Raw genomic sequence first — 72,089 nt, 5'->3', positions numbered from 1 at the left:
ATTAATGAGCTGGTAATGAAAGTAAATTACTCATTTACTTTCAACACCAATCATAAATTATTTCAAAATGCAATATACGTATTTTCGTTAGTCACGCATAAAACAGGCTACATTACTCCGTATCTAGAGGCTGCCAGTTTATACACTCGAATGACAACACTAACATCACCATGGTTTATGCTTGTCTAGCTTTACACAATTTGGTGCAGTTAAAAAAATGCAGCCGCTACATGTCAGCTACACATTTCCCTGCCTGTCCTCATTGTTCTACTCTCGTCTACGCTGCAGCACGTCATAGCTAGACTTCGTTGATAAGATCATAGCCAACTGCTTTAAAGCATATACTGTGCTCGCGCAGCACCATGCGCGATAACAGCGACTGCAACCGCCACCTATTGGCTGAAAACAGCGTTGGCAAGCTCGCAAACGCTAAGGTAAATATAAACATAGGATAAACAGGATAATAGTACCCTTTTTATGGTATTTATTAAAGATTCGTGTAATCACGTGGTCTGTATTTGTATTTATACACAAGTACAAACCACGTGATTACACGAATCTTCAATAAAGATTATAATTCCTGATTTTTGAGTGCCAAACTTGACGCCTGGATTTGTCGCTGCATTTCCACATACCATGTATCTCGCCTAACTTGTGCCAAACAACTCGCGCGGCAATTTTTCGTATTTCGTGGGCCTTCTTTCAGGCTTGGAAATAACTTCTATGTAGCACGTATTCAGCAACAGAATGCTGGATCTGGAATTTTTCAGGGTGGTCTACAGTTTTCTTCTTGACACATTTAACGGCAAAGCTGTTTAAGCCAGCCGTAATTTGTGGTGCATATCAAGAAACTACCAAGAAAGGAAAGAAAATAAACTTTCTTGCCGAAGCGGGATTCGAACCCTTCTGTGCGTTGAGCTGTCGGAAATGCAACTGAGTTTTCGCTAACGCACTGTGCTCCATTCATGCTGGATTGAATCATGTGGATTGAAGAAGTGTGCGGTAGTTGGCTGCAAAAATAGTGACTGGCATATTAAGGAATATTGAATAAATTTATGCGACCAAGTTCGCGGACCGCGGCTGCAACTGTCCGTATGTGTTACCCGCAGTTCGAGATGTACGTCTTTTTTCGTTCGTGGATACAGAAATTTGCTCATATCCGCCAGCGTTGTATCGCTAGCCTTCAAAAAAAGCGCTTCAGCCCCAGAGCTTCGGCAAGAGTGAGTACCGCTCCTTAAACAATGACAAAGAGAGTAGCGCCACTTCCTGTCATAGTAAGTTTCGCGCGCAGTATCTACACACATCTACCCCAACCAGCGCGGAAACTTACGCCCACTCTGTTAAATTAAATTATGGGGTTTTCGTGCCAAAACCACGATCTAATTGAGGCACGCCGTAGTGGGGGACTCTGGAACACTTTCGAACACCTGTGGTTCTTTAACGCGCATCTAAATCTAAGTACACGGGTGTTTTCGCGTTTCGCCCCATCGAAATGCGGCGGCCGTGGCTGGGATTCGATCCCTCGACCTCGCGCTCAGCAGCCCAACACCATAGCCATTGAGCAACCACGGTGGGTACCCACTCTGTCGCCAACGTGTCAAGAATAACTGAATGGGCGCACACTTCAATATATACGCACAATAAATGACGGACTACACCGATGGCGCACGAATGGTCGAAGCTGAATGTTGCGTGACGGTCAACAAGAGTAAGCGAGTTACTAGCGATAATACCTATTTGCCACAAGGTACAACAATGTACATTGTACAACAAGGTAGTCAATGTACACAACAGCTACGTTTCAAGCTTTCTGTGCAGCAAGAACAAATCTATCGGAACTGAACACACACGCAAGTGATTAGACAGAAAATAATCACATAGTGAACGCACCAAGGAGCTTTACTGAGTCAGAAACATGACAAGCAGCTGCTTCAAAGTATTTGCCGAATAAGGAACGAAGAGCAAAACACACTAATCCTGATTGAATTCATGAGCGGAATGTTTGGATAGCTTGGAATACATATTTAGCCACGCTTTTAGAACAAGCACCATATACGCTGCTCGGGCCGTTTGGACGTAGCCTAATCAGCTCTGAAAGCGCTTTTGCGTGTTCTCTGAAGCTGTGGCCAAAGTTTCATGTCGTCCACCCAGTCATCATTTACGATATCTCCCGACACAAAGGTTTTCTAAGCCGCACCGGCGTCATACACATTAATAGTATACACGGAGACAACGGAGGCAGTTGAGGCAAGCAATGGACACGTCACCACGTGATCAAACATGGCAGCGCCCACGGGATCGCCGCGAGAAGGGTCAATTGTTCTAGGCAAGAAAAATAAATATTGTGTTGGCTAAATAAATGTGTCACAGTGGTCTCAAGCACTCCTGTAACACGTTTCTGGAAAAAAATGGAAAAAGAAACGCGGTCAGTACGAAATGTTTCCCGAAACCCCGAGGGCGTGTATTGCAGTAAAGATGCACGTCCGGATATCCGTACCGTATGAAGTATAGGACCCAAACTTGAAAAAAAAATTTTATCGCCTCAAAACAAAACTACTTGGACTAATTCATCCGAAACAAATTTTTAGGCGTCCTTTTATGGAACACGCAACCTCTAATAATGTTACGTGTAGCCTAAGCACAAGGCTCTTTACAATATATTTACACGTAGGCCAACGCTGGCCAAGATGGCGACCCTATACCAATCGGCAAAACGTCGTCTTCTTCCTCTTCGGCGAAGCCACACTGCGGCGACTGTTCCGTATCATCGGCCCCGGTGCTTAAGCTACACATCCGCGGTGAAAGTTGTGTAGGCTTTAGTCTCGCTACGTGAACGATGTCCCTTGCAGCTGATGACGACGCTGAGGGGTCGGCGGCGATGATTTCATAGGTGACATCGGTCACTTGTCGCACCACAGGGTATGGACCAGTGTAACGCGATAGCAGCTTTTCGGAAAGGCCCACACGGCGGAGGGGTGACCAGAGAAGCAGCGGAGAACGCGGAGAAAAGTGCAGAACGATGGTGACAATTGTAGAGGCGTCTCTGATGCTCCTGTGAGGCCTCTAGACGGGTGCGGGCAAGCTGCCACGCGTGGTCGGCGCGTGCGATCGCGTCGCGGGCGTATTCAGTGGCTGAATGTGCGGGAGAGGGCAGCAAGGTGTCCAAGGGCAACGCGGGTTCTCGGCTAAATAGCAGATAGAATGGTGAATAGCCGGTGGTGTCGTGACGCAATGAATTATAAGCGAACGTCACATACGGTAAGTGATGATCCCAGTCGTGGTGGTCAGCCGCAACGTGCTTCGAAATCATGTCGGTGATGGTTCGGTGATGGTCTCGTGTGGACCGCCTCAATGCCGAATTTACAGCCTACAACGCAACAAAACCAATCTTTTTCGCCACATAGGGATATTTGCTGCAATATTTCGGGGTTGTTGCATCGCAAAATGTTTTTTTTTTTTTTTTTTGGACTCCAATCCTTTCTGTAACGCCTTCGGGCCTTGAAAGTACGTGAAATAAATAAGAAAAAAAAAGCTTCCTCTCAAATGCTGTCTCAGTAAAGGTTGATATTCATGTCCACGAGTTCACCTAAGTTATATTAACACTCCGCAGCTGTTCAGTGGGTATATGTCGTACTCCAGCTGAGCACGAGGTCGCGGGTGCGATTCCCAAAGTGCAAAGACGCTTGTGTACTAATGTTCAGCTGCACACTAAGTGGAAGCTTTAGCTCGGGCCCAACTCCGATCTCCGCCTATTGAAATACACGTAAAACGCAGAAACACTTTTCTGTGATAACCACTGGGCCGACTTTAATTAAATGTGTTGCATTTGAGAGAAAAGGGTAAATCCTAACGACTGTTGTAAGCGGACTTTTGATTTAAGGCCTGAATTTTTTGAAAGGAAGTTTCAAAGATTGGTAAGTTTGATAGAAATAGACGAAGTTTACAACTTCGTAGTTTACAACTTCGTAGTTTACAACTTCGTAGTTTACAACTTCGTAGTTTACAACTTCGTAGTTTACAACTTCGTAGTTTACAACTTCGTAGTTTACAACTTCGTAGCCCTGCACGTGGAACAGATATATCAGTGCTGTAAACTGCATCCATTAGAGCATCCAAAGTGGACAAATGTCGTAGGTCAATTTATATCTCACGTGAATTTGTTAAATTGTTTGCAAGGGTTTCGCAAAAGTTCTCCTCACCAATTTGTGGTCTATTCGAGAGCCGTCTAATATATATCAATTTTGGCCGTGGTACATATACTAATATATATATATATATATATATATATATATATATATATATATATATATATATATATATATATATATATATAGGTGCAATTAACAGAATTGTGATAGCGTTTTTCATTGCTGAGTTAGAGTTGTAAACTTGATAGTTTCGTAATCTGAAAACTTGCGATTCTTGCCAACTTTTATTTATATAATGAGGACCTCATTATCAATCAAGAGAGAGAAAGCAAGGGAAAGACAGACAAGGAGGTTAGCCAGTGTAAATGCCGGATGTCTACCCTGCACTGGGGAAAGGGAATAAAAGGCGATAGAAGAAAATAAAAAAAAGTGAAGTAAGAAAATTCGCGCAATAACGCGACCCTACGCACTACAACGTTCAAAGCCGGTCGCACAGTTCACAAGCCCAAACATAATCAAACTTCGTGCAGTGGTTGCCAAGAAAAACGATTTGAGCTTTTCCATCTATTTAGATAGGAGGCCCCAAGCTAAAGCTTGCTCTTAACAAACTCCGGCTTGTCGACATTATTCCTCCATGTTCTGCTTAGCGAAAATAACACGAAGAGTATTATTGCCACCTCTGCTTTTTACGTAATTAATTTTAGCGCCGTCTTTTGAGGGCCCCGAACAATGGTGACAATATTTAAATCAGATGAGGCGGGGGCTGATTAGGTTCGTCGGTTATAATCGGTGCGACTCGCCATTTACGTTGGCGCAAATGACGCACGCTTTTCTGCTTGGTAAGCAATGCATATTTTATGGGCTCTCTTATACGCCGAGTTGTTATGGGAGAATTCGACGGGGCACGTGCCACAAAGTTTAGAAAAGTCAAGTGGACTGTGAAGAAACCACGAGGCGGCTACAGCGTTTGCTTCACGAAAGCACGCTGAGAGTTTGGCGCTTTTTATGTAAATTATGCGTATGCGTGCCACATGAGTCAGTGCACCAGAGAGCGCCTGACGTTTGCTTCCGAGAAGTGCACCACAAATGACTTCAGAAAGTTAACCTTTTAATTGATTGGCGCTTGTCGCGATTTCACACCGCACTGTTTGGGACTTTTGTGACGCATGGAGATGTCGAAGACTTCAGGGCCACTTCAGTATCACGTGATACGCGACGGCGCTACGAAAATAGTTTGGCGCTGGTTAAAACAGGTATAAAAATCGGCGTTCTGCAATTGGACAACTAATAGTCGTGAAGCCACCGAGTGCTCTTAGAGCGACCAAGCCCTTCGCAGCGGCATCCGCATTGTTTGTAAGGTAAGATCACGTTTATTTGTTGTAGCCAGTGTTTGAAGTTTAATATTAGAAATACTGGTTATTTCTAGTTTTCTTTGTATGCTCATCAACCCAGGTAAGCATTCGTTTATGGTTCCGGCTCTGCCATCCTAGTCAATGCGCCAACAATGCTGCATAGGCCAATGGTATGCCCTATTAGAAGTCACTGAGGAAAGGGATTCAAATTTCGGTCTACATGTGAAAAAAGAAAATGAAAGCAAACGACATATTCAACCGGATATATATATATATATATATATATATATATATATATATATATATGAAAGGAGCAGTTCTTCGGAGGCGATGTTTAATATAGCAAACGATATATTCAACACCATATATATATGACAGGAGCATTTCTTCGGAGGCGATGTTTAATAAATAAAACAATGTGCACGCACAAGTATAAAAAGCGAAACAAGCTTTTACAAAAAACTATTTGTTTCCTTATATCTGCAACTTAAATTTAGACTTTATTTATTTGTTTATTTAAACTTAAAATGTCATAGAGTTGCCTGGAAGCATTAAATAAGGCGAGATAGAGCCAAGGCGCGCCAATTATATAAAGACAGACAAACATTGGTAGTAGCAGTCACTAGAGAAAAAAATATATAGCAGGCAAATTAAATTATGGGGTTTTACGTGCCAAAACCAGTTCTGATTATGAGGCACGCCGTAGTGGGGGACTCCGGAAATTTGGACCACCTGGGGTTCTTTAACGTGCACCTAAATCTAAGTACACGGGTGTTTTCGCATTTCGCCCCCATCGAAATGCGGCCGCCGTGGCCGGGATTCGATCCCGCGACCTCGTGATCAGCAGCTCAACACCATAGCCACTGAGCAACCACGGCGGCTATATATCAGGCAAGTAACGCGCAATATACAGGATGTCCCAACAATCATGCATCAAGATTTTATAATCGTCATCAGCCTATATTTATGTCCACTGCACGACGAAGGCCTCTCCCGGCGATCTCCAATTACCCCTGTCTTGCGCAAGCTGGTTCCAACTTGCACCTGCAGGTTTCCTAACTTCGTCACCCCACCAAGTTTTCTGCATCGATTCTAGGAACACTAGAGGAGAGATGTTGGTAGAATTCGCGGAAAGGAATAGGCCCCGAATAATGAATACCTTCTTCAGGAAGCGCAGCAACAGGAAGTGGACATGGAAAAGCCCTAATGGAAAAACAAGGAATGAAATAGATTTCATGCTCTCTGCAGATCCCAGCATAGTGCAGGATGTAGAAGTGTTATGTAAGATAAAGTGCAGTGACCATAGGTTAGTCAGGTCTAGGATTTCTATCAATTTTAAGAGAAAGAATAAAGTTATTCATGAAGAAACGCGCCAGCCTATACACAGTAAGGGTAAAAGCAGACCAATTCAGGCTGGTGCTCGCCAACAAATATGCAGCTTTAGAACAGGAAGATGACGACAACATAGAGGTAATGATTGAAATAGCCACTAGGCTGATCTCAGAAGCAGCAATTGAAGTGGGAGGTTAAGGCACCAAGGCAACAAGTAGGTAAACTCTCCCAAGTAACAAAGGACCTAATCAAGAAACGACAAAGCATGAAAGTGTCACACTCAGGAGATCTGATAGAATTCGCTGAACTGTCAAAACTGATCAACAAGAAGAAAGTTAGGGATATTCGAAATTATAACGTGGGAAAGATTGAGGAAGCCGTAAAATATGGACGCAGCGTGAAATCGGTGAGAATAAAACTTGGCATAGGACAAGGCAAGATGTATGCACTGAAAGATGAGCATGGTAGCATCATCAGCAATTTCGATGATATAGTAAACGCAGCAGAAGAATTGTATACCGACCTTGACAATACCTAGAGCAGCCACGCTACAGTCATTCGAAGTAGTCAAGAACAGGATACAGAGGCTCCTTCTATAACTAGCGATGAAGTTAGAACGGCCTAGCAAGACATGACCCGGGGAAAAGCGGCTGGAGAAGATGGTATAACAGTCGACTTAATAAAAGACGGAGGAGACATCATGCTAGAAAAGCTTGCGGCCCTTTATACGCAATGCCTCACGACTTCAAGTGTACCAGAGAGCAGCAAGAACGCTAACATTATACTAATCCATAAAAAGGGAAGCGTTGAAGAATTCAAGAATTATAGACTCATTAGCTTGCTTTCAGCATTGTATAAAACATTCACCAAGATAATTTCCAATAGAATCAGGGCAACACTTGACTTCAGCCAACCAAGAAAACAGGCTGGCTTCAGGAAGGGAGATTCTACCATGCATCACATCCATGTCATCAATCAGGTAATCGAGAGGTCTGCGGAGTACAATAATCCTCTCCATATGGCTGTCATAGATTATGAAAATGCATTTGATTCAGTAGAGATACCAGCAGTCATAGATGCATTGCGTAATCAAGGAGTACAGGAGCCGTACGGGAATATCTTGGGAAATATCTACAAAGATTCCACATAGAAAGTTACCTATTAAGAAAGGGGTCACGCAAGGAGACGATATCTCCAATGCTATTCACTGCATGCTTAGAAGTATTCAAGCTTTTAGACTAGGAAGGCTTAGGAGTGAGGATCAACGGCGAATATCTCAGCAACCTTCGGTTTGCAGATGACATTGTCCTATTCAGCAACAATGGAGACGAGTCGCAGCAAATGATTGAGGACCTTAATCGAGAAAGGTAAGAATTGGGTTGAAGATGAATATGCAGAAGACAAAGATAATGTTCAATAGCCTGGCAAGGGAACAAGAATTCAGGATCGCCAGTCAGCCTCTAGAGTCTGTAAAGGAGTATGTTTATCTAGGTCAATTACTCACAGGGCACCCTGATCATGAGAAATAAATTTACAGAAGAATAAAATTAGGTTCGAGTGCATACGGCAGGCATTGCCAAATCCTAACTGGCAGCTTACCACTGTCGTTGAAAAGGAAAGTGTACAATCATTGCATTCTACCGGTGCTGACATATGAGGCAGAAACTTGGAGGCTAACAAAGAAGCTCGAGGACCGCACAAACAGCGATGGAACGAAAAAAATGTCGCAGTTTCACCCGAAAGGCGAAGCATCAATTGCGATAGCAAATTAGTAGAAAGCTATTCGGAGTAGGAATAGTAGTTTTATCGGCTGCATAAACTTGGACACATTCGCTTACTAACTGAATTAACAAGCGTGGTGTCAGCGCGCACAAGCAAACATGAATAGATCACACTGAATGACCGCAGACAACGACTGTCAAAACGCTGGCAGCAAGCACAGCCGCCGCAGCGGGCGAAGGTTCGTTAGAGCACTGCACGGGCCGATTTTTTCAGCCCGGGCCCGACCCGGGCCCGCAAATATTCTACGTTACCCGCCCGGCCCGGCCCACCACCCCTTTGCCTTAGGCCCGAGCCCGGCCCGAACCCGGCCCGAGACCGAAAAATACATGTTTTTCAGAGTTGAGACGCCCGAAAATAACTCGCTGCACGTTACATGCACACCACCAGAAAGCCGGAGCCCGGCCCGGGCCCGCGTCAAAAAAACTAGAGCCCGGCCCGGGCCCGAGTCAAAAAGCACACGCCGTGCCCGAGCCCGGCCTGAGCCCGTGAAAGAACTGCTCTACCCGGCCCGGCCCACGGGCCGGGCCGGGCCCGGGCTTTCGGGTAAGCCCGAGCCCGTGCAGTGCTCTAAGGTTCGTGTGGTCTATCGCTTCAACGAAAACTGAGCGGCGAATGCAGAGCGCATACAAAGGTCAGAGCCGCGTGGAGATAAGAGACGGTGCGGGCGACCGCCACAGCCGGGCAAAGTACAAACGCTGTTGTTGGCAGAATAGAAGCTGCCCCCCCTCCCTCCCGCGCTGCCTTCCCGCTTTCTTGCTTTCGCGTGGGAGATTGAGTGGCCAGTTCCCCTTGCGCACGGTTGCAAGATACGCATTTCGTGCCCCAGCACAGCGTCTCCCCGCCTCCCTCCCTCCCTCCCTCCCATACCCCCACGGCCTTTCGCGCGGGGGTCGCGTTTGCTTTCCGCCGTGCATTCGCTCTCCGTGATAGCGCGTGGGGGAATATGGTGCGCGGCGACAATTTTGTCGCCCTTGGACTTTATACGGAACCTCACGGCGACGGCAGAAATCCGGTTTAAGTGTCCATATAATTGCTATCGCAATAAAATGTTGGGCCTACAGTTGAGAGACAGGAAGAGAGCGGTGTGGATCAGAGAGCAAACGGGGATAGCCGATATTCTAGTTGACATTAAGAGGAAAATATGGAACTGGGCAGGCCATGTAACGCGTAGGATAGGTAAGCGGTGGACCATTAGAGTTACAGAATGGATACCGAGAGAAGGGACGCGCAGTCGAGGCCGGCAGGAAAATCGGTGGGGTGAGGTTGGGAAATTTGCAGGCGCAAGTTGGAATCAGCTAGCGCAAGACAGGGGTAATTGGAGATCACAGGGAGAGGCCTTCGTCCTGCAGTGGACATAAATATAGGCTGATGATGATGATGATGAATATACTTTGTTTACAGGAACCTCTGAGAAATTTGACCTCAATCGAAGCCTTTTTTGACGTGTTTATACTCTTTGCGCCGTCGGCCATTTTTGGTACCATCGCACGGTCATGCCACCGACGCCGACGAAGTTTCACGTAATGGGGCATATAATGCTTTCGCATTAAAAGAAAATGCCAGTATCGCCTGAAGGGCGAAGTACTGAAAGCGATAGAAATGTTTAGCGTTGCATTCGAGCGTCTCAGAGGATGTGCTAACAATACGCCGGGACGACATGTTGGCGCGATGCACTATGCGAAACAGCTGCTGCTGCTGCCTCGCAAGGTCAATCTGATGAGGAGCGCTGCCTGCGGCGTTGAAAGGAGTCAGACCTCGACGGTGCTCGAGAATACACCGACGGAAAACCATGGGCGTTTCTGAACGCTCAATGAAAGGGTTGTATAATAGGGTTAGCTTGCCGGTTGCTGTCTGTTCCGCTTAGTCTAGAGTATTCACATCGGTGTGGACCGCACGCAGGTGCACGACGAGAACGCCTATGTCCGTCCGTGCGCAAAACTCTCATCGGAAGGCGCTGCGCACGCTTCCCTGCAAAGCAAACTGAGCCGAGCTTGAAGGTGCATCAACGTCGCTAGGTCGTTTTCGTAGCCACACCCACTGTGTACCGCTCTGATCGCTGGAGACCTCGAAAATACACGTACGCGCACCCCGCACGTCCTGCGTGTGCCACGCCTCGCGAGTAACGGCGGTTTGAACCTACGAGACGCGCGCCAGCGCGCGCTCAATTGGCTCACCATTTGCGCCTTGGTAGACGTCGTTCAGTATTTTCTTTGAGGCAGCCTGAGACACGGCCGCTGGATAAAAAAAAAAAAAAAGAAAGGCACCTTTTTTTTTATCCAGCGGCCGTGCCAGAGCACTGGTATTTGTCTCTAGAAGATATCTGTGCTCCCGCCGTGCTTCGGCGCGTACGACCTGCCCTGCACCATCTGCGCATCCATCTGCACCCTCCAAAGCAAACTGAGCCGAGCTTGAAGGTGCATCCACGTCGGTACGTGTGCCGGCTCGCGGGCGCGAGCTTCCGCGCGCCGGCGCACGTACGTATAGTTTGGCGGGTTTGGGCTTAAAAGGATCCACGCATGAGCCGTGCACGCGCCGTCGACACCTTAACAGCAAGGCGGCCGGCATGGAGATGAGGAAAACACGAATCGCGCGGCGTCCGCATGACTAGGAGCGTTACTACGTGACGACATAGTAATGCTCGGTCCTTTGCGCTCACTACGTGATGGATCGCCTGAACAAGGACAAGTTCCTAGGTGTCTCATACGTCATACCATGTGTAGATGGCCCTTACATAGGCGAGAACGGCAACTTCAGGACACGACTTCAACAACCTCGGAACGACGTCGACAAACAACACGTTGCGTCAAATGCCCTGGCGGAGCTCAGCGCAACTACGTGACATGTAGAAAAGCACGTATAACGGCCAAGGAGATGAATCTATCTTCAGGCCTACATGATTAGAATACCTGATTAACTCAAGCCGACTAGGTGACCGCCCCACCCGTTCCAAAGGGGATGCCAGTAAGTGATCATCATGCGCTGCTGAGCCCGCGGTCGCAAGATCAAATCCTGGCCACTGCGACCGCATTTCGATGGGCGTAAATGCAAAAACACCTGTGTACCATGCCCTGTGCACTCGTTAAAGAACACCAGGTGGTCAAAATTAATCCGGGGTCTCACTACGGCGCGATTCTTTATCATGTCGAGGTTCTGGCACGTGAAAGCTGAGACTCTTTTAAAGGGGCCCTGAAACACTTCTTGAACATAGTAAGAAAACGTTGCTGATCTGTCGTAGAGGCTGCTGTGAACATATGAGCCAAATATTACAGCACTGCATGCAGCAGGGAATTTACAATCTAGCGTCAAAAACAGCGAAAAATTGCTTGCTCTCGCTTTCGCAATGCCGTCATGAGGAGTCATCGAAAGCAGCCGGCCCGCTAACGCTAATGGTTGATTTCGCGACGAGAGTATTCTCATAATACATAATTGCTAATGTTGAATTAACTAAATGAAAAGACGAGAAGCGATCTCGAGAAGGCAAAAAAAAAAAAACCTTATCTTTGAACTGTGCGTTCGTCCAGGTTTCGTCCAGATCGGTATTCTGTATTGGTGAGGTGCTTATAATTACCACCATTTTAGTGTGTTATGACGATTGACCGCAACCTGAGCGGCGCGTTTCATGAATCAAGAGGAACTCTATGGTGCTCCATGTATGTGTCTTCGTCGCCGTTCAACTGGAAGATACTTCATAGCTCGTTTATCTGTTTGTTTCGCGCAGGAGTCATGCATGCCTGAAATAAATACCATAAAGAAATATGCATAGCGCAGTGACTAAGATACCTAACTGAATCAATAAGTCGCAGTTTCGGTACTCATTGTCGCTATATTTTTTATTAGCTATTTGTTCTTTCTTTTTCCTTTCATTAATCAATTAACGCGGCGGTTTACCTCAGTTAAGTGGCGGTTTACCTCAGTGAGTCCACATAGAAATGCTTACACACCTAAAAGCGAAGTCAATACAGTTCTCAGCAACCACATGAGCGCGTGAAATGTCAGCGACGCTCTGCTAAAAACGCCTAGTATGGCGCTGACAGTCAAGCAGATGCTTCATGAAGCGAAGGGTGTGCTTATAATTTGTTCATTTCGTTTTTACTTTCACAGGTGACGACATGGCGGGCTCAGATAGAACATCCATACTGCGCCTCTACAGTCTCTCTCTAGCTGTGATGATTGGCCTTCCTCTTGCACACAGTGACGGATATCCGGATGTGAAGATATTTGAAGACGATGCTCAAGTCGCTTTGGGTACGCCTTACCACATTCCGATTTTTTTCCCTTGTAGCAGTAGCATGGATGCGTCACAGTGTGGAAGAAAGTTACTATTCAAATGGCACGCACTGTATTACCGTTTTGATTGTTTTGAGAAATATCCTTATTGTCAGGTTTCGGCCTCCGTAGCGCACTTAGAAACCAGCCATATGTCTATACTGCTACGCGAACGAACTACTGTGTTCACTGAAATAATTAGGAATCCTGGTTAGTGATCCCACGCCATCATCCGTCCCTTCATGTAGAGATTGGCTAGCTGGTGACGAGACAGAGGCTGGAAGGAGAAACGAAAAGCAAAGTGGTTTGTTTTACCTCTATGCATATGTTTAATAGCAGGAATGGATCACACCCTTGGATAAAGAACACATCCATGAACCTGCTTTTAAACCACTGGCCTTACTATTACTAGCTTCCGAGACGAGGAAGCTCGGTGGCGTGACAAGTGGCTAATCAGATGGTTCGAAGTTGTCTTAGGACTCCGCCTACCCTGCCTTCGAGGCAGACGAGGTTGCTGCTCGAAACAAACGCACCATTCCTCCATAAAAGGAGATAAAGAGATGGAATGACAGGGAGGTTATCCAGTGTATATAGACCGGTTGGCGAACCTATGCTGGTGCAAGGCTGTGGAGGTTTCATACTCATAAATAGAAGTAATTCAAGTAAAGCTGATATGAGCCACGAGATCAAGTTATATATATATATATATATATATATATATATATATATATATATATATATATATATATATAGCAAAAGGCAATCAGGGAGCAAGGACGGCAAGGTTCGTTATCTCGGCAATACGAGGGGTAAAGGACAACGTCGCAACCAGCTAGTCAAAAGGGACAGATTCCTTTAATTTGCAGGTACTGCTGGATTCGCTGACAGGGATGGCAAACTGCACATCGCTGCTCCTGGAACAGTGTAATAGGCAGCTCTCTGCCTCGCACAAGTATAGTGGTCGGATCAGGATGCCCACAAATACCTACTAATCAGATTACTAGTCCTCTTGAGGCACACTATTCCGATGAAGCTTCGAGAAAAACATCGCGGAGCTATTGTCAACTTTGGCAGAATATCGCAGATGCACCCATTCGCCTCGCCGCTCTGATCATACGCCACGCTTTCCTAACTATTCTGCGTTTAACGAATGCTGTCGCTAGCAGCGGTTCCTTGAAATCGTTGACACCGGCACCAGGTTCTAAGGCTGTATCGCCAATCTTACGATGCTGAGCCAAGGAAGGGGTTGGCCTCACCACGACGACCAGATAACAAGATGATGGTGATGGTCTAAACGGGAAAGATGGACGGATGAACAGAGCAAAGTCTTTTTAGAGTTCTTTTAAAAAAGACAGTTTCTCCCGAAAGGCGAAGCATCAATTGCGATAGCAAATTAGTAGAAAGCTATACGGACTAATAATAGTAGTTTTATCGGCTGTATAAACTTGAACACATTTGCTTACTAACTGAATTAACAAGCGTGGTGTCAGCGAGCACAAGCAAACATTCGACGATCCCACTCGACGACCACAGACAACCGCTGTCAAAACGCTAAGCGTGAGCAAGCGCAGCAGCATCAGCAGCGAGCGAAGGTTCGTGGGGTCTATCGCTTCAACGGAAACTGAGCGGTGAAAGCACAGCGCATACAAAAGCTATGAGCCGTCTGCAGATCGCTTTCAAGATACGGTGCGGGCGACCGGCCGCAGCCGTTCAAAGTACAAGTTCGCAGTTGCGGGCAGAGTAAAGGTACGTCCACACTAGCGACAAAAACGCGCGCGACACGCCGCGCGCAGCAAGATTTACGAAAAGCGGCAGCAACGCGCGGCAAACGCGCGAATGGGTGCTAGACCCATTTTTTCGCGGCAGCCGCAAAACGAGCACCAATCAGAAGCGAGCCGCGCAGTTGTGGCGCCAGCTGTCGCACAAGCATAGAATCATAATGTATGGGCTCTGAGATCGAACAGTGACACGCACGCCGTAAAATCTCAGAGGCCATTTCCAGTCAAGGGGGCTGTTTTTGTTAAGCCTTCCCACACCGCCACCGAGACGTCGACGAAGAAGTCGCCTCGCAATGGAGGTGTTTTTGGAAACCATTCGATCACTTACTCTCTGTTATTGAAGTATCTTGAAGGTATCTTGAAGTGTCTCTGAAGTATCTTTCATATCTCGCGCGCAGGCACCCTTGGACTTTATACGGAACCTCACGGCGACGACGGCAGAAATCAGTTTGGAGTGTCCATATAATTTCTATCGCTATAAAAATTGGCCGCCATCCCGTCCTGCAACCGTGAATGTCCAGCGAAGCTGTATCAAACACCACACATGGTCGAGCATTGTGTTCACGCTGTTCTTTTGGTGTCTTTAATTTCCGTGGTCTACCCATCGCAGTCTTAGAATGAACCGAATGAGTTGCTACACGGGTCTCCGTTTTACATATGAAAGCGTAGTGACGTCACTAAGTATATATATATATATATATATATATATATATATATATATATATATATATATATATATATATATGCTGTATGCCTGATTGCAAAGAAAGATATGCCGTGTGCCTTCAATTGTTAACCTGGCGTTTCGTGTTGACGCCCCGAAATTTTCCGACCAACGAGAGGTATACAGCTTCGCTGTAAAAATTATTCGTGGCTCTGCTACCGCTAACACCAGAGACCAGCGGAGCTGGGGAAAACCTTGTAAAGTAGTGGTGAACCACACACTTAGTTTCCTGGCGCTCAGGATTTCTTTGCGATCTTCCGCGTAGTATCGCGATGAATGAAACCGGTCACGTTCACAAGCCTCCGGATCTTCATTTTTTCTTCACCTACGCGAACTCCCGGCTTCCCTCTTTCTAAACTGTGGATGTTCTCTTCTGCGACGCTTGGTTTCAGCTTCCCTAGCTCTCGCTTCAGTCTTTCGGAAGCAACTAGTGTCCAGTTTTCTGGTCGAAACTTACCGAGCCGCCGCCAGAGGCATCGGCTGCAGTCACGGACACCAGGCGCGGTCGGCGCGAACGCGAGGAAACGCGATCGGTGTCGCCACCAACCTCAGGTAGAGAACGCTTCCGGCGTTTTGCCGCCGCTTCCCGCGCTCTCGCCGCCTCTGGGTCCCCTTGCCGGCGTCGCCGTGCTGCTGCACTGATCACAAGGCAATGTACGGGAGATTCACGGTTACCCGAATGAACACCCGGTGCTTCGCCCACTCATCATCATTCACTTCGTCGATATGCGGTGATTTTTTTTTTTTTTTTTACATTCCGATTTCACACTCTCTCAGCTATCTCTCGCCCAGCTGGACGAAGCTATCGCTCAGCTAGTATGGGGTATGGCGTTTTGTGTTTACGCCACGAAATTTTCCGACCAAAGAGAGGTATACAGTTTCGCTTTAAAAGACCAGCTTAAATCACTGTAAACGCAAAACTTAATAAATCCCGCCAATCTCGTCCCCTCCCCCCCCCCCCCCCCACCCCTCGTCAACGCATTCCCGCGCGTAAAGGGCCCCCGCATCTGTCAACCCAGCCGACCAGCAACGGAATTAATTTAACAAGGAATTAATTTAATTTCGTCGATCACGTTGGGATACTTTCACTTTTGCGTTACGCAACACCTGCCGTGACTCCTTATTGAAGCGAAGGTAATCCTGGGCGTAGGAGTGCCCGAATAAATTCACAGTGATTGTGACATCCTAAAGCGAGATCGAGCGCGCATGCAGCCTTTGGTGTGGCTTCAAAGCGTTTCTGATGTCTGCTTTTCAGGTTGGTGCCATTACGATGAGCGTAACTTCGATAAACCCTTGTACCTGTCGGACCCGAATGCCAGGTGCTGACATGTCTTCCTGATCAAAAGAAAGTGGAAGTAATGAAGTACGTAACAACTTTAACTCGCACTCTTATTTTTGCTGAATACAAGAAGCAACTTCGCTGCAAACGCAAAAGATGCTTATTGTTTCAGTTCATAAGAAGCCAACAAAGACACCAATGACACCATAGGAGAAATTACTTGTACTTACTAAATGTATTAAAGAAATGATTAATTTATGAAAATGAAAATGGATGAAAGAACAACTGGCGGCAGCTGGGGAACGATCCCACGTCTTCGCACTACGCGTGCGATGCTCTTACAATTGAGTTACTGCGGCGCCGTCTTCCCATCCACTTTCTGTGCTATTTATGTTTGACTACTACAACTAACCCTGGGAGGGTTAGCCAGCGCCACCACTCACAATCCTTGGCGGTGGATGTGGAACATCCTTTCTGCGGCAAAAAGAATGTTCCACATCCTTTCGCTTCAGGCGCTACAAGACTTGTATCGTTTCTGCGAGATAGCGTTGAAGGGATTCTATAAACTATCCTGCCAGTGCGTTTTCTGTTTATCTCACTGTCTTTTATCTCACATGAGCTCACCTGAAATAGCATGAAAGCATTGCCTATATTATATACACACATACAGGGTGTTCCAACTATCATGCACGAATATTTAAAAATGTGTAAATGCAATGTAGGTGGGCATAACCCATTGAGGTAATGTTTGCCGTCGCTTGGAGATACTCAGATTATTTTTTTGCATTCCGCCTTATTACATAATTAGGCAATTGATTATTTAACTTTTCAAATATTATAATTAGATTAAAAGTGTCAATGAGAAAATTGTAGTAGAGTGCCTCGAGCAGCCAGTCGCGCGGCAATGTTCCGTGTATTCGTCAGCTTCTTTCACGCTTGAGAAAACACTTTTATGTAGCCCGTATCGAGCAACAATGCTGTATCAGCAGTTTTTCATGGGGCTCTACAATTTTCTCAATGACGCTTTTGATCTAACTTTGGTATTTGAGAAGCTGATTAATCAATTAGGTTTAATTATGTAATTAGGTAGAATGCAAAACATTATATGAGTATCTCCAAGCGACAGCAAACAAACATTATCTTGGTTCTGCCCAGCTACGTAGCATGCGCATATTTTTAAATCTTGGTGCATGATAGTTGGGACACCCTGCATATACTGTATATATGCGATAGATCTTCTCGCTCTCATATTCGTAGCGCATTCCAGCCATCGGGCACCAGGTGACACGTCGACTGCTTTATTATGTTGAGCTTGAATTTTACGCAGGACGATTAGGGGCATGACAAAGTTGAAGCTGATAGTAACAAATGGATCGTTCATAGGAATATTGGTATCGCCCACCGTTAGCGCGATTACTTATCTGACGTTTAATAATTGGTGATGCGCAGCTCATGGTTGCCGATGTGTTTTACCACTTTCAGATGCGCAGACCCTGAACCAGGCTGCGTGAGAACCTCACCGCCGGGAACCCCTTTTCCGGAATGCTGTCGCACTAACTGCACCGAGTGGAAGGGTAAGGTTATTGCTAGCTATTCTCTTCAAATCAAAGATGAAAACAAAAGCTTTATCAGCACGACGTTTGTATGATAAAGGAAATAAGCATGTATGGCGCCCACAACTTGACACATGAGTGATATTTAACAGTTTATCCAGATCCCACGTCGCATTTCGATAAGAGACGCGGCGTACCGGATCAAATATTCGCCACCGGGTGAAGGGTGTGTTTGCTGGTGCAAAAGTCCGGAGACAACTCAGGACATCGCAATGGAATGCCAAGATATTCACTCTGCAAGACCCGTTGGAAACGTTCACCTTCCAGAAGCGTTGGAATTTAGTTAGTCGTTTTAACGAAGAGAGATGCCTCAAGGAAAAAAAAAAAAAAAAAAAAAAAAAACTGCAGATCCGACGCCCTGTGGGAATCGATGCTATGCGAAGCAGTGTGCTGGGGAGCCTATGAATTTAACGAAACGACCATGCGAGCACAAAGGCGTAGGCAGCTGTTTCATGACCTGTAAAACACGCATGTCATGATATTCATGTCATGACCTAATACATATCATTTATGTCACTCTTGTCATGCTATGCACTCTTGTCATGCTAAGCAAATTTTGGTACCTACCAAGTTAACGAAACGACCATGAGAGCACCAAGACGTAGGCAGGTGTTTCATGACCTACACGACACGCATGTCATGATATTCATGTCATGACCTATCATTTATATTCGTCATACACTCTTGTCAAACTATGGCAATTTTGATACATAACAAGCACCAAGACGTAGGCGGCTGTTTCATGGCCTACATGACACACATGTCATAATATTCATGTCATGACATATCATTTATGTTTGTCATACACTCTTGTCCTATTATGCCAATTTTGGTGCCTACCAAGTAAACGAAACGACCATGAGAGCACCAAGACGTAGGCGGCTAGATAGATACTGCCAAAGTGCCAAATGTTCGCAAAGAAATTGTTCGCATTTAATATAGGCAAGTATACTGCTATGCTATTATACAGGGTGTCCCACGTAACTTGCACCAAACGTAAAATATGCAAATGACTAGTAGCTGGACAGAGCCAAGGTAATGTTTGCCATCGCTTGAAAATCAAGAACTTCAAGGATGGCGTTCAAGGGATTCTGCAAACTACCCTGCTAGTGCGTTCTCTTTTTATCTCTCTTTCATCTCGCACGCAATCCCCTGAAATAGCATGAAAAAATTGTGTACATTATATATACATATACAGGGCTTCTGAACCATCATGCACCAATATTTAAAAATATGCAAATACCATGTAGGTGGACAGAGCCAAGGTAATGTTTGCCGTCGCTTGGAGATACTCAGATCATTTTTTTTTTGCATTCCGCCTAATTACATAGTAAGCCCGCGAATACACGCGAAGTGCCTCGAGCGGCCAGTCGCGCGGGAATTTTTCATGTATTTGCGAGCTTCTTTCACGCTCGGAAAAACACTTGTGTTGCACGTATTGAGCAACAGAAAGCTGTATCGGGTCTTTATCATGTTGATCTACAAGTTTCTCATTAACACTTTTCATCTAATTATAGTATTTGAGAAGTTGGTTAATTAATTAAAGCTGTAATTAGGCGGAATGCAAAAGTAACAAAGTGAGTATCTCCAAGCGAAGGCAAACAGCATTACCTTAGCTCTGTCCAGCTACGTGGAATTTGCGTATTTTTAATGTTTGGTGCAAGTTACTTGGGACACCCTGCATAATACCTGATAAGCTCAAGCAGGCTCGATGACTGTTTATCGCCGCCCTGTTTCAAAGGGGATGCCAATAAAAATCAACATCATCGATCTTAATGAATGGCTACAAAGGCGTGCGCTGCCAGCCGTCCTCCCGAAGCCAACGAGAAGATGGGGTTCGCGTTGCCTAGTCGAAGGCTTTGTGCCATCGTGTAGCGAGCCGCCCATGTGTAAGCAATCCCACGGAATACATTCGCATGCGTCATTTGCTTGGGACTGCACGAGCCCGTTATGGTGCGTATGCGAGAAAGTGCAAAGGTAGATGCTATTTTTACTTGTTTCTATTTGTGTATCTTGATGACGTTCTTTGTTGTTGCTATAGGTTCGTTTGTTTTACTTTCTATGAAGTGAAGCCACAGCGTAAGTAGTGGCCAAATGGAAAGAAGAACCGAATGGAAGGGACCAATAAGGTAGCACAGAGAACACTTGTTTGTTGATTTGTTCTAAAATTCATGTTAGAGCGCCACGCTTGCAATGCCCCTTGAACTTGGAAGAGCTCCTCAGCCCTACGATGGCTGAGTAACGGAGAAGTGCGATTCCCTGCGAATAAAAATGTTAAAGACGCCGTTTATTTTCGCGAAAGGGAGGATGGGCGGTCGGAGCCTCTGTGCTCGATCACTCTGCAATCTATTTTGACATGCATATCTGTAAGTGACTCGCCATAGTTGCTCAGTGGTTATGGTGTTGGGCTGCTGAGCACGAAGTCACAGGATCGAATCCCAGCCACGGCGGCCGCATTTCGATGGAGGTGAAATGCACAAAACACCCGTGTACTTAGATTTAGGTGCACGTTAAAGAACCCCAGGTGGTCCAAATTAATCCAGAGTGCCCCCCTACGGCGTGCATGCCTCATAATCAGATGGTGCTTTTGGCGCGTAAAACCCCATACTTTTATTAATTTTTAATATCCGTAACTTGTTGGAAGCTAAGTAGCAACGTGTAGCCTCATATCGAACCGAGTGTGAATGGCCAAGAGCTCGGATTAACAGTGGCATCATCGGGAGGAACGGTCCAGATTGAAACTTCCGCGTAGAGGCGGCGCATGCGCAGAGGGCCTGGCGTATTACGGTAACGCATCAAGTATCACGTAAGGCTAAAACTCCCAATTAGTGTGCTTTAGCATAACGTTCTCACTGTTACCGATACCGGCTGCCACGAATGCACATGCGCTGCGTTTCCCGGCCTTCGGATATTTGATGCTACCGTCCAGCAAACTTACCAGGACGGCGTCCGCCGGTTAGGTGATTACGTAACAACATGGCAGCGGCCAGACCACCCGCCTCGATTCGAATTCACCTTTGCTACTCGCACCGCTTCGTGGCAGCAAGGAATAAATTGCGAAATATGTTTCTTCTTGGGCTCTGTCTTACGCTAATATAGGACACAGTATTAGCAATCTTTAGTTTTAAGTTGAGATCAGTTTTTATTTTGATGCTGTTAGAGATAACGACGCTCGCTACATGCCATCATCCTTCATGCTATATCAAGTTTGATAACGACACTTCATGCTCGCCCGACGGTCAGGCGTAAACAGTCACGTTCTTCATTGGAGTCTTCCAAGAGCGCGACAGCTGCTCTATTCGGCAATTCAGTTTTGGTTTTGTGCATGAAATTAGCCGGAATTCATTAGGCAGCGGTATAAATTAGCCGCGGTAACATTTTACATGTCGCGTAACAGCTAGCTCTTCGAATGAGATACTTCAAGTCTTGTATTATGATCATGATATTATGATCGTGATCATTATTATGATATTATGATATGACTTCATATTAACTAATTTAATTAGTACACCAAGCCATTTTAAAATGTATGCCACGGCGGCAAACACAATTATAAGGACACCATTTAATTGAATCATGACTATATTTAAGAAATTTCGTACGCATTTTCTAAAACTCCCTGTATAAATCAAGGGGCCGTGAGGACAACTATAATAAGGAATAAAGCTGGGTAATTCTGAAATGTGATATTGAGCAATGAAAGCAGAGACATCCATCGCCGAAAGTGCCATAACGCTCACTAAATATGATGCTTAACAAGAAGAAAAATGCGTGGTTACGAAACATCATACTTCAAATATTGAAGGCACAAGGCCCACCCATGTAACGTCAAACACTTCTCATAAGGCAAGAACTTAACTGCTAAGACAATTTGTTCATGGGCTTGTTTGTTCTGATTCATATTGGACTCATAACAGCAGCGCGAACAGACGAGGAGGAGACGAGAAGGCGACACACGCACATGCACTGTGCGTGTCACCTTCTCGTCTCGAACATCGTCAGTTCACGTTGTTATGCGTCCACTATGAACTTCACTGTGCCACCGTTGTAAGACAGTATGTGGATGAACGATAACGCCATGTGCTCCCGGTGAATGTCTGCAGCTGAAAATTGTCGCTGCTTCATAATGTCAGTGTAGTCTTAGCAGCAACACGAATAGTTACCCCGAAGCTGGTGAGTAAGATGCAGCACAGAATTCAACATGCGTTAAGTACTCCAATGCGGACTGCATGTGTCAGTCCATGGCACTACGACTGCCTCGATGGCGCTTTAAATAGTTCAGAGTGACCGATACTGCTTACTTGGAAACAGCATGCCGTGCGGACCCCCGCCAACCATCACAGTACCGTACATTCTGCATTCGCAGATATATGCGAAGCACCGGCGATCAAGGCTCGTACGGAATTCGGAGAGCTCGGACAAACCGGACAAACTGGACCAGAAGAAGCAATCCAAGCCGCTGCACAGCCATGCGAGCTTGTACAATGCGTCAACGGAAGGGTCACCGTAAAAACGTGAGTAAACACAGCAGAGAGTTTTAGCTTTTCCGTATACTGGGCTACCGCAAACTTTGACGTCAGTTGCTACTCCGGTAGCGGCATATTGTGAAGTTTTGTGTACCCATAATTAACACGCTAGAAACGTGATTTTATAATTTTGTGATTTTATGTGGGCACACCGTTCTATTTAAGCACGCGGAAAATACTTTCAAATATTTTCAGCTTATAGATGAAACATGAATGCAACGAAATAATAGTGTACGTTTTAAATACGCGCCACGAAAAAATACGTGCCGCGTATTTTTTCCCATACAAATAGTCATCTCTATGCCTTGCAATTCCTTTCTTGAAAACGCTGTTCTATCTACATTTCTCTCAGAAACGCTACATCACGCTGATAACGCACACGTCGGGCCATCTGGAAGTACCGGGCTCGTAGCGTTAACGAAAGGAAAGAAACGCAATATAGATGATTATTATCGTCTGGCAAAGATAAGCCCTAGAGTGCGCAAATTCTTTTAATGAAATAAGCATTATTTTGGAACTTAACCTCGCAGCGATCAACGCGCAATACCTGTCGAGCTAAACAAGCTTAGCAGGGTTTTTCGAGGAAATACTCCGCTAGCAGCAGTCCTACCAATGACCAGTTGGTGCAATAATGTCTGCATCCTCCCCACTTCGAGGCTTGTCGTTTTCGTATTCATCATTGCATCCATACAGAATAAAAAATGCTCAATAGATTCAGGCAGATTGCAAAAATAACACGCAGTGACAAAGCCAGACAAGAAGTGTGTAAATAAATACTTAACGACGGAATACTGCAACGCCAATTTTGTAAAATAAACTCGAAAGTGTCTTGAAGGAGACTATTATTCCATGGGAAACACAGATGATTGAAGTGAGGAGACGATAAGAGTTAAACTTGCGAAATATTGTCAAGTCCCCCAGAATACGTACGTAAATCGTAGTCTTAATTGTTTTTCTGCGCTGTTCGTGTGTGTGTGTGCGCGTGTACGTACTCTCCTTCCGAACAACAAAGAATTGCAGCGCAGTAAAGATAGCGCTAACAACGGAGTGCACTGGGCAATAAATAACCTTTGCCCCTGCCTCTATTACGCCATCATTTTTTTTTTTCTCGACGAACTCGCCAAAGAAAATGTTTTGTTATCCTTGTTCTATCTCTATTACTCGTAGAAAGGAGTCGGAAGTCTTACTAATGACATTCCTATACCACCTGATATTTCCTCGAAGAACCCTGCTAAGCTAGTTTTGCTCGAGAGGTATTGCGCATTGAACGCTGCTAGGTTTACTTTAAAGTAATAGGGCTCTTTGGGATTAGGGAATTATATGTGCGCCCACCCAAGAGATGTTTACAAAAATTCACAATAAATTTTATCGATGTAAGCGTCGGCATGAGTTGCCAATTAACACTCAAATACAATTATTTTTAATTTGGCCCTGAACCACTTTTTATAGAAGTGGAGAAAGGTATTTGAATTGAAAATAGGCTATTCCAGCAATACTTTGCCGCAAAGATTACTTCAATGTGTTCAGCAGAAGCGGATTTATTGGCAATCAAACACGGCCTCCGCGGTGCTCCCGTTCCCTCATCAATGGCTTGCACTGCGAAGGTTACGGTGGAGTGGTACGGGGCCATAACGCTCTGTCTTCGAAAAGTCGCCGTGGTGCGCAGTTCGCATTTCATGTTCAATGTTAACTTAGACGCCACGACTTCTGATTTTGATGCCTGCGACGCGATAAACGTAAGCCAAACGCGGTTGTCCTCAGCGACCCGCAATGCGCTTAGCCAGTGGACTCGTGGCGGCACTCCGCGGCGGCTGCGGTGTAGCCGACCGCAGCGACCAATAGCAGCCGCGTATAGGAATGTGCTTTATTACGACATAAAGCGCACAGAAAAGAGTGAGGATCATAGCTTCTGTTGAAACGTGAGCGTTTAAGAGAAAGGTGACTTCGCGCTCCGCTTGCGAGCTCCACGCACCGCGTACGACAGCAAAACTTGGCTGAGATGTTCACAGCAGCGTATGCTACCCGCGGGCTATGTTATTTCACCAAGCCCGAGGGGTCACTCAGGGCCTCTTTAATGGCATGTCCCTCCAAACGAGGTGCGGCTGCAGCCGTGCGGCCAAGATTTTAGAGTAGCTGGCATGGCGCATATATAATTGAACCTGCAGTTACAAATACCGTTGCGTAATAACCATCCTAGCATATGAGAATAATTATGTGGCGGGAGTGTGTCATGAGCGTATACCTGTAGTACATCGCCTCCGCAGAAACCTCACTCAGTGTAACACGACGAATCGCAGAATTTTCATTTGAAGAAGTGTTCATAGAAGTACAGTCTTTATCAAAAGTTTCCCGACGACAGCGTGCGCGAGCACGTTTGTCTTTGGGACGCGTGATGTGTCTGCTGAAATAAATTTGACACTCGGAAGCTGTGGCTGGAGAAAGCGGTGTTCGTTTCCTATGTCAGGACCTTGGGGCTCTTAGAATCGAATAGAAGCCGTTCTACCGGACACGAAGTCAGTTCTCATCATACTTGTGTGGGCTGAGATCTTTTGTCGAAGACTGCACTTCTCATTACATGGATGAATCATTAGATAGCTGAGCCCCTGTTGTGCTGATGTGCAGCTTGAGAACGTAACATGAAGAAGCAAGCTCTGTTGGCGCAATATTTGGCAAAACTGCAAGGCGCTGCCATTGCTCATTACCGATCACGACTCTTTAAGCTTAACTTTATACAGTGTGTCTCAGCGAACACTTTCAAAATTTATTTAAGGTTTCCTGTGGCAGATAGCCCAATTCTAGTTAATGAGCTGGTCTACTCGAAGAGGCGGACATTACTTGCACGAGAAATTGAAATGCATAATCGAATTATTAACAAAAAATCACTAATGAAGTTTTAACTAATTACCTAGTGGCCCGTATTGCAATTTACAAATTGTAGCCGGGGAGTTCGCAAGGTGGATACACTTGGAACCAATTCTCGGGATGACACCAGTTTCGAGATAATATTTCCCGAACTTTGCGGAGAAATAAATTGGCGTTCCAGTTAATGTTGTGCTTCAATGCCTAAAGCGACGTTTCGTTAGAAACTAACTAGAACGCCAATGCATTTCTCCGCAAAGTTCGGGAATTAATATCTCTAAACTGGTGTCATCCCGTGAAGTCGTTCCAAGTGAATCCGCCTTGCGAACTCCACGGCTACAATTTGTAAATTGCAATATGGGCCATCAGGTAATTAGTTGAAAACTTAATTAGTGAATTTTGTTAATTATTCGATTATGCATTTCAATTTCCTGTGCAAGTAATGTCCGCCTCTTCCAGTAGACCAGCTCATGAACTAGAATTGTGCTATCTGCCACAGGCAACCTTTAAGAATTTTTGAAAGCGTTCGCTGAAACACCCTGCATAAAGTGGACTTTACATAAAGTTATCTCGGCTATAGCCATTGGGGGGGGGCTGCCTAAGCTACTCGCACTTTGTGAGACGCAGGGAGGTGCCAGTGAGGCCCCAGAGACGCCCTAAGCAGCCGCGTTGGGTTCTAGCGTGGCATTCTACGTTGGGTTGCCTAGCAGCGCTGTTCGAAGGGCGCCGGTGGTGACGTACATCGGTCGCTTTTCACTCGTACGCCAAGTCACAATCGCGATAACTGAATCTTTTGTGCTCATTAAGAGCTCATTAAGTGGCTGCGAAAGCGTTACATTGTTCTGTACTTTTCTTTTTCATGTACAGGTGCAAGGATCCAGAAGCACAGCTAAGTGGTCGTTCCAACGCGAACGATCCATTCCCTATGTGTTGCCCCCAAAACAAACTTCCGGATTCGGAGAAAAATGAAGGTTAATTGAAAGAAGAACAATAGCCTGCAATATACTCTGCTACAAAAATAAATTATGACGTTCGACAAATTTCGATAAAGATGTCAGTACCTAAGGATAAAAATAGCGCATCTGCGACGAGCACAATACATAACAGAGACACGCACAAACGCGAAATTACATTTACCTTATCATCGTACAACGCCTTTACATTAATTCAAGAGAAAGATATACGCACTGGGATGGAAATTAGGAAACCTTGTGTTGGAACGGTGTAGTGGCGATGAGCCAGGAGAAAACTTATGAGAAAAGCTGAATACAATCGCTCTCTTTACTGGGAGAACTTATGCCAAGAACAAAACGCTAATCAAAATACAATTATCGATGTGGTGGCCTGTAGGGTTATCGGTCATTGAATATAATGACACAGCGGTAAAATCCGCGGATATTAACATGTGATTTATCGCGAATGCCACTCAGTTGGTGCTCGCGCAAATTCCTGAATGTAGAGGGTCGTGCAGTCTTAATGAAACACTCCATTGCTGCAAAAGGGCTAATTTGGACTAATTAGTTGAAAGTCGACAAACTGAACAAACAGCGCACGCAACAAGAAGTACGCACGTGTTGTCTTCCGTAGTCGTGTTTGTTCAGTATGTCGCCCACATAATTATTCAAGTAAGCGTAACTTCAGCATTTCTTTTTCTTTATTGCGCAACCGTACTTCTTCTGAATTAACTTCTTAATGATTTTACGACACATACTGCAATTGTCCGGTTAGTTTAGCCGGTTAAATTGCATAGCAAATCCACTAGGAACAAATTTTTTGATGGTACGGGTATTAAAATGTGCGCCATAAAACTCGCGGTAAAAATTCAGCTCCACCTTACTTTTTTAACAAAACGTTATTTTATGTCCTGGAAGCACAAAAGTAAGTAGAACGGACACGTATTTCGTCACACACTTTGGCAAATCAATATCTCGAAACTGGTGTCATCCTGAAAATTTATTCTAAGTGGATACGTCCCGCAAGCTCACCGGCTGCAATTCGTTAAAATTGCAATATGTGCCATTAAGTTATTAAAATGAGCAGTTTTTGGTAAATTTTCGTCAGCTTGTGTGTTTCGATTTCTCGTGCATGCATTCTCTCCCTCTGAATATTCCAGCTCAAGGAATGGAATTATGGTTTCGGCCAAAAATAATATGTATTATAATTTGTGAACGTGAAATTTAATCGATAGCAGAGGAGTTGCTTAGTACTGATAACATACAAAGCGAAAAAAAAAAACTATGCTGAATTATACAAACATGTTGCAACAGTCTGTAATGTTGGAAGAAGAGGACATGGATGGTGGTCTTGGAGACGACGAAAAAGATTCTTTTGGCTATCGGTCTTCTACGCATGTTGGTTCAGCCACTAAAAGCCATCTGCAAATACACGTAGGCTTGTTCCTTCCCGTAAGCTCATTGGCGGAGGTGCCAGGTATCCGCTTAAGAAATCCCTCAGTTGTCAAGAGGCTGAAAATGAAACATGCTGTCGATCAGGCGATGACTGTCTGAAGTGCTCTGGCGGGTATTTGTATCTTAATTTTTTTTTTTTTTTTTGATGCCGATATCATCCACAGACACACTGCTACAAGTAGAATTGAAACAATCAATTTAAGACGCAACACAACCTCTAGACCAACGTAGCTCTCTCTGGGGCTCATCTTGTGGTTAACCTCCCCGCCTTTCGCATCTCATTTATCTCTCTCTCTCTCTCTCTCCCTCTTGGGAGAAGCTATACTGGAGTGTCGGCCATCTACGCAATCACAGGGTGAACAATTCTGCACACCGATTAAAGATTGCCACCACATGACAGAATATAATAATAATAATAATAATAATAATAATAATAATAATAATAATAATAATAATAATAATAATAATAATAAACTAAGACAAGCTACAAGACGCTCCATCAATGGTACTTAATTGCAAACACTTCAGTCGGCCGTTTTTAAATGCGATCTACAACTTTCGTATTGGCACTTTCTTGGTGAAGCTAACATTTAAGAAGTTAGGCCATTAGTTTATGCTAATTGACTTTGCAAAACGAAAAAAAAATACCACTATGCTTGTATGGAAGCTTCGCCACCAGGTATATTTACCTCGGTCTTACTCTCGGCTGACATAAAGCGCCGAACAAGCCGACGTAACAGTTACATGACGTTACTTGACGTTAAAATCATGTTCTACAGCTGCTACACAGGCGTTTCACGCGTAGGACTGGGCGTTCGAGGGCAAATTGCTACAGGCAATAGACAGTTTTAGCAGAGCACCGCTTACGCTCCGCTCCGCTCAGATTTCACACTCTGAGATACTGCAGGGAACTGCGTAGATTTCGCATTTGATAAGCGCGTCTTGGCCCAGACGCGAGCGACGCGCTATCAACTCGGCTGCAAAACGTCGAAGAGGCCAAGTGTAGACACCCTGTCACGCTCCGCTCAGTCGGCTTTGGAGCGGAAGCGAGGGATGCGGTCTTCGTTCCGCTGCCTGTGTGAGCGTTGTACGCAAGCGCAATAGCGTTCCCGCTAAGCGGTTGTGTGGCATTTGCTAGCATATGCCGGTCTGAGCGGAGCGGACAGCATGCACTCAGCTAAAACACTCTAATGATTTGACAAGGACAGAACGAGGTTCAACGGTTGCGTTGGCGGGCCAGAGAATGGTCGACTGCGTCCCAATATGCTTCAGCTCTAAATGAAATGAGCAGGCACAGAATTGGGACTTGGAAGCAGCCAAGAGCATATTAACGTCCAAAACGTAAAGAGGCGAGCACGTCCATGGAGAAAAAAACCCATTAAATATGAAAAAATAATTCTTCAGTCTGTAAGGAAACAGGCTGCATGATGAAATCGGCGCTTTTTTCTTTCTTTTTTTTTACTTTTGCCTCACATTTATTTGGAAACACTGACCGCATCGCTTGTTTTGCGACTGATTGGCGATGTCCGGACGCAATAATTCTAAACTAGTGAACAAAATAGCCGAAGACAGGAGAGAGAGAGAGAGAGGACGCTCATTAGAGAAATTCAGATTGCTCCTTAAATAAATTCAAATTTCTGCCATCGTGGCCTACATGCTACTCTGCATAGAAAAGAAAATGAGGGATTGAAACGTCATATGAGAAAAGAGGCCGTGAAAAAAAAGAAAAAAAGGCGCGATAAAGATCAACTACTAGTAGCAAGTAGTAGTAGTAGCGGTGGTGCTTTATTGTGAGTAGGCAGGAAAGAAGGCAAAGGGTAAAAAAAGGGGTTTGTGCAGCACAGTACATGTCACGTTAAGTCCGCACCTGAACATGTCCTGCGCACCAACGAAAAAGAAGTAAAATAAGAGAAGGACATGAGGATAAACCAAAAATTTATCGAACAGGTCCTTGAATCATTTCGCTTCAACTTTGTATTACACGTTCTCTGCACCACCACTTAACACGAAGAAAGACGAGCCAAGAAAACATGATACCAAACATTCCTTTAGCTCAATGTACATCATTTGAAGGCCTGTCCATGAAAACAAAAATTATTTCTCAGGTTACACGTGCTAAACAACGACGTATTTCTGTGAAACCGACGGCTGTCCTTCAGAACAACACTGCTACTTACAGTGCTCTCGCTTGTCTCAAACAACTTCATACCATCGATGTATGTCATGGCGGCAATGGAACAGTGCTGCATAAGACAAAACATGCGTCCAACGCAACTTACCCTCGCAATCCTTGGCCTCTCTCCATCCTTCGTAAGTTTGGAGGACATGCCCAGGATTCTTCGGAGCACTAGGTTATGGTTAGATGGCCGGAACGCTGTCACCTGATATATTGATCACCGAAATGTCCTGGCAAAAGTAGCACAACACAATGCTTCGAGGGCTTCTTCGGAAAAGCGGTTTCTCGTTCACTCCGGTTTTATCAAGACCCTATAGTCTGCACAAAAGCAATCATACATCGCTCCCGCCGCCTTCTGCAGCCGACTGGTGCTGGCATGGTGCGGGCACATAGCAACGAATGCCGCCGCCGCGAGCGCGTCCAGATATTCACGCTGCCCTTAACCAGACCGATGATTGCAGCGTCATCCAGTGAAAAATCGGCACAGCATACCAGTGAAAATTAGAACGAAAGGAAATGGTCTCGTTGTCATGGCAACTGCAGGCAGACCGTCCGCTCGCTGGGTCTGAGCGAATGGTTCTGCAGTTGTCAGTGGTCGGAGCACCGCTGCCTTCTGCGCATGGCGCTAGCACGATGTGACGCCATCGCGAGTGCCAAAATGGGACGGCGCTATCGGTTATCCGAAGGGCGAGATGTGACGCGTTCGCCTTCCGTCGCCGACAGTCGTGACACTGGCAAGCACGCCAAAGACGCACTGCGAAGCGGCAAACTGCCGCCACACCATTACGGACTGTGCATCGGCCGTTACGATCCCGTTTGGGCGATTCCTCCCCACGCTCGCACCGCACCTTTACAGTCATTCTCGTCTTTACCACGCCATTTAATCAAGCATCGAGGCCTGCACCTGCGTGCTGCACATGGAATCTGACGGGAGCAAAGCGCGCCGTCCTCGGTATAGTACCTGTAGGCAAACGCACATTCGAAGCAAGAGTCGCAAACAAGAAGTCTCCAACAAAAGTTCGCAAATACCGCTCTCGCAACTCGCGCATGCGCACGATGCTCGGGCAGATGCGTAAAAGAAGCCCTCCTGCCACACGCGTGCTACGCATGACGTCATGGAATCCACACAAGGCCCGCCGCCTGTTGCCCTTTTGCGGAAGCAGGCGACGCTGTCTCATTCCAACGTTGGCGGCTGTAACAGTGGATACACTATATAGATCTGGCAACTTATCTCCGCCACGCGCTGTAACGGTGGATACACTAGCTTTGGTAACATATGCTGTGGAGCACGTGACTAAGTTGGGCACCGTTTTCAGTTGGACTGCTCGCTAAACACAAACCTGTGACGCTTGAATATGCGAACATCACGGATGACGACTGAAAAATGACGACGACGGCGTGGTAGCACTGGGATGACGACGATGGAACTACCATGGCGGCATGATTCCCACTCTATGACGACGACGCAATGGCGATCATTGCATGATGACGGTGGAATAATGACAACGTGATGATGACAACGCCCAACGACGATAGCATGACAGCACAATAATGATGCTGTATTGATGTGGATGGTATGACGAGAGATGAATCACCAAGCAGGATAAGTATTGCCATAACGACGAAGACATCACTACATTGGAATGACGATTGTAGGACGTCAACAGCACGACGACTGTGATTACGACGGAATGACGAAGAACGAATAACGCGGTCACAGTTCTGAAGTAATGACAATGGTGTGACGCCGGCATGACAATGTGTTGATGACAGGGTGACGAGAGTCAGATGACGAAGCTGGAATGATGACTTGGTGTGACGCCGGCATGACAATGTGTTGATGACAGGGTGACGAGAGTCAGATGACGAAGCTGGAATGATGACTTTGGGGCGACCACGCCGGCATCCCGACGACGGTGTGACAACTATATAATGCAAGACGATGACCGACGACGACGAAAGGACATCATGACAGCGGTGGCATGATCACGATTGAATGCAACATGAGAACGGCGGCATAATGAAGGCGGAAAAAATTGTTTCCTGTTTATTAACTTCATTCAAAAGCCGCGTAAGGAGACAAAGAGGACAGGCGCAAAGTGGCTGATGCATGCTACGAATTCTAATCGCATTATCTATATGGACGGACTGCCGCCAATCTTTCGAGGCGTCCAGAATGCCTTGTAATACGACGTCGATGTTCCCGCAAATTAACTCGTGCTGTTCACCACGCTGCTAGTCAGAGTGAATTATTTAAAGCCACGTCCTCTCGAGCCAATCACGGATATCCTGTTGCTCCGGATAAGACAGTTCAAGGTAATAAAAACAACTACCGATGCTTGTGACACTTTTGGTCCGCATTTATGTGGTCACTACACTGTAACAATGGTTCAAGTGTGTTACAGACTGAAGAGCGCGGAAGACCAGAAACAACAAAAACTTACAAACCGCATTAAGCAACCTTTAAAAACCAACAAGCTCCTGCAAAATTACTTGCAAAGCTGTTAATACGACAGCAATTACGGGGCGACAAAAGCGAAATTAGCAATACCCTTTCGGAACCTAATTTCGTAGACCTATGGCAGCAACGAAGTTGATCAATTAGTAACTATTTCGAAATTCTTGATTTGGACATGACTTGCCGCCTCCGATGTGTGTCATCCAATAAGTGAACCCGCCAGGAACAAGTTGGTCGGTTGGTCAGGCTGCCAAGACCAAAACGGCAAACAATAATTTATTGTCTCCATAATATGCCGCAATTTTTAATTCTACCCTGATTTGAAGCATCTGTAGGCCATATGGACTGCATCTGGGGACTCTTTCTGGGAGGCGGAATACTCTTCGCACTGGTGCCAGACAATCCCGACTGTCAGCGAAATCCGCCTTTTCTGACGAATCACAGGGTTGCGCCGAGGTAGATTCCACGTCAGTGCAATTGCTTCGCCCTCTTGGCGATGACGTAGAGCTCGGGGTCAACCTTTCGTTTCGCCGCTCGCAAAATCCCAATCATCTCCTTGGCGCAACGCCTGTCTCCCGGCTCCAGAAACGTGTACGCCGTACACGCCTCGCCCGTTGAGTGCGATGCGTGGCTGATGCGGCGTGCGTACGCCTCGGCGCTACTCGGGCAGTCGTAGTTGACCACGTAGCCCACGCGGTCCGAGTGCAGCACCCGCGCGGCCACATCGGTCGCCACCAGCACGGATGTCCCGCCTCGGCAGAAGGCAGCGAGTGCCCAATCACGGGCGCCCACCGTCGTTCCTGCGTGAATGCCGACGACGGGCCAACCTCGGAGCCGCAGCTTGGACACCAGGTCGTCTACCCGCTTCCTAGTTTCGGCAAACACGATGACCTTTCTGGCTACCGCATCCTCATGGCGGCTCAGGATGTCCTCTAAGAGCGCCACCAATCTCGCCTCTTTCTCCGACTCGGCACAGACGCAGACCAGCTGCTCGACGCCCTGGTCTGGCGATGTCTGGCACTCACCGACGTTGACCTCAACGTAGTCATCGAGAAGGGCATCGGCTAGCCGATACAGCTCCCTGGGCTTCCTAGACATCCACATCAGGGTCTGCCGATCTGGCCTGACGTACCTGGCGATGGCGAGGATCTGCTGCTCGAAGCCCACGTCGACCATACGGTCCGCTTCGTCGAGCACGAAGTACGTACACAGCGCTAGGTCCAGCTTGCCCTCCTGCAGGAACGTGAGAATACGACCGGGCGTCGCTATGCAGATTTCGAAGCCGCGACGGAGATCCCTCAATTGTTGATCCTTCGAGCCGTCGGAGCAGATGCAATTAGCGCGAACGCTGGTGTGGCTCTCAAATTTTCCCACGAGCCGTTGAATATGGCGGGCTTCCTCCGGTGTCGGTGTCAACACGAGGGCTAGAAAACCCTGATGTATTTGCACAGGGACGCTGTTTGAGGACATGGACGATCGCCGGAAGGATGTAGGCCAGGGTCTTTCCTTCGGCTCCGGTTCCGATAACGGCGAGAAGGTCCCTTCCTTTAAGCGCCACGGGCCAGCACTGGGCCTGCACCGGGGTCGGCAAAGAGGTGCTGCACTCATTCGCCTCAAGGGCCGTCAACTATACATGCGGGGAAGTTGGCCTCGTGGAAACGCAGCAACGGCTTCTGCACGCCGCGTCCTTTCACGGTGATTCGGTTTTCTTTGCGGTACTGCTCCACCTCATCGGGAGTACGCCACGCCGTCCTGAAGTGCTCGCGGTAGAAGTTCCTCTCGAAGGGCTGCAAGTTCGTTTCCCGCCAGTTCGGAGGTCCCGTTCGGCGGACGTTGCGGACGGTGGTGATGGCGCCTCTTCTATTGGCGATGATCGAAGCCATTGCATAGTTGTCGCCTTTCGGGATGTAATTATACAAAAACGTATTATTCTGTCCGAAAAGCCAATCGTCGAGTAGGTCGAGGTTATTGAGGAAGGGATTGGGCGGCAGCGGTTCGTTCGGGCCATTGGGAGGGCCCAGCTGCTGGCCCGCATTCAGGGCGTTGCCACCGAAGAACATGATCTCCAAATCAGCGACCTCGCGACTTTGGTGCTGCAGTACTGGAATAGTTCTTCCCGATAATTCACACTGGCGCAAGATGTTGTTGTTGTTGCCTCAAAACATGGCTCGTAAGATTTCGCCCGCTTCAATCGACCCCCACCCAGCCCCGCCTTCCTCTTCTTCGGCTCTCAGTACGAGACAAAATTGGTTAGTTTCTCTCTTCTTGCGAGCCGCTTATCCTCTCCACAGAATGTTCCTAACATTTTCAGCAAGCCACCCTGGTCCATCTTTGACGACTTCAAATTTACTGTCATTTGGTGCGTGGCAGTTGGGCGGCAGCCACGGTTTTAATATGCCAACACTCTGTGCTCAATAATGCGTCTGGAAGATGATAATGATGATATCAATTATGGGGATGATGATGATGATCCTAGACAATGGCACATATCCACGAAGGGATATCGGCCAGGATGTGGACGGTAGAATAAAAAAAAACATAATGCTGGCTCTCCCGTAATCAAAAGTAGATTTAAGCATGAAATGGCTACCGGCCAAGCAGATTGGTGCCGCGACGGAAGCCTGAAAGGTAATTGAGCCGAAATGATCCGGTTTCGAACTGAACCTCGTTGCATGCCTCGTCTCGGCCAAACAACCATCCGCGGCGCGCCGGGTGCTACCTGTCTGGTCCAAGCAGGTTTAACTAAAGCTTGCTGGAGCGGAGGGGACGTCCCTGAGCTGGACCCCCGTGCCGCCATCTTGCCATAGGCAGAAAGCGCTGCGTCCGCCACGGCAACCGCAGTGCGCAGTCAGCGTGGTGGCGTCCGGACATTGTAATGGTTGCATCGTGCGTTGCGTACGGCTGCACAAATCGAGCCAGAAAGGACTCTGGGATTATGTTTCACTTGTAAGTAGCACATTTTGCGCTTCATGAAAACTCCCTGCCTAGCGTGATATCATCTCGACCGGGTGAGGTGGGTCGTCACCGGCGATGAAGGCGGGAATCGTGATGATGAAAAAATTATAAAAGGAGATAACACAGCTCAAGAAGAACATCAAAATTCTGCAGCAGAGCAAGCGGAGATCGACCAAAAAGAACGAGACTGCTCAAGAGATAATAAGCGATATGAAGGACCAAAAGCTCATGTCTGAGGAGGGCGCCGCTGCAGCCTTTGCCCCTGATGTACATCAACTCCTCAACAGGGCAGGAAAACGCCAGAAAGGCACGTATCCATCCTAGCTGCGCGCGTTTGCGTTAACGCTGCACTTCTATTCTCCGTCAGCTTATGGGTATGTACGCTTTAAGTTTAATGGAGCACTGCCAGCAGAGCGCACTATACGAGAATGGTACAGTTCCAAGTCAACGGGGATCCTGGCTTCACAGCTGAGTCACTGTCTTTCTTGAATAAGCTTGTCCAATGCCGATCGGAGACTCTGTACTGTACTTTGATTCTCGATGACATGACCATCAGGAAACATGTTGAGCTTGTGGACGACAACGTGGTTGGATACGTGGATTTTCGGACTGCAATGCATGATGACAGTCTGCCTGAAGCCATTAAGAATGCATGTGTGTATATGCTCGTTGGCTTGAACATATGCGACTTAAGTAACCAGTTAGGTATTTTTTAATTGATTCATTGACAGTAGCAGAGATAGCCGAGCTAACTAAACAGTGTATTGAAAAGCTAACGTCAACAGGTGTTAAGGTTGTTTCACTGACATTTGACGGCGCTGCATCATGAGGCAGTGCATGGAGACATGGGTTGGGCCACTTTTGAAGTCAGAGAAGCACAAAGCAAAATTAGTTTTGAAGAAAGGCTCAGGAACATGGATGAAAATAAATGGGCGGCTAAAGTGCACAAATATCTCTACATGAAAAGCGTGGACACAGAATGGAGGAAGAGGTCAAGGAAGTTGGCAACCAAGTACAGGATAATCGAAACTGTAAATAGACAACCAGGGGTCATCAGAAAGAAAGTGAGAGAAATAGAGACCGTGAATTGGATGCAAAGAATGGAAACGAAAAGGACAATGGAGATTTACAAGAATGAGAAGAAAGAAATTAGAAGGGAAAATCTGTACGATAACACAAAGGGCAGTGCCTTGCTATTTGAGGCTCGAGCCGGTTGCCTAAGGACGAAAACATATCGGAACAAATATTCGGAACTAGATGAGACATGTGTATGCTGCAGTAAAGATCCAGAGACCACTCAGCACATCCTAATGGAATGCGACGGGATAATTGACGGCGCTGCATCAAACATCACCATGGCAAAGTGGCCGAACTCTACATAAGCATCAGACTCGATCCATAGCATGACGGAAGAAAGAAACAGGGAAATGAGTGCCGAAAAAGTGAGGTGTGCTCTTACGAGGCTGATTATTTTTAAAGACCAGTGATACAGATCCTTCACCGGTGGTCATGCTTGCAAGGAGAACACCAAGAGAAACAAAATAAAGTTGATTGAATTGTTGAATTGTTATCTGCCATTTGAACATTATTGGCTATTTCCCCCTTCGTGTTCGCCATAACCGTTAAAAACCGCTGCGGGGAGACGCAGTCAGGCGCGCGGCGGCTCCCGTTTCTTGCCCATGGTAATATGGCCGCCGCGCGCGCGGCACGGCTTCACCGCCGCTCATTGGTAAGCATAGGTGGCCTCCGCTCCAGCAGACTTATTTAAACCACCTTGGTCTGGTCACACAGCTTGGCGCCATCTCTCGAAGGAGCAGGCGCCAAACCAACTCCGCGGAACTCACAGACCGCTGGCGTTGAAAAGAGCACAGGAAACCCTGTGTCAGCGCCAAAGATGACAATCAAGTGTATGGTGCACTGTATCGTCGTTTTGAACATCGCTATTGGAAATGACAGATTAAACTTCAGCGTGCTAGAAGTTACAGCTTGAGTGATATTGTGAACAAACATTACGAAGAAATCAGCAGCAATGTTTTTTTTTTTATGTAACTTGTTTGGGCCGTAACTAGCGCATGTAATATGGTCCTGTACAAAGAGTTTGGGGCCAGAGACCGCATTTTCTTAAGTTTTGACTGGTTGCCCGGTTGCCTGTGGCAGGTAGCATAATTCTTATCGTTGAGCTGGGTTATTCGAAGAGGCGGACATTAGTAACACGAGAAATCGAAACACATATTCAACTAATTAACAAATTTGGGTACTTAACTTTTTAGTTAATTACTTTACGACACATATTACAATTTACGAATTGTAGCCGGTGAGTTTGCAAGACGCATCCACTTGAAATGAATTTCCAGGATCGTGTCCCTGGTTGCATTCCCCACATTGCGTCCGACTAATTGACAAGCAGTCATGGTGATCCAAAATCTCAGTTACCCTCAACCACAACCATTTCCTTTAGCTTAGGTTCATTAGTATTTTTAAGTTGTTTTTTTTTTCTTCTTGTTTATGCAATGCTGACTACGCTATCGCCCGCTACATTGTTTTATTTATGGTTGGTTTATTTCATATTCTTATATACACTTTTCGTTGTAATACGACCCACTTCATAGCGCTAGCCCCGAAAGCGGACTTGTGTCACTGCTGATGGAATCATCCCCATCGTCATCGCCACGTACCTGGCTCGTGGCGTGCTCGCGGGAACCTTCCATTCGTTCGATCGGTGCGTTCGCTCTAGGACACGTCGCTTATTCGAGCAGCGTTCCTGATATTCTCAGCAGGCAGTCGCTGCACACGTAAGTAAGAGCGTTCGGTAGTTATACCGAGCGCATGGCAATTACATAGATAGAGCTTCGAATAGCAGAGAGGTTTTCCCGGAGTATTCGCTTATATGCTACTCTGCAACGGAGAAGCAGGTATACACTGCTTATAGGATGACAGAGGCCGTGCCAACGTGATGGGGCAGTAGCAGCATAGGCTGCGTGAGCAGCGTCAGTTATAAACTAGTGAACGTGCTGTGGGTTCACACTATTGTCAAGCCTGGATTTTTGGGGGGCCAGCCATCACCGCTGTAGCTGTGAATTGAACCTCCGACCTTGCGTTTTAATAGCACTACGCCATAGCCACGGAGCCACTGGCGCTGGTGTACTTATATTTCCGTCAAAAATAGTTCAGCAAAAAGTATTACACCCTGTACGAGCATAAGCTACTTGAATCATTGCGCATTACAACCTCATGAAGCCAACAAATTTCGAGACATGCGTTCCAAAGGTTTGCGACGAAATGAAGCGGTGTTGCAGTAACTGCCCAAAAAGGCATTTTGCTCAAAGAGTAAGTGAAACAAACATACATTTTTACCGCAAGTGTTTGACTGCGCTTAGAACAGACGCTAGTTTCGAGATTGCTTCCAAATGGATGTGCCTTGTGAAATCACTGGCTTCAATTCCTGTATTGCAATAATACGTGGACTAAGTAACTAGTTTAAAAGATAATTAGTAAAATTTTATTAATCCGCCGAGTTTTCATTTTCAGACTTTGTTCTTGCTGACCACCCGTCGGGTGCACCGAGTCGCAGGTAAAGCTAGGGTGCTGCCTGAGACGCGATCCGCAGCGACCTAAGCCGACCAATGCGCGACATCGTACTGACCTACCGCCGGCTACGGCTCGCCGAGGACCGGCCCGTCAGCGTCCAGCGCCTCCTGTGCACGGACATCTCCTTGATGCCACATCCCAATGTGAGCCAGATGTGTAGACAGTAGACTTTGCTTCGCAGCAACATATCTAGCACCGCAAACCCAGTTTACCAAGCGTCATACATCTGCAGCCTTTAGCCTCTGTCTCCTCGGGCAAGACATGACAAACTAAAATTGAAATACTTATCCCTTCAGTGGCAGTCTCACACATTTAAGTGCGTGACTTGTTTTCGCCAGTTCTGTGCAGTCGAGGCAAGGAAAATAAGATTACGGCACATCCAACGCAGTTGTCGGAATGGACGTTAGGCGAAGCTTTTTCGAAACGTTTGAATTAAGGTTGGTGACTGGGCCAGTTCGTAATCCACGCTAAACGTGAACAACGCAAAACCAGCACGAGGGCTCGCGTCGTTTTCGTCCCCGTGGTTCTTTTGCGCTGTTCACAACTATACGCACATGATCCGTGCAATTTTATTTCCAAGTACGCGCAGGGAACGTCATTGTAATTAAGTGTACCAGTTCTGCACCGTGTTTGGCAACATAGCGAATACGCGCCCACCCGGGAAGACACGGGGAAAGGAACTAAACTTTAGGACAGAGCATTGCGTCACGCAGCCAGCCTTGGCAAGCCAAGTGTCCGTGAAGCAATTCCCTTCGCTTCTTCCCTTGCTGTGTCAACCCAACACGTGACCACTGAGACTGAACGTATATATTGGCTGGGAATGTTTGGTTCCCGGTAGCTTCTAATCGATGCGCCCTTGTTCGGCTGCCCGGCCATAGTTCTGCGTGCAGAGTGGCAGCGCTAAAGCCTACCGCTCGCTCTCACGTGACGATCACGTGTTGGACCAATACCTTTCGTTTGAATCGCGTTGCACAATGCTCGCCCGTAACTTTTTTCCTTCCTCCGTGTGCCATGACGGCAAGACGCAAATAATCCAAAACGTGACTCACGTGTCCCACGTGACCGCGAAATACGCGGTCTCCGGTATCGGCCCACTTTGCCCTAAAGTAATCTGAGATTGGTAAAAGCGCGAGTAAATTAAACCTTCTGCATAATCAATGTACCTCTAATTTGCTTGAATGTACAAGGCATTGCTGCAGACGACCACAAAAAATCTGCAGTCAATCCTAGTTGACAAACGAAACGGCATATATATATATATATATATATATATATATATATATATATATATATATATATATATATATATATATATATGTGTGTGTGTGTGTGACGAAATGAAGGATATAAGGAAATGTGATATTTGCCATTGAAATCCTCAGAGAGATTCTTAGTCTGTAGCGCACGCATTAATGGATATAACGAAGTGATCGACATCACCATGCAATCCTGGCTCGCCCTTCGACTTCGTTATAACAAGGTTATACTTTATATCTGTTCTGACGTAGTGTGCGACGTGCTGCTGTCCATCAGCAATGACGAAAACAACTGTTTTTCTTCCTCCTCGCACTGCCTGCACACTATGCTCACTCGCTCACTGAGTGAGCATAGTGCGCAAGTGTAGCGTGCAAGTGCATAGTGGCTTGCAAGTGGAAAGGGCATTGTGCACTTGCAAGTGCAAGCGCCAGTGCACAGTACGGAAGTGTGCATTGCAGCTACCGCATTTACAAGCAATCGCAGAACCAAAGGCGAGCACCTAAATTTAGACGTCAGCACTCGCGAAGAGTCTGTCAGCGTGCTTGTATGGTTGGAATTTTGCGCCATCCGATTCCGGTGGCGCACACACACCATGGCCTCGCCATCCGCTCACGTCATTAGGTGATGTCCACATTGAACAATGCGTCATTTGTAAGACAAAAACTTCGAACGAGCTGGCGCGCGGACTACTATGCTTAAATACTTGCCGACTCTCCTGATTGGTTCCGGGAGACTACGCAATTCCGACCAATTTTACCGACTGTACGCACACGTAACGCCAATAAGCGCTACCTAGCCCAAGACCCATTTGAATCCAAAGTCATTTGTGTGTAGGCTCTGTAGGCCTAACTCAGTTCGCTTCAAATCGACACATGCGTTGAGGAGACCGCGTGAAGAGAAGGTCAAATATGCGTTGCATAATGGCCGGTTTTCTGAAGCCAGCTACGCCTCTATGTAACAATGTAATGCGGATAAGCGCATTAAGAATGAGAAGGGACCACTGTCAAGGGACATGATTCATTCATTCATTCATTCATACTGTCAACCCACAAGTGGTCATTACAGGAGTGGAATAAGTACTGAAAGAACATACAAAGTGTTACATTCCTTGCCAGGTAGTGGACCATCGTACATCAATGTTGATTTTCTACGTGAAATAATATTCTATCAGATGAAAACTTGCTGAAAACAGCAGTTACTAGGTATACAAAATGAAAGAAGTGCGTTGTACACAACGGCACTCAACGTGGCATACAAAGGTGATGCATAGAAAGACATACAAAGAGTGTCACAGACCCTAGCAAAAGTAACATGCGGTATGGATTGGAGCATTACATTTCTATTACCGTCTATACTGTGACATGTATGCACGTTTTCCTTAATTATGCACGCGCGCAGGCACCGTTTCCTGTCACAGTACGAGCTCCGAGGCATCTAAAAACTGTACTGGCAGCCATTACAGTGCTACTTTTGATGCACGCTGCGGCCCGGAAAAAAAAACTGAATTCATTTTTAAAATTCGATTGGCACTAGATAACATCTCCGCAGGCGGAGTGTCACGGTTCAGACCAACTCGCTAACGTTTCCACCAGTCCGACGTGCAAATACCCGCCGCATAGGTATACTCAGCGCACGCCCATTGGTTTTCAGTATAAACATACGGGCTACAGGAAGGACCTGTCCTATATTACACGCGCGAGCAGGTGCAGATGATTGTCCTGGACGAGGCGATGTGCAACATGGAATCTCGGGCCAGGCGCGAGACGTGGGGGCTGTTGTTCATGGTCCTGCGGTACAACGGAGTGTTCCTCACCACCAGCGACCTTGCGAAGGCCGAGGCCCTGGCATACTACTGTCTCTTCTTCCAGCACGGAGAGATGCATTGCGTCAGCTCGCCCGAACACATCAAGACTCAATTCGGCAAGGGATATAAGGTGCGTTCGACAGCGAGGCATCTATTCCTCTTTTTTTTTTCAGCGTGTGAGTGGATAGCTTGGTTACTGGTCCTGACTGAGATGAGACATTGTGTTCTTGCGGACTGCAGAATAGATACTGCCTGCTGGAAATGTCTCACGCATTGTGAAAGTCACTTTGTCGTGACATAGTCGAACAAATACCGCAGTGTAAGTCAAACAATTCTTTGTTTTCTTCTGATTCTGTTTTTATTTTTTGTGAAGGTCGACACACTAGCATCAAACATTATAGTAATGTAAAGTAATGACAGTGACATTATGTAATGACAGAGAGTACAGGCCTCAGTTACCCTGATGTAAATACTGCGAATATGAAAAGGAATAGGCACGCTGACTCCATATCTGACGGGAGATCTGCAGTCCCTTATTTTTGCAGTATGCAAGGAACACCACACATAGCTAAGGTGTCAACCATTCCTCATCTTTCTTTCGTCCTGTCCAAATAAGCTTCTGCTGATTTGCTGGTAAGTATGAGCCAATTAGCTCAGCTGCGAACGAACTTTGGCATCACTCGCACACATAATCCACATCTGTGGAAGAGCGAACCACAGGTTACAGTAGCGACTGCAACCCATCTATTGCCAGTGGTTGACATGGGAAAAGGCCCTAGAAGATCGAGTCCCACCCGGAAAAATGGTTCATCATGGATGTCGAGGGGCTGAAGGCTGCCAGCAGGCAGTAGGGCAGGAGTCTTGCGTCGCTGGCAGTGGTCACAAGCCGCAACGTACTGTCGCACAGAACGGTAGAGACCAGGCCAAAAGAAGCGCCTACGGATGCGATCATACGTGCGTGACACGCCTAGGTGTCCGGCCATCGGTGCATCGTGAAGCTGGCGCAAAACAGTAGAGCGAAGATGCGCGGGGACAACAAGCAAGAGCTCAGCGCCGTCAGGCCGGGCGTTGTAGCGGTGTAAGGTGTCATTGTGGAGCGCAAACATCCGTAGGGAAGGGTGAGGGTGTGGCGAGTTGAGACCGTCTATAATAGGCCGCAAAGATGAGTCGCGGCGCTGTTCGTCAGCTATGTGGACGAAGTCTGTAATAGCCAGAACAAAGGTGTCAGATTCATCTTCCAGTGTATCAGGGGGATCGACCGGGTATCGTGACAAGCAGTCAGCGTCTTGGTGAAGCCGTCCAGATTTGTAGAAAACAGAAAATGAGTACTATTGCAAGCGGAGTGCCCAACGGCCAAGGCGACCAGTGGGATCCTTGAGCGAGGAGAGCCAGCAAAGCGCATGGTGGTCTGTAATAACTGAAAAGTGCCTGCCATACAGGTACGGACGGAATTTTGCGATGACCCAGACGAGTGCTAAGCACTGGCGTTCTGTGATAGAGTAATTTTGCTCCGATGGCGACAGAAGGCGGCTTGCATAGGCGACCACGCGGTGGAGGCCGTGCTGCTGTTGTGCAAGGACGGCGCCTATACCGTGGACACCGGGAGGTGAACTTTCCTCCAGGATCGTTCGTCTTGTTGTGGTTCCCGTCACGTCGCGTTGGCCTATGCGAAAAACTCCTCTCCCTGTTATGCTGGCCCTTACCGCGTCGTACGCAAAGTCACTAATGTGACCTATGAAATCGCTCCGCTAAATCCTACGTCGGCCTCTACAACAATCGCGAGTGACATAGTCCATGTCTCGCGTCTTAAACCATACCACTCTCGGCCCGGGCCCTAATTGCACCGGGACGGTGCTTCTGCCGCCGGCGGGTAATGTCACGAGCGGCGATCCTGTGGTCGGTGCTTGGACGACTGACGACGGGTGGTTTTTTCTGGTGTGCACGCGCTCCCCTGAACGATTGCTGCAGCGTTGTGCGCCTTACCCTGTAAATATATCCATTGTATATATATTCTCCCCGTAACAATATATATATATATATATATATATACATACAGTAAGAGTCTGTACAGTAATTGTTGGCATTTAGATCTTTTTCTGACCAAAATATCTTTTTCCTTTCAAAAACGTGCAGCTCCGGCTCAGCCAGGGCAAAGGCTACCAATCTCCGGCGCGCAAGGACCTCATCTGCAAGCACTTGCCGTCCGCCAACAAAGTGATGGATAAGTCAACGAACGTGCATTTCCGACCCACCGGGACCTCAGAGATGGCCTCGATTCTCATGCGTGACCTTTTCCACGAACTGGAGGTGGCCAAGTCTAAACTGGGCATCGCCAAGATGGGCCTCATCGTCGCTACGCTCGAGCCCATTTGGCAGGGGTGGGTCGGTTCCTCAGGCCCCCTCTTTCACTTGACCTTCGTGCAAGTGTTCAAGCAGCTTAGCCCTCGGAGGCACCTGGTCAACCTCACCACTGAAGTCCAAGCTCAGGCCGTCATCTGGGTTATCCTTCCTCAAGTTGTCTTAAGCATTGCTGTCACTGTCCTCTTCCACCGCCAGCATCAAAAACAGGATTCCTCCAGAAACATATTCCTCATCCACTATGGTGTCCCTGGAATCTTCTCGGGCCCCATGGGGACATTATTGCATGTGATTTCCGAAGTCTTTATTCTTTTCCTGGATCTTCGTTTTCTTTTGCCTCTTCGGCTTTCTGGTCCCTCTCACGTCTACGTTTTCCTCAGTGGTCTCGTCTGAGCGGACTTCTTTCAGAATGGACCGGTGTTTCAGCAGCAACTGCAGACGATTTTCTTTGCTGGATGAACGATGTATACGTCTGTCAGCTTGGACTGGAGGTAACCTGGATGAATGTTGGGGTCTGTCCTCCGACTCTGTGAATATTTCACTTGCCGGGTCGTCACCTGGACATCGTAAAGATCTAGGCTGCTGAGGCTGTCGGCGAATTGTAATGTGTACCTATCTCGCGCACATCGACACGTTCTCCCTGTTGCTCGCGCTTGCTCGTTTTGTTGCGAGCACAATCGCGTCCGCGGACTCTCGTCCTCCTCGCGTTTAATGCTTAACGGATGTCCTTGTCGCTATGTTGTTTCTCGAGGACGTGCTCAGCCAACAACGTCGACGGTGTCGAAGAGATCCAAGGACATTTCACGTGCCGTCGCACGCGCTCCAATCAACGCGATGTCACATAATTTGTCGTTTGCTACTTTAAGTGTTTTACTTTAAAGCAAATTAAAAACCAGCTTATTGAAATCTGCCTGTGTCCGCGGTTTTATTATCTTGCATTTCGGGCACCTTTTAGCGGGAGTCTACTGATTACTGGCGTCAGCTGAATAGTATAGTGTATCTCATCGCGTTCAAGACACTGAGGGCGTTGGGTGAAGGTAGAAACATTGCGCAAACTCATACTCCTCCAGGCGAACTCTGTCTATTTTTAAGAGCACGAACACAAAAAAAAAAACTGAAAAAATTTGTCGCAATTAACGCCTACTAAACGACAAAATGGCAACGGCAAGCAGCGATAAGAGGAAGACAGACCCCGTCAAGCGAGCAGCTAGGAAAATCCTAAACCGTATACAAATGCACATAATGCGGTACAGACAGCACCGCTAATCGTATACAATTATTCAATGATTGTGGAATGCTACGATGCACTTGAAGCTGTGCAGCATTACGTATCTAGAGCCGAGATGTTCTGTAGCACAACGGTGGCGTATTTTCCTTTAGACCTATCGTTCTCACATCACCGGACACTTTCAAAATCATATCCTGGGGTTTTACGATCCAAAGATAAGATTGTGAGGCACGCCGCAGTGGAAGACATCGGATTAATTTTGGCCACCTGGGGTTCTTTAACGTGCATGCACACAATGCTAGGTACGCGAGCGTTGTTCCATTTCGCCCGCATCGAAATGCGGCAGCCGCGGTAGGGATTCGATCCCGCGACCTCGAGCTCGGCAGCGCAACGCTGAAGCCACCACGCTGCGTCGCCGACACTTTTCATGTACGTGTATTGAACGGTCGATTTTTTTTAATCAAATAGATCGCATGTACCGGGTGTTTCATGTTATGCGTCCGAAATTCCTTTTTATACATTTGAATATGACTGCATATAGTAATAGCAATAGGCATTTTCTAACAATTAGAACCACCGAACTTCTAAGGAATAGTGTTTCCGGCCATTAGTAATGGCTTGGTGAATGTACAAGCGTGCTGTTAGCGATAGCTGCAGCTGACGCGAAGCATTTCGGCATTCACACGATAAATTACCCAGCGAACTTTCAGCTGAAATGAATCCTCTTATCGGCATCGCCAACGGCATGCGTTAGAATTAGCCTAAGCACCACTAAAGTGAGTCACTCGTGGTACGTTTTCAACCCTATCGGGTTTCCAGTGAGAGTTAATTCACCCGTATGCATCGGCACAAATATGTTCGTGCACTTCTGTTTGCGTTTACACTATAAACACCTTATTTCTATGGTCTAATGACACAGGCGTGGTGGAAACAGGGTGGCCGAGAAATTTGCGGCGAGGCCTAGCCCTACCCGTGCGCTTTAAGCGCATCTAACGCAGCACAACATAAACCAAAAATGCTAACATTAATACTTGCAACGGGCCTCTTCCGAAATTCATTCAGCTTTTGTGTGTTGCTATACGTGTTTCCTCGCAGGCATTACGCGATCATTTCAAATCTTTCGCATACACATTTCACAACGTGTGCTATCGCCGCAGTGTGAGAAACAGTCCCACACAGACAACAACATGGGATTATTCTAATTACGTAGTATTGCCACGTGAGCAGTCATAAAATAAAAGCGCAAGACAAACATACCAGATATCGTGATCGACCCTCTGCCATTATACAGTATTCCAAAAATATTGTGGTCTGTAATTTTGGTGCGCTATTTGCCCTCGTAGACTCTTTTTGCAAGAAAAAAAAAAAGTCTGTCTCTTACAGCGATTTGAATGTTCCCGTGGTGGGCTACACGAAGGTTGCGAAAAGAACGCCCGCAAAAATAGAAAACTACACGCAGCGCCTTAAAATGTGCTGGTTGCAGGAAAAAGGAATTGCGCTTTCTTCAGCACTCCGATTGGTGGCCACTACGTTGTCATACAATGTGCTTTGTGATGAGGCAATACTGCGATTATGCGCCGATTTAGACTACTTTTACAAAATTCTACAAGCTTTACAGTCACAACACAACTCCATAAGTTGGCAGCAAAGGTATCAAGAACGTAATGAAGTAGATGGGCGAAGAGCTTCGAAGAGGAATTGGCGCAATATTTGAAAAATGTGCACATGTAGTACGCATTGGTGATGCGTTCCAAGTAAAAAATGCATGCTTGGATTCATTTGTACAAAAGATACATTTCTGAAAGTTTATTCGAATAGTTCGAAAGATGCGGCGGCCGCGTGGACGAGTAGCACTTAAAAATTCTTAACTGCCGTATTGAACAACTTTTCAATGCTCTGTAAGGAATAAATGCGGGCTTAGATCTCTTTAAGTCGCCTGTACGGTCTTTTCTACGTTTCTACGTCACCTCCGCACCCTCCTCCTACCAATTTCGTAGGTGAAAAATTCGAGAGCGCTGAAAAAACAAAACTTCACTTAGCCCGAACACATTCTCAGTCAACTGTACCGGCACTCGGCGTATGCACTTTGTTCCCATCGCAGATCGCTTTGAACATAAAGCCTGCGCGGGCGCGCAGTTAGCCCACATCGCAGATCGCTTTCAAGATACGGCGCCCGCGCGGCCGCGTTGTGAGCAGCGGCAGACGGAACGGAATGCACCTCCCCTCCTACCTTTCCTTCTGCTTTTACGTCGCCTCGCCCCCGTGCCACGCGCGCGAAAGACCGCGCACTTCCGGCCTGCCTTCCTCCGTCGCGTGCGCTGCATTGAGCCGCGATTGCCGGCTCACCCTCGTACGCTTTCACTCGCACACACAGCAGGCACGGCGCGCGGCGACGACTTTATCGCCCTTGTACTTTATACGGGACATCACGGCGACGACGACGGCAGAAATGCGTTTGGAGTGTCCCTAAAATTGCTGTCGCAATAAGAAAGCAACTGGTGCAGTCGCAGCAACACGTGCGACCACGGATGGCGGTCGACGCGAACAGAGACATCGCTTATGTGTGTGGACGGCATTGAACGGCTGCCAAATAACTCGGGCATGCCTGCCCCGAGATGTCGTTCTTCTGCCTGATACGATATGGGCCACTCGAAAGCACGAAGCTGGTTCACCGCATTTCTTACATCTTCAGAATTAAAAGGAACCTTACAGCTGCAGAATAGAGAGTTTTCAGTTTTTTTTAGTCAGTTTTGTCGAGTTTACAGAATGTAGACTCCATGCGAAAACTCACTGCAGGAACATCAGATATGCGAACATCAACTATTTCTTGTCTACCAAGCTTGAAAAGCACCTATCCAGCCACTCGAAAATTGACTGGCGCGACACATTGTGAAAAACAATGAAAGAAGTGAACCCGCTTCATACAATCATATGTGGTGGTGGTGGTGGTGAATTGTAGCAACAGGCGGGGTTAGCTTGGCGATCACGTACTCACACCAAGTAAAATACCCAACCATACACCTTCATACTCGTATCAATAAAACAATTTGCCTGTACAATTCAGACTTCCAGCACTAATCCAATGAGATGCGTTTCAAGACGTACGGGACACATTTTAAAAATCCTCACTTTAATCAATGCTTTTGCTGTTGATGCACTATCTTGGTGTACGCAATTGTGTACATAGCGTCTGCAAGGGATAAAATGCAGCTTTAGCTCGGTGACTCCTATATAAGTACACGGGAAAGGAGAAATCGTTTTTCTCGACAACTGCACCACACTTGGTGAGCTTTGCTGGATTTAAAAGAAACTGTTCAAATATAGTGACTGTAGATAGCGAATTTTTTATTTAGGCCGCGAACGTTACAATAAAATTCTTGAAAATGGCCAATTTTCAGAAAACGAAACTATCAGGTGTACAACTCTACCTCAGCAATGAAAAAAGATAAGTCTGCAAATTGCATATAGTAATAGTACCTCTAAAGCGGACAATATTCGTACATTATACATGACCGGTAAGTACATCACTAATATGTGAGTAGGACTTTTGCAATTAATCCTGCACACACGACGCCTTTGCCACGGCACGAGACCTACGCGGCAACACACGCATGAGCACACACCACCATAAAACCGTCATTGTGTCACTAGATGGCTGCTACAGCGAAAAATACCATGTGACTTTCTCTACACTTTACCCATAGCACGCGGAGTGGGTCGCGCCTCTCAGTTTTTTTCCTATCTCAGCGGCCAAGAACGTTTGGTTCCTATTAGTTTTGTTGCGATAGCAATTGTATGGACACACCAAGCGCATTTTTGCCGTCGTCGTCGCCGTGATGTTCCGTATAAAGTCCCACGGCGATAAGAGCATCGCCGCACGTGTGCGCTGTGTGTGCGAGGGTGAGCCGGCACCGCAGCTTAACCTCGCGCACGCGAGAGAGGAAGGCGGCCGGAAGCGCGCGGTCCTCGTTCGCGCGCGAGGCACGGGAAGGAGGCGACGGAGACTGTAGGGGTGGGAGGGGGGGGGGGTGCGTTCTGCTCTTGCGGCTGCTGCTCACGGGGCTGCCACGCGGGGGCCGTATCTTGAAAGCGATCTGCGATTAGGCCGAAGTGTGCATCCGCGGGGGCCTCATCTTCAAAGCGATCTGCGACGGGGACAAAGTGCATGCGCCGAGTGCCGGTAGTTTCGTATGCGCTGCGCTTTCGACATTTAGTTCGTTGAAGCGAGAGCCAGCGCTAATGTCAACTTGCTCGCTGCCGCCGGCGCGCTTTCTCCCTTCAGCGTTTTCACAGCAAGTTGGAGGTCATCGAGCGAGATTTGTTCATGTTTACCTGTGCGCGCGTGACACCGTGCTTGTTTATTTAGTTAGTAAGCGAATATTTACAACTTTATACGGCCGATAAAACTACTATCCTTACTTTGTATAGTTGTCTAATAATTTGCTATCGCAATCGATGCTTCGCCTTTCGGGCGAAACTGCGACTTTTTTTTTATGGATGCGTACTTGCCCTGTCAGTATATCTTTGCGTGCAGAACCAAAACCACTGAAAGCTTCCGTGCCCTGACGCCACGATCACGTGTTGGGCCGACTCTTTTGACCTCAATCGTGTTGCGCAATGATTTTTCGCTATGATTGGTCGTCTCTACGCGGAATGTTCCCAACTGAAAGCTGGTATTACCGTGGAGGAAGGAACGAGACCAGCACCTCCACCGCCATATCACGTGTAGGGATATAAATGAAAATATAATTACAAGCTCTCTATGGCGAGCTGCAACACAGCTAAGATGGCTGAAAAAAACTATTTACAATCGTCGTTCTCTTCCACACAATAACCAACATCGTCTTTGTCACATTACTCACAATCTCGACACCATATTTTCCGTGCTAGGTATGCCCACGTCTTCGTGCTTTGGAGCTAAGAAACGTATGCGGATTCCACGCGCTGTGCGAATTGTTTTAAGCGAAGCTTTCACCCTTTGTTCGCGAAGGATGCTGCTCATATGTGGTGTAGCGCTCGCGCGCATGCGTCTGTTTTCACCAAGCGCCGAAGACTGTCGAACTTGCTCAGCGTGATAGTGTGCCGTCGCGCATCATGATTGTTATCTATGAGGCGGTTGTGTTTCCCTCTCCCTTTGTGAAGGCGAAGCTGTTAAAAAAGATAGCTGAGCCATGCCGAGCGCATTCTGTGTATCTTCTGAGCCATGCCGAGCGCATTCTGTGTATCTTCTGAGCCACGCCGAGCGCATTCTGTGTATCTTCCGGCAGCAGTTATGCCGGATTAAAAACGTTGTTCATCGTCCGGCGTCGTGTTCCTGTCTCGGAACACCCTGCTCGGACAAACAGTGGATACTGTTTACAAGTGTGCAACACATCACCACGTTGTACACCGCTTTCAGCTGAAAAGGCCTCGCTCAACAGAAGCCTGTGACGCACGAGTACGCGAACGCTACGGACGACCCCTAAGAAACGACGACCGCGTGACGGCACTGGCATAACGACGATGAGACGACCACGACGGCACGATTCCCACCGTATGCCGACGGCCCAATGACGACCAGTGCATGACGGCGCTGGAATAATGATGACGCGACGATTGCGATGAAATGACGACGCTGTACTAATGTGGGTGGCATAAATCATTGACGATGCCGGAAATATTTTGTTACGACGACGATGACTAGACAACGCTGGGATGACGACGGCACGCCAGCCGTGGAATGACAAAACTGGAAATATGCTGACAGAATGACGAAGAAGGAATGACGGCACGAAGAGAATGGGATGACGACGCATTCCATGCTGGAATATGACGACGATATTTAACGTGGACGAAGACGGTTTGACGTCAATGTGATGACAATTACTTCTAACCGGCGACGGCCTTACGATGACTGTATGGCAAGGAATGCGCGACGACCACTGTATGATGACGGTGGCATGAAAACGGCTGCACGACTGAATGACAACGTGATTACGACTGAATGACGAAGAAGGAATAACGTCAAAGGAACGGTGAAGGCAGTATATGGCAATGACGCAATGACGCCCATAGCATGAGAAAAGGGTGAATTCTTTCACCCCTTTCAGTGCTGTTTATGGGTTACAAAATAAGCATGCTCACTTTCCTCTACAGGACACACAAAGTTCCCATTCCCACCACAATCCAAAGACACGCTCTTAGAAGGGGACAGTTCCTTTAGGGTGCATGCCCTTTAACAGGACGTTCAACAGAAAAACTGAATCATCATACGCGACTAAAGTATACCATCGAAGCTCTGTTTTCGTTCCTGTGACTCAAGAGGTTGACTAGTTGCTCGGAGAAAGCGATCACCGGATTTGCCTTTCTTAGGTTCCGCAACAGAATTATTGCAAGGATAAGCATAGATGAAATAATTGAACTTAACCCTAAATATCACTTGAACTTTGCGATAAACATTGTCTGCACCACCGCGTAACTCGAACATGAGCCGGAAGAAACCGATACCAAACATTCATTTTGCTGAGTTTGCACCATTTGAGCGTTGTCCTTGACAACAACACTACTGCTCATACGGCTTTCGTTTAAGTCTAAAATAACTCTTCGTTGTGATGGCGACGACGGAGTACTAATATCGAAGACAGAACATGCTTCTACGCATCCTACCTTTCGCAGTACTTCGGAATTCACGAGGACTTGTGCAGGCTTTCTTAGGCCACTTCGGAATGGACGGAGCACTGTCGCCGGTTATATTCCAGCTCGAATTGTCCTGGAAAACACAGCACAACAGAATGCTTCGGGAAAGTGGCGTCTCGTTCACTCTGGTTCTATCGAAAAACTGCCGCCTGCGCAAAGCACAAGTCGCTGTCGCCGCCTTCTGCTACTGACTGACTTGGCCTTGGCTCGGCCAGACGCTACGTCACGGCAACTGCAGACGGCTCACCGTCTGTTGCCCGTTTGCGGAACGAGACGCTGTATCATTGCTGCGCGCGCGGCGGCAACTGTAGATACAGCAGCCCTGGCACCACACACACGTGCTCTTTTCAAAAGCCAGATTAAAGGCCGTTAATATTACTCTAGGCTATTTGGTGGCTGAATTTTAAAAGGAAGCTTTAGCTCGGCGGCTGCTATCTAAATACATGGGGAGCGAGAAAACGCGTTTCTCGGCAACCTCTGCGCCGAATTTGATGAGTATTGTTATATTTAAATGGAAGCAGTAAAATCTAATGACCGTAGGAAACAGATTGCTTATTCAAACTGTCGAGGTTTGATGCCATTTCCTGAAAGTTTAAAGATTTCAGGGAACAATAGTTTCAAGTTTACACTTCGTAACTGAGCGATGAAAAACGATATCACACTTCTGTAAGAAGCACCTAAACATACATATAAGGCGGACAACACTGGTGCATTATTATACGCCCATCTCAAATATATAAAATATTGGAGTGCGGGGGAAGAAAAAATATCACCGGCGATTACGATACTCCCCAATGCGAAATTTGAGCGCAGTTCTATGCGTATTTTCATTTCGCGATATATTGGCTGCTGCGGACAATCTGTCTCGTGCGGCACGTTGCAAACGGAGCGAAGGGCGGTGCGACTGCCTCGCCAATCTGGAGATCGGAAGAGGCAGCGCGTGGGTGACACGTGGGCGCGATTCACAGCAGCCGCCGCAGGCAGGCCTTCCAGACAACGCGCGCTACACAGGTGCCATCTCGTAAGCCTGGTCGCCGCACTACGCTTTTCACGCTTTCGCCATGCCTTCCTCCTCCGCTTTCCGCCTAATGGTTCCGCTGCACCCTCCTCCTCCTCCGCTTTCCTCCTCGCGTTTATCATCCCCCGCAGCCCGCTGCGCTCTTTCATCCTTAGCTGTGCTCATTCGCTCGGTTACGCCGACGCTCGCCGCAAAAAGGGGCGCCTAAGAGCTGCGCTCTAAAGAACCAGAAAGCTCGCCTTCGCAAATAGCGTCCGCCGCAAGCGTTTCCCGGTAAAGACTACGGTTGTGCATAAGCTGCATTTGCCGGGAAGTGGCAACTGTAGCAAACGAAGCAGCTGAGTGACGTAACTATACACTTTCATATGTAAAAGAAGATTCCCGGCCATCAACTGATTTCATTTGTGTTGTGATAGCGCTATGGTAAGGTCACGCATAGTTAGGACACCCGAAGAACAGCGTGAATACGATGTGCGGCGACGGGAACAGCAACGTCAATATGCACAACGGCGTCGTGCTCATCCTAGGCAGGACCCAGTTCAAGGCTACGTCGCATTGCTCTGTCGGATCAGGTGATATCACAGCTTCGCTGGCCAACGACCCTCACAGCGTGGATTGGAGCCCAATTTGTTAAGCGAAGCTGTACGATATATGGCTAGTTTCCAGCGGACCAACGTCCGTAGACCAAAAATATTCAGAGCCCTTCCACTAGTGTGAAGATGGAAGCCAGCGAAGCTGCGACTATGGTGGGTCTGCTGTAGTAAATATTGCTATAGTGAATTTATATATTATCATTATTGATTATATTGAGCGTCTTCGGTATGTTCGTCAAATAGCAAGGACACTGGCGTCTTGTGTTCGCCCGGCGCGATGGCCAAGTAGTGCGTTTGCTGCGCAAAGTCCGCCCCATCGTCATAATAGCCGCGGCACACTGAACGGCTGCGTCAGGATCCTGTGAGGTCTCTCCCGCTCCTGCTCTCGGCGGCTCATACCCACATAATCAACGCGGGTATGAGCAATACGTGATTTCTTTCTTACCTTCCTTGGTTCTTCCTTTCTGTCTATTTATTTCCTTTCTTCTTTCTATCTTTCTTTCTTGTCCCTGGCTCATAACCGCATATCCAATGCGTGTATGCGCTCAACGTGATTTTATTATCGTTAATCATGACGTAACTCACGAGCATGTGATGTTATTGATGTCATGACCTATCATTCGTGTTAGTCATACATTCGTACCATTCCATGCCAATTTTGGTATATACCAAGTGAACGAGACGCCACAAAACGTGACACCACAAAAATTGTTGCCTACTTCCGGTGTAGACGGACGCGATCTCCTGGAACCTAGCCCATAACAGCTTCGCTGTAAAATCCTTAAGATAGTGCAGTACCGGACCGACCCACAGAGGAGGTGAAGAAGGCTTCAAGCACTCCGCCAACTTGCAAAAATAAGTTTAATATCTTTGGTACAAATACAACCCGTATCGGATATTAAGCTGATAAGAACAGATATACTACACTTTGACCCGCGTCGGCCACGTCTACGTTCGCACCATACACGTGTACGCCATACCGCGTATTCAAACTAGTGCCTACCAATCTGAGTGTCTTCTGTCTCCTGACGGCATGGTCTACGTAGTCTCCTTTCCTCAGTTCTGCTCTGACTGTGAAATGGGTAGGCCGCATGTTGTACGGTCTGAAGAAGAACAGCGTGCCTACCAAGAACGACGGCGTGAACAGAAAAGGAAATGGGCGCGGCGGCGGCGGGAGGAGACAACCGACGATGAGCGGGCCGCGGATGCCAAGCGTAAGCGTGCTGTCCTCCAGGACCGCGAGGTGGAAAGAAATGCGAACCGTCCATGTGGCCCCAATCCCGGAAACTTAGAACTTTTGACGGAGCAACGGTCAATAACCACATACACAGCTTCGCTGGTCATCCACCTTCACAGAGTGGAATGGCACTGAATTTTTATAGTGAAGCTTTATATGTCTAGGCGAAATCGCCTGTGTACTGAAAACTATCATCATTAGCTTTGGCTCAAGCGTCGTTGTCTTCTTCTGCAGCTGGCTCTTTGGTGCCCCTCGGGTGGCGCTCGAGCTCGGCACGCGCTTGTGCCACTGCTCCCGCGTTCGTAGTCGTCTTCTTCCACAGCTGGCCACGTTTACGGAGGTATGATCCATTGTTAAGGGGGTATGAGCCATTTTTAAGAGGGTATGAGCCATTGCTTAAGGGGGTATGAGCCATTCAATGTCTTGCGTAACGGACAGATTTAATTTTGAAGCAATTTAATTTCGAAGAATCGCAAGCGGCAATGGGCGGGCACATGCTGCTAGCCACGCCGCCAAACAAGCTCGGGACATCGAACGCAAGCGACAACGGCAGACTGCGGGCATATCGTCAGTGACGTCGTTCTCTCCGTCGCAGCCAATCATGTGTGTAACCTCAAAATTGAGAAATACTTTAATGAACACTCGGGATTAACCCAGTTATAAACAACGGGACCGCACGTTTCATGTTCGCTGGCTAACCATGTTCACGGAGTGGAAGGGCAGACGAATCGATTTCCTTGAGTCGAATAATATTCTAACTAATGTTCAGCATGGCTTTAGACGTGGTTTCAGCACTATCACGCAATTAACCGAATTCACCCATGACATTGCTTACCAATTAGATCTCGGTAAACAGATTGACGCTATCTTTATTGATTTTTCTAAAGCGTTCGATTCAGTACTTCATTCTCACCTCTTGCAAAAATTAAATGCCGTACTACAGAATTCCCGTCTGGTCGACTGGATTGCTAGTTTCCTTTCTAACCGGTCCCAATACGTCGACTTCAGTTCCGCAAGGTCATCAATTCTTGAGGTAGGTTCTGGGGTTCCTCAAGGGTCAGTCCTGGGTCCTTTATTGTTTTTAATTTATGTCAATGACCTACCAAAAAAGTTTCTTCCAGCATTCCTCTTTATGCTGACGACTGCGTCTTAAACGACGCGTGATTGATTCTGCGACTAATCATAAGCGACTGAACGATTCCTTTGCCTCCTTCGGTGCTTGGTGCGAAAAATGGAAAATGAACATTAATTTAAAAAAAACGTTGTTTTGACCTTCACAAAAGAGCAGCGCCAGTAATTGCGACATATTTCTTGAATGGATCATCTTTAACCAGAGTTCGACTATATAAATACCTTGGCGTAACATTTACTCACAATCTCTCATGGTCTGCACATATATGATCAAACATGTTCTAAGGCATTAAAACAACTTGGATATCTACGTCGTACTATGCAGAAGGCTCCAAAGGATACTAAACTCTTAACGTATAAAACACTTGTCCGCCCCATTGTCGATTATGGCGCCACAGTGTGGTCACCCCATAACCAAAACAACATAATCAAACTAGAATTAAGCAGTTCAAAAGAAAGCCGTCCGCTTCATTTTTCACCGCTATTTTTCACCATCATCTGCCCTCCCTTCTCTGAACCTAACATTACTTTCCGTGCGTCGTGACGTGGAATCTTTAAAATTGTTGCACAACATAATTAACATGTTCTATCGTACTTCGAAGACAGTTTGCTTATCTTTCGCCAAGCCTTCTTCTACACGTAACTTCCACGAGCTGAATCTTTTCCCTTTCTATGCCCGTACAAATACTTTCTAGTACAGCTTCTTTACCCGCGCTATAGAGGTATGGAATTCCCTACCTGGCTGTCTTCGTTCACTCCCGATAAGCGAATTTGAAAGTGCTCCTTATCAAAACCAGCGTGTGTAACTGCTTGAGTTACGTTTGATTTATGCTTCGTGTATGTATTTCACTGTTTCGCTGCTTTCTGTATTCAAGAAAATGATTTTCCAGTGCTTTACCTGTTGTACTAATATTTGAATTTGCTAATGTTGTAAGATTCTTTGTTCAGTTTCACCTTTTTTTTGTTCACTACTGTATTAACCCACTCCTGCAATAGCCCTGCTATAGGGTTGCAGTATGTACAAATAAATAAATAAATAAATAAATAAAAATAATTTTTTTTTCGAAGCAAACAAAAGTGACCACCTGTGACCGAAAGGAGCGTATGATCGGGCTGTTCACGGAAAGCTGCGAGTCACCGCTCGGCGCTTGCGTCGGTGGTTCCGTAAATTTGATGTCAGGAAATTGAAAGAAAATTAAAATGGAATAATTTTACGTTGTGCGGCCGCAGGGCACCTCTGAGATTCCTTTTATGACGCCGGACTTGCAAGCAAACTCCTACAGGGAGAGTAGCGTTTCCTTGGCGCGCATGGAGGCATTTCTACCATGGAGGGTATGCGCCGTTTCTAGAGGGACATCGATGATTATGATGATGATGATGATGCCTCAATTAATGGCACAAAACCACTGTAGGTAAAGCCCCTGGGAAAAAAAATTTCCAGGGGCTTTAACTGTGGGGGATAGGCCACGAACCAGGTGGTAATATGAGTAAAAATTAAAATAAATTATTTAAGAAATAAATAAGTAAAAAAGGAAAATAAATTAATAATTGTAATGAAAGTTGCCCTTTTGATTAACAATATTTTACTTGAAGATCATTCATTATCACCAAGCCTGTTCACTACACCTAATCGCAATACAAGGGGTGCAACAAATATAAATTTCAACCTGCCAATCACTCGTAATACGCATGGCCAACGACTACTTGAGTTTCATGGTGCCAAAATTTGGAACGCAGTACCTCTTGAGATAAAAATGGCCAACCATTTCGTGTCTGCTGTAAAAAAAGCTATACCTATCAAAAAGTACGTGATTTTCCGTCAGTCTGGTTCTCCACTTCTTTCATGCCGTGCCAGATTGTCCCTTCTCGGATCTATTCAGAAAGCCTAAACACTTGAACAGAGACCTTTGCAACTATATGTTACTTCTACGTATAATATGCTATTTGTTTTTTTGTGTATGTATTCTCCTAACATTTCTATGTTTTATTACAAGTGATTGATATGCACTGCTTTCTTTTTAAATGGTTTTAAGTGTATGTATCCACCTAAGTGTATTAGGTTGTATCCCTAATAAATAGATATGCGTTTGACTTTGTAGCTGCTTCTACATATAAATTGACTATGGGCCTACATTAGCCTTTGGCTACTGGCCCAACAGTTCTTTTGTACAAATTATGATCAATGAAAAATAAACTGAATTGAAATTGAAATAGAAATTGAAACCATGCCAACCAAAGTGTAGCTACCCTTAACTTCAACCCTTCCTTTTACGTTAAGTATTATTGTTACTTTTAAATTCCTTTTATTTCTTCTCGTTTGGGCAAAGCTGACCACGCCATTACACGTTACTTAATTTTGTTTCGTTTCTCTAATGTTTGGATGGATGGATGCAACACTTTAATGAAAGTCCTGAGGTACGCGACTCAGCCCGCTGCGGACCGCTCCCACGTTGGGACAGTCAGGTCATGTCCGACCGCCGCATCGTGGGCCCTCTGGACAGCCCATAGTTGTTTATTTATAATTTTTGTTATAACACCATTTGGTTCTCGGCCCCAGCTCCTAAAGCGGATTTGCGTCATTGCTGATGGAATCATCCTCATCGTCATCGCCCCGTACCTGGCTCGTGGCCTGCTCGTGCTCGCGGGGATCTTCCATTCGTTCGATCGGTGCGTTCGCTCTAGGACACGTCGCCTCTTCGAGCAGCGTTTCCGATATTCTCAGCAGGCAGTCGCAGCACACGTAAGTGAGGGCGTATGGCAATTACGCCGTGCGGTGCTTTAAATAGACATATAGCTTATTTAGGGAGCAGGGAGGTCCCTCGTCTTGGGGAGTATTCGCTTAAAGGCTACTCTGCAACGGAGGCGTGGCTGGGCAATAGCGGCATAGGCTGTGTAAACTACGTCACTTATAGACTAGTGACCGCGCTCGGCGTTCACGCTACTGTGTGGACTGGTTTTTATTGCGATAGCAATTATATGGACACTCAAAAGCAGATTTCTGCCGTCGGCGTAGCCGTCGCCGTGAGGTTCCGTATGACGTCAATGGAGATGAAATCGTCGCCGCGCGCCAAACGCTGCATGTGCGAGTGAAAGGGCGCGAGGGGCGCGCGCTTTCACGGGGAGTGAACGCACGGCGGAGAACAAACGCGCGTTCTGCGCCGTGCTCGCTTAAGGGCTGCAGAAGTAAGCGTCTCTTTCCTCTTTTACAATCACCATATATGTAGAGCAAACGCGCCTTCTTCCGACGCGCGAGAGGCCGTGGGGGAGGGGGAGGGGTGGGAGGGGGAGGGAAGGGAGGCGACGTTTAGCTGCGGCACCAAGTGCCTATTTATATCAGAGGCTCCGGCAACAGTCACCAACGCCGCACGCATTTTGAGCGAACGCGGGCAAAACGCCGACGGCGTCGACAATAGTTCTGCGTGTTGCCGGTGCTGCTGCATGTCCAAGTTTATACAGCTGATAAAGCTAATATCATTACTCCGTATAGCTCTCTACAAATTTGCTATCGCAATTGATGCTTCGCCTTTCAGGTGAAACTGCGACAACTTTTGGACAGGCCAACACCGCTGCAGCTGTAAATCGAACCCGCGACATTGGCTTTCGAGAGCACTACGCCATATCGACGGAGCCACCGAGGCTGGTATATTCACAGCTCCTCCAAAATAATTGAGAGAAAAGAATGACATTCTGGACAGTGGACAAGCATATAAGGTACTTTAATTATTGCGAACTACAACCACACGAAGTAAACGATATATAAACCAAGGTAAGATAGCTTGGCTTCATTACTTGTTGGCATCATGTGGTTATGGTTTACAAAGAATCGATATTTGTTAATGTAATTAGTTGAAAAGTTGATTAGTGAGATTTTGCTAATTACCCGAGGTCGCATTTTTTTTTCAGACGCTACTCTTGCCGACATCCCGCCCGGTGCGTTTGCGCAGACACACGGCATTTCATTCCCAGAGATTCGATCGGCAGCGACGTGAGTCGACTGATGCGCGACGTCGGACTGACCTACTGCCGGCTACGGCTCGCGGAGGACCTGCCCGTCCGCGTCCATCGCCTCCTGCGCGCGGCCATCGCCTTGATGACATATCCCAAAGTGAGCGACACGTGTATAGACAGCACTTTGCTTCGCAGCAACACGCCTAGCACTGAGTCATTTTACCAGGCATCAGGCATCTGCAGCCTTTAGCCTCTGTCTCCTCGGGCAAGACCTGAAGTAAACGAAAATTGAAATACTAACCCCTTCAGTCGCAGTGTGGCACATTACTGTACGCGACTTGCTTTGGCCAGTTCTGTACAGTCGAGGCAAGAAAAATAAATTACGGCACATCCAGTGGAGTTGTCGGAACCAATGTTATGCGAAGTTATTTCTTAAATGTTTCAATTAAATGACATACAAATAAGCACTTGATTCCTGCAATTTTATTTCAAGCAACTGTTAAAGTTCTTCTAATTAAATGTTCCTGTTCTGCACCGCGTTCGGCAATGTAGCGATTACGCTCCCATACAGTAGGACGGCACGTCGCAGGTGCCCCTGAAGTTGAGTCATGCGACCTCGGGTTATACTGTGTCCCAGGATCGGCCTACTTTGATATAAGTCTCCGAGATTGGTAAAACCACGAACAAGATTAAATCTTCTGCATACTCAATGTAGCTCAATTTCGCTGGAACACACAATGCATTGCAGCAGACAACTACAAAATACTACAGTCAAACCTCGTTTCGATGAAACGGAATGTAACGAAACATTGCTTATAACGAAGGAAGTGAAATTCCTATTGAAATCCTCGTAGAGATCCATTGTCTGTTGTACATAAAATGATGTGTATCTCAAACCTAATGGATATAACAAATTAACCCTGGCTCCCCCTTCAACTTCGTTATAACGCGGTTTAACTGCATAGCGTATCTCACGTAGTTTTCGAAGAGCTGCAGTGACGAAAACACCTTTGTTCCCTTCCTCGCGCTGCTCGCTTGTACAACCTGCCCACTCGGTGAGCATAATGTGCAAGGAGCACCGTACTCACCACATGACCCACCGCGGTAGCTGAGCTCGAGAAGAACTTCTTCTTGGGCAAGTTTGTGCTTAGATTTCCTAGGTATATACTTGATTGTGGCGCAAAATACATTTCGTGAAAGGGGGACACGAGAAAGAAAACAGTGAAGCGCCAAAGAAGACAGTAAAGCGCCAATGTCTTATTTGGCGCTTCACTGTCTTCTTTTTCGTGTCCCCTATTCACGAAATGTATGTCGCGCCACAGTCAAGTATACCTTGGAAAGCTGAGCTCGAGACCGCGCCTGTCGAATTTCGATGTCGGTGACATGCAAGAACGCTCATGTTAAAAAATCGTTACGTTAAATACGTTAACGTTAAAATACGTTAAAAAAATCGCAAGTGGTCAAAATTACTCCGGTGTCACGCACTACGCCGTGGCTCATAATCAGGTCGTGGGTTTCGCACGTGAAACGCAAGAACTTAATTATTTCCTCCAGATTTTACCACGTTCAAGAACGAGAGAACAACAGAGGGCGTTCGCATGCTCTTGCCTTCCCCATGCACTCACGTAAATCCTAAGCGTGCCAAGAAAGTCCGGATGCGTGAGCACGAATAACGTTTCAACAATCGGCTCTAATTAGCAGGCTTAAACATGGCCGAGATCTGTCTAGGAGCATTTCATAAAGAAACGAATTGCATTTCACAAGTCGGAAGTCGGACTGATACAGGTCAGACGAGTCCGCGTTGTCTCGTCTGTGCCAGGCTGAGATAACATCGAAACCGAGCTTCGTGTCGAAACAGAGCACGCGAACAGTGCTCGGGTCTCTGCAAATACACTCACAATACTGCTCATACACTACGAGTGCTAGAAGAATAATCACCACCCAATCGTAATGGCAAACATACATTAACGAATATGGTTAGTCACAGCTAATCAGAAAGTGCTCTTAAGAATTAAAGTTTTATGAACTGAAGCAATGATCTCTTTACTACAGTAACCACGCGACCACGCTTACAATGCACCTTCCCAAGCGAACCGTTATTAACGTCTACTCTGCAGGCGGAGTGTCACGGTTCAGACCAACTCGCTAGCGTTTCCACGAATTTGACGCACAAATAACGGCCGCAGATGCAGACCCAATGCACGTCATTCGGTTTTCCAGTGAAAGCCTGTAAGCTAAAGGAAGGACCTGTCCTATATGCGGTCGAGCAGGTGCAGATCCTTCGGGACGAAGCGACGTGGAACATGCATCCTCGGACCAGGCGCGATACGTGGGAGCTGCTGTTCGTGGTCCTGCGGTACAACGGAGTGTCCCTCACCAACAGCGACTTTGCGGAAGCCGAAGCCCTGGCCTACTGTCTCCTCTTCCTCCAGCACGGAGAGCCGCATTGCGTCGACTCGCCCAAGTACATCAAGGCTCAGTTCCGCAATGGATGTATGGTGCGTTCGACAGCGATGCATCGCTGCTACACTTTTCTTACGGCGTATGAGTGAAAATCTGGCTGGTCCTGTATGAGATGACACGATGGGCCTCTTCGAGTATTTGTTCCTGACAGTCCCGGACTGCCCGAGACGGTGCTTTCAGCCAATGGGCGTTGCGTATGCAGTCTTTCGGACAGTCCGGGACTGTCAGAGACGGATAATGGAAGAGGCCCATTGTGTTCTTGCAGACATCACGATGCATACTGTCTGCTCGGAATGCCTAACGCATCATAGAATTCACTTTATTGCGACGTAGTCGAACAAACATCGAGGTTACAGAAAAAAAATTCTACTTCTGTTCTTGTTTGGTATGGGTCAACGCACTAGCACCAAACATTAGAGTTAACGCTGGCGTATAAAGTATGCTACAATGTGTGACGATGGAGAGTACCGGCCCCAGTTAACTTGATGTAAATACTTTGAATAAGAAAAGGAATAGGGACGTTGACAACATACTTTCCCGGAAATAAACAGACCATTATTTTGACGGGATGGAAGACGACACATTGGTGAGGTGCGATTAATCTGCATGTCGTCGCCTTTCCGTCTCATTAAAATAAATGTCAGTTGACTTCCTGGAAACTATGAGCCATCTACCTCAGCTGAGAACCAACGCTGACATCGCTTGCACACATAATCAACAACTGTCTGAGAGTGGGCCCTGACTCGCAAGATGTGCCACGCTGTATATCGCAAGAGTCTGTACAGTATTTATCGGCAGTGCAATTTTTTTTCTGACCTAAATTTTTTTTTCGTTCAAAAAATACGCAGCTCCGACTCAGCAAAGGCGAAGGCTATCAAGACACCGGCGTGCAGGCCCTCATCCGCAAGGAGTCGCTGTCCCACGACAACGTGATGGACAAGTCCAGGAGCGTGCAATTCAGACTCATCGGCACCTCAGAGATGCACTCCATTCTTATGCTTGACCTCTTTTACGAACTGGAGGCGGCCAAGTCTAAGCTGGGCATCGTAAAGATGGGCCTCATCGTCACCACGCTTGAAGACATTCTGCAGGGGTGGATAGGTTCCTTAGACATCCTATTTCACTTGACCTTCGTGCAGTGTTCTCCTCGAGGGAGCCGGGTCATCATCATCACTGAATTCAAAGCTCAAGCAGTTCAGACTCACGAAATTGGTACCCATCTCTTCATAATATTAGGCACAAACGTCCACCTGATTTTGGAAGCTTGTTTCGTCATCTGGGTAATCGTTCCTCCAATTGTCTTCTGCATTGCTGTCGCTGTCTTCTCCATCGCAAGCATCAGAACCAGGATCGGAATCATAAGCGAGGCCCTGCTCGGAAGAAAGTATTCGGTACTGAACCGACAAAACTCGTATTCACCAATGAAGTTGCAGTGGATGTTGTTGAAGTAGATCATAATCCTCATCTACTTTGGTCTCCTTGGCAGCTTTTCGAGCCATGGAGACATTATTGCACGGAATTCCCGAAGCCTTTTCTTTTTCTCTGGGTCCTCATTTTCTTCCGCGCCTTCGACTTTCAGTGATCTCTTCTGAGCGGATTTCTTCGGGAATTGCCCGGTGTTTCAGCAGCAACTGCAGACGATTTAAAGCCCAAATTAACGCAATTTCACCTCATTCGTCATTTATTTTACGTGTTTTACATTAAGTAAAATTACAAACCAACTTATTGAAATCTGCCTGTATCCACGGTTTCATTATTTATACCTATAGCGCAACATTCACCAAAGGTCCGAGAAGATTCATTGACTGCGAGACTCTCATCTGTATTCTTTTTGCAACCATAATAAAGATTGATTCACTGACTGACCGACAGATGTATTCATTACTGGAATGAGCTGGTTGTATAGTCTTTGTCATCGCCTTCAAGACACCGAGGGCGTTGGGTGAGGCTAGAAACATTACACACACCCAAGTAGTCGTTAAAGGAACGGCTGTATATTTACAAGAGCAATGACACATTTACAATGGCATGTGACGCCAAGCGGATACCAGACCCTTCAAGCAGGCAGCAGCGAAAATCCTAAACCGCACACAAATGCACATAATGCACTACAGACAGTACGATAATTGTATATGATTATTCAATAATTGTAAATATTACGATAGTATACTTCTAAATCGTTCATTTCCACTTGAAGTCATGCCGCCCCATTACGTTACAAAGTCGACATCGACTTTAGCACAACAGCAGCATTTTTCACTTTATCTCTATCATTATCGCAGCACTCGCCACATTTCACCTAACTGTATAGAACCTTATTCGTTTTTTTTTTATCAAATAGAGTCATACATTTGAAAATAACTCGTTATAGTAATTGGCATTTTTGCAATAATTCGTACCAGGATTTGTCTCGCAATACTTTGTAATCTGAAGTTTTCGGCCATTCTTAACAATTTTGTGACTTTACAAGCTGCTTGTTCGGCCATAGCTGTGGCTGACACGAAGTACTTCAGCATTAAAGCGATGAATCGCCGAGCGCACTCACCGCTGTACGACCCGCCGAGTGGTGGCGTAGTGGCTACGGCGTTGCGCTACTAAGCCCGAGGGCGCGAGATCGAATCCCGGCTGCAGCGGACGCATTTCAGTACGGGTGAAATGCAAAAAAAGAAAAAAAAAATACTGTCTCGCCAACCCGGCCCTGCGAAAGTGAATGTCCAGCGAAATTGTTGAAAGCCACCACTACAACTGCTGAGAGGGGTATGCCCTTTAACGTGCACCCAATGCCCATGTGTCGTGCATTGGGTGCAGGTTAAAGGGCATACCCCTACGGTCAAAATTAATCCGGAGTCCCTCACTACAGCGTGCCTCATAATCAAATAACGGTATTAGCACGTAAAACCCTAGTATCTATTTTTTTTTAACTTTGCGCTGCAGTGAAACGTCTTATCGGCATCGCCGACGCATGCGTTACTAACATAACCACGGCAAAAATGGTCACTCGTGGTACATTATCCACCCGATCAGGTTTCCATTGAGTTCATTCACCCTTATCAGCCTCCATCGGCACAAATTTGTTAGTACACTGTCATCTTTTCTGTTTCCGTTGATACTATAGACATCTTATTTCTATTGCCTAACGACACGGACGTCATGGACAAAGCGTGGCCAACAAGTTTGCGGCGAGGCCTCTTCGTTTAACGCAAGACAAAACAAAAGCGGTAGCATTCTTGCAATGGGGCGCTTAAGTGACTTTAAACCGCAATTCCTTATATAGTGCACTGCTACGGCGTTCCTCGCAGGCGACGGGCAACCCCCTTTATAGTTATGTTCTCTCACGGCCGAAGCTTTACAGAGAGGAGTGGGTAGATTACGCTAAACAACAATAAAAATTAAATAATGTTACAATAGTGCGATGTTACGAGTATTCAGGAGCAATGGCTGTCTTGAAAACGTTGATGTCGGTGATCGTGGCGATGGAGCCGTGGAGGTGCATGGTTCTTTTCTGAACTTGTTCTGGGATAAAGGATTCAGCACACAATGAGTGATGCTGCAAGGCACACCAACCTTGAACTGATGACCCGGACGTGATGAAATGTGAGGAGGTTGCCGAAAAAGGGCGTCTCTGAGGGCTGCATTTAAGCGGTACATTTTGTGATACAAAGACGTGAAATATTGTGACGCATTGAAAGACCCGGCAGGCTCAGGGTATTTTACACTGCGGCGACGCTAGAAGTACGGGAATAGTCCGAAGTAACCAAGCGGATCGGTTTTCAATCGCCTCCAGGGGGGGAAGCCTGTCGAGCTTCACCCCCCTCCCCCCCTCGCCCGAAATTTTTCTGGCCGGCGCCCTGCTCCCTTTTATGCTAGGACGGCTCTTCCTATTCCGCATAATAGGCCTTCGAGCCATCCTACAATAAATACATTTTCATCATCATGCCTGGCATGTCGCCTATGAACAAAGGCGCATATTCTTCGAACACCCACCCCAGAGAAGTACATGATGGTACACGCCTTCAGGAAGACCAAGGGCCTGCTCAAGGTAATAGCTGTATTATTATGCACCAAGCATGGCAAACTTCACAGAGCATACTTGAACGTTAGCCCCCACCCCCCCCCCCCCCCCAAAAAAAAAAAAAAAGCAGTATGCGTATCACAAATTGAGGACGCGTAATATCTTTCGCGTTTCCATTTTACAACGTGTACTCTCGCCGCCGTTTGCGAAATGATCGCAAAGGCAAACGCAATTGAATGATTCGAATTAGTATTAAAAGCTTCCACGTGAAAAGTCATTTAAAAGAAAGGCGTCTCCCGATGCCTGGGGCCACGACAGCTAGAGCTCGTTCGGTCTACATGCCCTACTGGCACTTGTGATTGTGAAAGTGCATTGGCTTCTCACGGGATACGTTTGAACATGAGTAACTTATAAGACAACGAATAAACACGGACACGACTGGGCTAATACGGTACATTAGCGCGCGTGAACGCAGGCTCGATAATGACGCGATACGGCGACGACACCCGATATGCAAAAGATCTGAAGTTAACAAAACAAAGGTTATTTACCAAGCTGCCACTTAATTTCTCTAAAGCTGGCCTGAAGACGAATCCTTGATCGTCGCGCCTACGTATAGTGCTTTGGAGCAGTTCGGGTGCAATAAGAGGCATTTTTACGGTTTTGCCGCCGCTTGGCGCAGGTCACGTATGTAGCACTTAGGCGCAGCGGTACTCACGTTTCGAGACACAATGTCGCGTGTAGTGTAGCGTATGTATACAGGGTGTTTTATTTTAGCTGCATCAAATTTTTAAATACTGCCTTTGGCAGATAGCACAATTCTAATCCTTCATATAAACTACTCGATGAGGCCGCCATTACTTCCACACGAAATCCAAATGACTAATTGAGTACTTAACATAATTACGCAAATTAAAATCTTAATTATTTTACGGCACATATCTTAATACAAACTGTAGCTAATGAGTTTCCAATGCACATCCACTTCGCACAAATTTTCTGGGCTGCGATAGTTTCGAGAAGTTAATTTTCGAAGTGTCCGACGAAATGGACTGGTGTTCCAGTTACTTTTGTGCTTCAATGCATAAAACAGAGTTTTCTTTAAAAAGGTAACTGGAACGCCAATGCATTTCATCGGACACTGAAAATTATCTCGAAACTGGTTCAGTCCTAAGAATTCGTTCCAAGCCTTGGGAACTCACCAGCTATATTTCCTAGATTGAAATATGTGCTGTAATGTAATTCATTAAAAAGTGAATTAGAATTATGTATAATATTGAATTAGGTGTTTCGATTTCTCGTGGAAGTAATGGCCACCTCATCGAGTAGTTAAGATCAAGGATAGAAATGTGCTATCTGCCACAGGCAATTTCTTTTGAATGCGGTGCAGCTAAGAAAAAACGCCCTGCATTTTGTCAGTCCTCTTTTTTTTATTATTGCTTGGATGTTCTATTTTTGTACTAAGGACACGGTTGATTTCTAGTTGGTTAGATTACCTTATTTACTCTAGGATAGGTTGGACACGAATATAAGTCGACCCCTACATACTGAACTCGCCGAGAAATGACAAATAATAATTCCAACATTTTCGTTTAACTGCAGGGGGTTGCCATTTCAGAAGCTTTATATAACCTCTTTGCAATGACGTGCCCTCCTGCTGGAATGCCGTACTTGCAAACATTACACTGACACCCAACTGACGCCGACATCCGCCCTCTGGCTGGTACGCGATTCATAAAACATCGCACTGCCTTCCAAATCAGCCCACAGACGAGGAATAGAGCCAATCTAAGTCGCATGCACTCAACTTATTGCTTGTGTACCATACATGGCCTTCGAGATTACAGGCGCACATTTCGGAGGTCGTGCACCATACAGTGTATTCAACAAACATTACTAGTGGGAACTGTGGTTCTGATGTCTACGAGACCTGCCGGTGTGAAGGGGCAGCCTAGAGGAATCCTTCATGGATGTCATACGCAGCTGGCTCAAGTCACTTGTGCACAAGAACAGATCAGCAGGCTGCTGTTCTTCTTGAAAACAAATGATGAAATTTTGCTCAGCATGCCTGCAGTGATTTCATAGTGATGATGACATGACTGTTGCACTGTTAGTGCTGACATACGGAGTCTTTTAAAACCTGGACCTACAGCTTTCGATGAAGACGTTTATTCTTCAACGAACACCTTTTGTACTTTGGCTATGCATTCATGCCACAAAAAAAGAATTGTTACACGTTTTCATTTTTAAGTTGCAAAGCATTAAAAGACCCTCCACCTTTTTCATTTACATTCTGACTTTGCTCAAAGCTCACATGGTCCTACTACAGAGGGGATTATAAATGATAGCAACAGGCAGCCAACCTTACAGAAAGTGCAATGTAGTTGAGCTTTATTAAGAGCTTTGCAAAACTTGCCACATAAACCTTTACTTCAAGGGAATAAACCATCATGCAGAACTTGATGCATGGATAACAATAGTGAATGATGAACTATATGACACACCAAAAATGCACACTCCCTATGTGGCTTTCTGAAATGAACCTTCACCTCAATAGTTAACACATGATCACAGCAACAGATTGTTTAGAAAGCTTCATACATACGGCACACGTACATAACAAAACACACTGCTATAAGTATCTACCTCATCAAAGCTGTCCTTGCAATAGTAAAAAGCTTTAGATCGCTACCCAATCGTCGGATGTGAAATGTGGCATAAACAATGGGCACACTGCCAACACAACATTTAACACATGTAGTATATGCCATCATCTCAACAAAGGTATCCGAACAACTAAGTAAAAAAAAAAAATTGAAAGTTTCAAACTTTTAGCTGTAGTGAATACAAATTAAAGTGCCTTCATGACGTTCGACTTGGAGTGCCACAAATATTACCAACACACTCAAAGAAACTCCCACACTGTTAACAAACACCAAAGCATCAATAAATCTCAAAAAGAGCCTAGGACAAGAAATTGGCAGAAACCAAAGGAAGACACACACATTCCCTGTAACATGTTGCAGAAAGCCATTTCCACAAAAGCGTCTATATAACAAGCACAAGTTTGGGCGAAAACCATCCCACTAAGTTTTATGGATAGACTTCCTAGAGCCTATACATTGGAAGCTGAACAGGAACAGCCTCAGAAGTTGTTTGGTAAATGCAATTTTTCACTTCATAAGTAGCTCAAATAGTTCAAATGAGCGCATCTGGAATGATCACGGTGAATGCAATGAGGCAGTGAGCAGGGCTAGTGCCACCAACAAAACTGCCATCTGTCGCAGAGTGGGCCCACCTCAAGACACAAACTGGAGAAAAATCTGCTAGCTCACTTCAGAAGCTGATAATCTTACCAACTCGTGGGAATTTACCGTAAATCCACTGTTGAGCAGGAATTAGTACTCTCAGACGCCAATGCTGGGATTGAGCAAAATTTCCTTTGTCACAAATTGTAAAGCGCAAGCAGCAGACAAGGCACAGCCATGTGCAGCTCGCAGAGCACGCTGTATAAGCGGAAACTTCGCATGTTTAGGCTAACAGTAGAACACCTTGTATATGTGGAACAATTAATACGCTTTTCAGTTGTACAGTTGTCATCAATATGAAAGGGAAAATTGAATATTTTTTTAACTATGATAACTCGTTATGCATTAATTAAAACATAGAAACTTGATACTTAAAAAGTTTTCCAGATGAATGTTTAGAATAATTGAACACCTTTAAGAAGGGCATGCGTGTTTAGCCCCTATGGGCATTTGAAAAAAATTAGGTGTTCCCTTTAATATTGATTACGACTGTACATCCAATCGCTTTTACACATAACCTCTTTAGCAGGTGATGCGTAAGCCAAAACCTCCTGCCTTGCGTTCAGTTTGCAAAGCGCACAAACACACATTTAGGCTGACAGCAGAACACCCTATCACCCTGACAGTAGAACAATTACCAGTTCTCAACAGGTAAAGCTGTGCTCTTTGGTGGCCAGTTCACTTAACTATGCCCACCGACAACACTTTGCCAAGACAAATAAAAATAACCATGTGCAGTAATTAGATAAAGTGATAGCTCTTTCTCTTTGTGAATCTAAGATAATCACCTTGACAGCTCTCGTTTAAATTACACAAAGATGGTGGTATATAATGATATCCGATAAGTAATGCCTAACATTTTTCTCATTCCCGAAAAGACTACCTTCTCTTTCGCATCTTGCATTTGCAACATACTTTGATGCTCAAAATGTTAACTGCTTTTAAACAATTGCATGAGTCTAGAAGGTAAGTGATGAAATAACTAAATGCAATGGAAGCCGAATCCTACAAGATCATTAATGAAGTGTTTGTTTAATACTTTTGCCTACAACAGTTCTATTAATGTGCTGATGTGAATATTCTGCATAATATTGAGTGCATGACACCTACAGCAAGCCTGGTAAACCACACCAGTACACAGCTCATCCAAGACCACACTGTCAGAACAGCTGCCCTGTGACTGTACACTACTGCATCGCATACAACATGACTATCGCGAAACAGCACATTAAGTGATAATGCCTTCAAGAATGAACTTGATGCTACACTCAACTAAAAAAATAAAAATTAAGAAAAAAACTATCTGAAATTCACTAACACAAGATTAACATAATATATAATGTATATATTTTAGTGATATAAGCTGCAACAATGATGTTCAATAGCACGGCTTTCTAAATGCCACCCACAAGGTTCCACTAATAACATTGACAGTGCCAACAGATGTTGTCCATTAGGATTTTTCTCAGCACACGTAGCATAATTTCAAACATAACTAAGTCTACGCGATGCACCTGCAGTTGTCCGTGAACTGCGTCTCACTGGAACGCTGGCTTCTTGAGTTGCCGCACCGTGCCGGCGAGATGACCTGGAGGCTCTGGCTTTTGACTGTGATGCTGACGCACCAACCTTCTTACGCTTGGAATATCTTGGTGAGTCCGAAAAAGCATCGTCGTCGTCATCGTGAAGGTAACTGTCATCAGTCATGGTCCCACTGTCCTGTGTACTGGAAGCCTTAACACAGCGATTGCAGGTTGAGCAGACAGAGCTTGGTGCATCATCTGCCACTGCTGCCTCTTCGGTGGTGCCCGAC

General features: G+C 46.3%; 4 protein-coding genes and 1 non-coding gene across 7 annotated transcripts in view; 2 read left to right on the top strand and 3 right to left on the bottom strand.

Moving 5' to 3' along the window:
• Positions 1-33,169: 33,169 nt before the first annotated feature.
• On the bottom strand, positions 33,170-34,171 carry LOC119432754 (probable ATP-dependent RNA helicase DDX17). Its single transcript, XM_037699910.1, has one exon. It carries the CDS (start codon positions 34,169-34,171, stop codon positions 33,170-33,172), a length of 1,002 nt encoding a protein of 333 aa, XP_037555838.1.
• Positions 34,172-41,755: 7,584 nt separating this feature from the next.
• On the top strand, positions 41,756-45,531 carry LOC125941581 (phospholipid-transporting ATPase ABCA3-like). The gene is made up of 2 exons (XM_049659154.1): positions 41,756-42,435; positions 44,439-45,531. Exons 1-2 carry the CDS (start codon positions 42,211-42,213, stop codon positions 45,054-45,056), a joined length of 843 nt encoding a protein of 280 aa, XP_049515111.1. The 5' UTR covers positions 41,756-42,210; the 3' UTR covers positions 45,057-45,531.
• Positions 45,532-54,937: 9,406 nt separating this feature from the next.
• On the bottom strand, positions 54,938-55,127 carry LOC119434212 (U2 spliceosomal RNA). The gene has a single exon (XR_005188587.1). It is a non-coding gene; the product is annotated as a U2 spliceosomal RNA (small nuclear RNA).
• A 4,031-nt stretch (positions 55,128-59,158) lies between these two features.
• LOC125941582 (ATP-binding cassette sub-family A member 13-like) lies at positions 59,159-64,762 on the top strand. Its single transcript, XM_049659155.1, has 4 exons — positions 59,159-59,285; positions 60,449-60,650; positions 62,764-62,986; positions 63,805-64,762. The coding sequence occupies exons 2-4, from the start codon at positions 60,543-60,545 to the stop codon at positions 63,957-63,959; spliced, it is 486 nt and encodes a 161-aa protein (XP_049515112.1). The 5' UTR covers positions 59,159-59,285; positions 60,449-60,542; the 3' UTR covers positions 63,960-64,762.
• A 4,574-nt stretch (positions 64,763-69,336) lies between these two features.
• The window catches only part of LOC119433224 (dentin sialophosphoprotein-like), a 14,678-nt gene continuing 11,925 nt past the window's right edge, over positions 69,337-72,089 (bottom strand). For all 3 annotated transcript variants that reach the window (XM_049659347.1, XM_049659348.1, XM_037700377.2), the window contains exon 3: positions 69,337-72,089. This exon is cut by the window's right edge and continues 5,550 nt beyond it. Coding sequence is in view for 1 of the 3 variants with exons in the window: in XM_037700377.2 (XP_037556305.2) it covers positions 71,762-72,089 (328 nt within the window). In the remaining 2 variants the exon portion in view is untranslated.

The sequence above is a fragment of the Dermacentor silvarum genome, chromosome 11 (genome assembly GCF_013339745.2).
Source record: "Dermacentor silvarum isolate Dsil-2018 chromosome 11, BIME_Dsil_1.4, whole genome shotgun sequence".
NCBI lineage: Eukaryota > Metazoa > Arthropoda > Arachnida > Ixodida > Ixodidae > Dermacentor > Dermacentor silvarum.
This window is presented reverse-complemented; position numbering and strand designations above follow the sequence as displayed.

Bases quoted from the DNA above. Each gene is read 5' to 3' on its own strand.
- LOC119432754 (XM_037699910.1), bottom strand. From the start codon at position 34,171: ATGTCCTCAAACAGCGTCCCTGTGCAAATACATCAGGGTTTTCTAGCC.
- LOC125941581 (XM_049659154.1), top strand. From the start codon at position 42,211: ATGATTGTCCTGGACGAGGCGATGTGCAACATGGAATCTCGGGCCAGG. The intron at 42,436-44,438 runs GTGCGTTCGACA...AAAAACGTGCAG, and splicing joins AATTCGGCAAGGGATATAAG to CTCCGGCTCAGCCAGGGCAA.
- LOC125941582 (XM_049659155.1), top strand. From the start codon at position 60,543: ATGCGCGACGTCGGACTGACCTACTGCCGGCTACGGCTCGCGGAGGAC. The intron at 60,651-62,763 runs GTGAGCGACACG...GCGGTCGAGCAG, and splicing joins CCTTGATGACATATCCCAAA to GTGCAGATCCTTCGGGACGA. The intron at 62,987-63,804 runs GTATGGTGCGTT...AAAAATACGCAG, and splicing joins GGCTCAGTTCCGCAATGGAT to CTCCGACTCAGCAAAGGCGA.